Source organism: Oncorhynchus keta, chromosome 13, assembly GCF_023373465.1.
Source record: "Oncorhynchus keta strain PuntledgeMale-10-30-2019 chromosome 13, Oket_V2, whole genome shotgun sequence".
Lineage (NCBI taxonomy): Eukaryota > Metazoa > Chordata > Actinopteri > Salmoniformes > Salmonidae > Oncorhynchus > Oncorhynchus keta.
The window spans coordinates 47,270,548-47,330,169 of NC_068433.1; the positions used below are offsets into that span (position 1 = coordinate 47,270,548).

Below are 59,622 nucleotides of genomic sequence, written 5' to 3' on the forward strand. Positions count from 1 at the left end.
TCTAGATACGTCCTTGTTTATGTGATGCGCTGACACTGTCTGAGCTAACTGGAGCTGTGCTGCTGATGTCCTGCTTTATGATTGGGTCAGCACTGATCTCATGTTTAGTGATTGGATCAGTGCTGGTGAAATCAACCTTCTTTAAGCCCTGGGACAATTAGGCAGTGGTCTTTCAAAACACTACCCTTTATTGGAAAAAAAGAGGATTGTCCTATTCAAGGGCATACATATTTTCCATGGAAAGGGTGCTGTTGTCAACAGATACTGGGACACATGTCAATTCAAGGGGAGAGCAAAGTGCAGATTCACAGATTGGGAAAAAGACCACACTTGGGATGTCAAGTGGCGATACATTGTTCAGTGACAAACACTGAGTGGTCAAAATATTTGCATTGTAAAATATGATTTATTGCCATGGTGTGCACAGATAGACCTGACAAGAGGACATTTAAAACTACATGTATAAAACTACATGAATAATCAGGTGGTTAGATGTAAGATTTTAATCCTGATGACCTGAGGACACGGATGATATTCACATATATGAATATAAACGTATATGAATTGTATGAAAAAAGAGACCAATGTGCAAGCTATCCATTAAAACTGTTGACTGTGTGTGCACTGTACATAAACACTCAAATAGTCTAGTTTATGAAAATCTTTAAATCATGATGATGAATCAGCCCACTAAATCAAAAGTTGGAGATAGATATGTATGTAATAGATGATGAATATGAAGACACATAGCCTACATGTGCCACATAAATTATGCACGAGCGCTTCGTGGACAATAATTCTATTTTCCAACGCCTATAACAACTCATCCATGAGATTTCTACACATAACAAGCTTTGAGAAGAGCGGGTGGTATGAGTCTTGTTCTATCTTGAACTACTAACCAAGCCTTAAAGAGATCAAAATTAAATCCCATTCTAAGAAAAGTATAAACGATGACGTTATTTGAATATGTGCCCAAAATCCTTAATGAATAACTTAGGATGAGGAGAAGGCAAATGCTGCCCCAGCTGTTTCCTGTTGAAAATGTCTGTGTAATGTAGATACATGTGAGGGATTTTCTCTCTAAATCCGTCTCCTGTTCGCTAAATCTCACTTCTCCAATACGAGCCTGCGCAATGGAACAAAGTCGGAATATTGAGATGTGACATTGCCTGCATCTTATCCACTTTCTCACTGTTTTTAATGACTTCAAACAAGTTCATTTTTGCTGGGCTTTGTCGTGCGGAGACCCGTGGGGATGTCTAGCGGTCATTTCTTCCAGTGGCATTTATGTGATGTCTTCAAGGTAACTTTAAATCATTTCCTTTGACACCAGATTGTCACCTTACTTACTCTTTTTTTGTTTTTGTTTTTTTTTGTTGCAAGAACCAAACTGATTTATTTGCAGTATCAAAACACACATGAATAAAGACCCATGTTTGATTATAGCATATGATTTTAGTTCAGGGATTTAATTAATTAATTAAGGTACAAATCGGTTTTATTATAGACAATTTCAAAATGACTATCAGAACATGTCAGCAGGTAGATGTGCATGCATTTTCTGTGAGTGCACGTTTGACTGTTTTCACATAGACATTCTTTGTAGCCTAGCTATAACATTTACTTTAATTGACTTTACGAAAATAAGGTTATGTTGGCCTGTCTGCGTGCATGAGTTAACACACTCGTGTGGATGTTTCAATGCGTTTCCAGCATGAGTTTCGACACGTTTGCGCAGTGCGCGCTGACCGGTGCCGTTTCCATGAATATAAACCACTAATGTTGCTGCATACGTTACTGAACTTTCAAAGTCATTTCTGCTGACTCCGCATTTGGATACCACATTGGATTGTAGGAAAACAAACAATAAGGAAGGGTTTAAGTCGTCTAAGAAGGCACCCTTTGGGCAGGATGACTATGTGGTAGCGGTTGTGATGTATATGAATCCTGTGTAAATTATCTTTATTATGTAAATTTGTCCCGTTATGCTTCATCTGCTGGGTTTGGCGCGTGAACCGTTTTCCATCTCATGTTTGGATAGGCAAGATCCTTGGCTCTGTGGCTCCTGTCCTGAACGATCGTTTTTGGAGCTGAGAATGAGAGAAACCAAGGGCATCATTACATTATCTTAAAACCATGCCTACTTAAGAAGATAAACCACTGTTTGTGAACAAACGATTTTAAAGATATCTTATCGCATTGATTGATTTCTGCATTAGTTTTATGCATATCTTTCTCTCTCAGTGACTAATTCCTATGCAATTGTTCTTTATTATGACACCCCAAAAGTTTGATTATCGGGTTGTGAAACATAACTGTCTGATGGCTGCGGGAATATTATCAGTGAAATAGACTACAGACAAGATAATGATGTGTATGTGCTTCGAACCGGGAAAGCACTCTCTCCTCAGGAAGCGGCTCGTGCAATCACCGCTCCATACATCCTAATATGCTTGTAAGGGTTAATACACTTCAAGGGCCATACGTACGTAAGTCGTGCGTAAATCGTGACCAAAACTCATAGACTGGTATTATTGTAGGCTCTTTGTATTATGATTGTGTGATTGTTTTGGACGTCACGGTTCCATAGACACCTGTTCCTTCACCTATTGTGAACCTATTAGAAAACCTAGCTATATATTTCGCAAATGTATAGTAATCAAAATGACGAGGATGTTGAAATAGGCTGGTGAAGGCATATGAAATCACTGCCATCAAGTTATACTGACACTGGTGAAATAGGATATGGAAGGTGAGACTCACGACATTCTCTGCCTGCCATGCCCTACTAACTGTGCCCTTCTCCCCATTGAACACAGAGTGCGATGTGCTGTGTCTCCTGTACCCACACCCTCTCACTGCTGCTGTGCGTCCTAACCCTGACTTCGGCGGCAACAGGGGCGGGGCCCGAGACCCTTTGTGGGGCGGAGCTGGTGGACACGCTGCAGTTTGTGTGTGGAGAGAGAGGATTTTATTTCAGTAAGTGCACCTTTTATTTATTCATAAAGTATTGCTGCTGCTCCATTCTCCCAAAGCGCTAATGCCGCAACCTCATAAATGAAACAGTATCAGATCTCTCTCATCTGACATTCCCTTTCTAATAACCATTCCCTCTGTCTTTTTCCCCACTCCTATGAAACATTTCAGCTGTAGACTTATCAGATTTGAAAGAGTTGATGAGTATAGAAGCCTATGTATATTTAGTCTCTATCCTTGATTGTGATGGACTACTTACTGACTTAGAGGAATGGAATATATAGAATCACATGATGCAATGCCGTTGAAGCAGGAGTGAGGTTCTGGGGGTTGCTGAGAGGTAAATGAAGTATAGAATGATGTTAAACAGCTATATGTATATTATGCTCATTGAAACGGCTGCTGGGTCTATGGGGATGGGGTTATAAGTGGAATTGAGGCTGACTATCTGTAAGAAGGAGGAGGGAAAGACATAAATGTTGCAGTGAACTTTTTTTCCACCAGAAATGGGGAAAGCTACCCAAAGAAAACCATCCGCTAAGAATCCAGGACTTAAATCTCCTATTTTCCATTGGAGGCACAAAGGCCAGAACAACATGCAATATATGGCAGTGCTGAGCTGTGTCAAGGTGTTGCGTTCTCCCTCTCATCAGTAGCCAGTGTTCCTATGACATGGACCCTGATCCTTCCCTCAGGGGACTACTTCTTCCCATTAGAACCATGGAAAGGTTCTCAGAAAGGTTGTGGTTTGGCTCATTAGTGCCATATACTGAATGTGGTGCCTTGAGGCTCCCTAGCTGGCATTGAATGAAATCACTGCACATTCAAGTGTCAAGTCTCTCTTTACCACCTCTCCAAGGCTAAACAATTATTGTGCACCATCTTTTTGTATCTCTGACACTGACATATCAATACAGCTCAGAGATGTCAATCATCTTGAAAGAGGCTCTATGCTCCAACTTAATCAGACTTGATTGAAAGTTCTCCCGAGGGGTGTTTTTTTTTTGACTAGTTGTGACAGAGTTGAGAATATTTGAGTGATAACAATTCTTCTGGGAACTTGATGAAATATTTAATATGTGTAAATACTTTTGATGAGGTGGGAGACAATCTGGGAGATTTGATGATGTGAGACTGTGAAAGGGGTTTATGTGTTCTCTGAGTGTTTAAGGGATTTCTGAACCATTTTATCAATCAGGCTACTTCACATGGCCTATGGAATATAATCTTGAATTGCCAGAACTTGCTGCATTGCCTTGTATTTGGAATTGAACTCTATCTTCAACAAGATTATTCTATGATGATTAATTGATGAACTGAACAATGGACATAAATAGAAAATCATTCCTATCATGAACTCACAGACCTCAAATAGACCTTATCTGGCTCTGGGAATTCAATCTGTCAAGGTTTGGAACTAGACTGCATACCTCCATGTGACTATATACTGTACTGTGCGATCATTAAGCTGCAAAGTGCCCATCCATCAATGCCTTGTTCTCGTGTTAAAAAAGGTACATTGAGTCGAGGACATTTCAGGCACACTCCATCCTATCTGGAAAGGAACAGTGAGGTATGTACAGCAAGTGGCTCGCTGTGTGGACAGTATGTCTCTCTCTCCTGCTGTCAGATGGAACCACATGTATAACAATGAGTCTTTAAGTGAGATATCTGGGTTATCCATTTTCGTCTCTGTCGTCTCTTGCACTGGGAAGTGTGACAACTCTGTGCGGTCGTCATGTCTGGTCTGCTCCCAACCTGAACTCTTCTCCTCCAGTCTGCTGCACCATGTTGAACTTGGTAGCCACCATAGTGATGATGTGTCCCCAGAGTGTTGCAGCAACACTGGGTTTTCTGCGGGCTGAGAAGCAGGGCCAATCCACCTTACCCACCATGTCACTGCTAAAGTAGCCTCACTTGCATTTCAAGACATCAGATTTCATTACCTTGACAGAAATGTGAAATACTACTCGGTGGAAAAATATTTTATTGAAACAAAATGTGGTCTAAAGAAGAAAAACTAAATCCACAACCGTAGTCAGTTTTTCCAATTATTAGCCTGACCTAGAAATCCTCAGTTGTCTTAGTAATGCTTTAGCAGGCAAACTCCTCCCAGGTTGAGTGGAGTAGAGTGGATATACAGACATACCGTGAATCTGGTCTTCGTGGGGGTCTTTTGGACAGAATCTGGGTAACCCCAGTTTGCAAATAGGAACACTGGACGACAGGGAAATTGGGAGGAAAATCGGTAGGAACATTCTCTGATCAGTGGGGTACTGTAGATTCTCTGGAAGACATAAATCAACTCTTCCTGAGCTTTTATTCTAGATCACACCCACTTCCTGTAATGTACTCTGGATGAAGCTGGTTATTCTATTCTGAAGAATTTCCTCTCACCGTCTAAAAGTGAACCCCTATGAAGCACCTACACTCCAGAGCACTAGGATGTGGAAAATTACAACTGACTAAAATGACACACCACCTTTCTCTTAGTAACTCCGTAAATACAATGTCATGGCATATACCAAATCTCTCATGTGGATGATGCTGGGAGTATTCGTAAATGTATTAGTGATATACATTTGAATCAGAAGGAACCATGTCAGGGTCAGAGATAAACCTATTCAGAAAAAGGCACAGAGATTCAGCGACACAGGGCAATAGACAAACAAGTCTTGTCCTTTTTGTCTCATAATGCCATGTCATAAGCCACTAGCTCAGAGAGTTGTACATGAGATACATTTATAGTCGGGATGAAAACAAATTCAGATTGGCACTGTGCCATCGCCCTCCCAACAGCATGTAGTTTAAACAGAATGAGCAACAGAGGGGAGTAAATTGCTTTTAAGCAGCCATTGATGAGCCATCCTATCCTTTCTCAGCCTTGTTTGTCTCTCTGTGTCTATTCTATTTGAAGCAGCTGGAGTAGGAGAGTGGAGAACGTGTAAACAGCACATCAGCCTCACTACACACACAGCTAGGCCTTGTCCCAGAGCAGCAGGGGATTATGGGGGATTACAGGATGATCAGAATGCCCCCCTCCCCTCCACCTCTCTAGTTTTACACACTGGACCTGAACACACACACACTCAGCAGAAGGCACTCAGCACTAAAGAAAGAAAGGCCTCCTGCTTGCACTTTGTGTGCACTTTGTCACTGTGAAAAGGTGTTGTTTATCCATGGAGTGCTGAAATGAGAATGTTGACCCTCCTCACTAAAGAACTACTCTGCAGAACAAATAGACATCTCAGGAAAAGGACAGAATGGGGATGTTAGATTTGAGTTCTGTCAGTTTGGAGTCAAGACACAAAGGTTTGAGTTGAAATAAACCTGTTCTATTGGAGATGTTGGCCAGGCTTGACCATAAAGAACTTGTACAGATATTGTGCCCACATTATTATAGTCTACAGTTTCATCTGAGGCCTCTACTTAGGTCTAAAACCGAAACTTAAACCCTGGTAAATGGTTCCTAGACTGTAACTAGCCAGAGCTAGCCAAGCTTGCTATGTCACATCATTTTGAACTGCCTGGCCCATCCAGTTTATCCCATCCCATGAGACCCTAACTCACTGAGTTAGGATCCTAAATGCTCTTACATACTGGCTTTTAATTGCCTAACAAAAGCAGACAAAACCTCAGTTGAAAATGTGAGGGAAATTTAGCTAGGCTATAAACTCTTTGTGGTACCAGTGATAAAGAGGTAGTTTCCAGGTCTATAGCAGCTTTCGTAGACCCCGACAATCCATAAACTCCCTGACACTCCACAACCAGTGCGCTGCACCGGTTCCAAGAATTCACTGTTTCTTACTATCCACAGCGAGGCTGTAAAACTCGGATCCTTTCTGTGCCCACTCTGGAGGAGAGCCTTGTCTTTTCAGCCTTACTCGTTTGAGGAATGTGAGCTATGTTCTGCAGTGTCTCCAGCATAGCTTTATCCAAGTAGCAGGATGGAGTAGTGAGTGGCCTGCCTCTTTGACTTTTGTCTCAGAGGTCATTCAAATATACTGAACAAAAATATAAATGCAACATGTAAAGTTTTGGTCCCATGTTTCATGAACTGTAATAAAAGATCACAGACATTTTCCATAAGCACAAAAACCTTATTTCTCTCCAATTTTGTGGACACATTTGTTTACATCCCTTTTAGAGAGCATCACTCTTTGCCAAGATAATCCATCCACCTGACAGGTGTGGCATATCAAGAAGCTGATTAAACAGCATGTTCATTACAAAGGTGCACCTTGTGCTGGGGACAATAAAAGGCCACACTGAAATGTGCAGTTTTGTCACACAAGACAATGCCAGAGATTTGTTGTCCCTCAGTTTTGAGGGAGCGTGCAATTGGCATGCTGACTGTAGGAATGTCCATCAGAGCTGTTGCCAGATCATTTAATGTTAATTTCTCTACCATAAGCCGCCTGACAACGCCAGCCCAGGACCTTCTTCACCTGCGGGATCGTCTGATACCAGCCACCCAGACAGCTGATGAAACTGAGGAGTATTTCTGTCTGTAATATAGCCATTTTGGGGGGGAAAACTTATTCTTATTGGCCCCTCCCAGGCCCACCCATGGCTGCGCCACCTGCCCAGTCATGAAATCCATAGATTAGATCCTAATGAATTTACTTCAATTGACTGATTTCCTTATATGAACTGTAATTCAGTAAAATCATTGAAATTGTTGCATGTTGCGTTTATATTCTTTACTTTGGAAAGTAATCAGACCCCTTGACTTTTTCTACATTTTGTTACATTACAGCCTTATAATAAAATTGATTCAATTGTTTTTTTCCCTCATCAATCTACACACAATACCCCATAATGACAAAGCAAAAAATGTTTGCAAATTTATTATAAATTTAAAAACTGAAATATGCCATTTACATAAGTATTCAGACCCTTTACTTAGTGCTTTGGTGAAGCACCTTTGGCAGCAATTACAGTCTTGAGTCTTCTTGGGTATGACGCCACAAGCTTGGCACATCTGTATTTGGGGAGTTTCTCCCATTCCTCTCCGCAGATCCTCTCAAGCTCTGTCAGTTTGGATGGGGAGCGTTGCTGCACAGCTATTTTCAGGTCTCCAGAGATGTCAGATTGGGTTCAAGTCCGGGCTCTGGCTGGGCCACTCAAGGACTTCGGAGACTTGTTCAGAAGCAATTTCTACGTTGTCTTGGCTGTGTGCTTAGGGTCGTTGTCCTGTTGGAAGGTGAACCTTCGCCCCAGTCTAAGGTTCTGAGCGCTCTGGAGCAGGTTTTCATTAAGGAACTCTATGTACTTTGCACTGTTTATCTTTGCCTCGATCCTGACTGGTCTCCCAGTCCCTGCTGCTGAAAAACATCCCCACGTCATGACGCTGCCACCACCATGCTTCACAGTAGCCATGGTGCCAGGTTTCTTCCAGATGTGACCCTTGGTATTCAGGACAAAGAGTTAAATATTGGTTTCATCAGACCAGAGAATCTTATTTTTTATCGTCTGAGAGTCCTTTAGGTGCCTCCAACTCCAAGTGGGCTGTTATGTGCCTTTTACTGAGGAGTGGCTTGTGTCTGGCCACTCTACCATAAAGGCCTGATTGGTGGAGTGCTGCAGAGATGGTTGACCTTCTGGAAGGTTCTCCCATCTCCACAGCGGAACTCTTGAGGTGGCTACAAACTTCTTCCATTTAAGAATGATGGTGGCCACTGTGTTTTTAGGGACCTTCAATGCTGCAGAAATGTTTTGGTGCCCTTCCCCAGATCTGTGCCTTGACACAATCCAGTCTCAGTACTCTACGAACAATACCTTCGACCTCATGGCTTGGTTTTTGCTCTGACATGCACTGTCAACTGTGAGACCTTATATAGACAGGTGTGTGCCTTTCCAAATCATGTCCAATCAATTGAATTTACCACAGGTGGACTCCAATCAAGCTGTAGAAACATCTCAAGGATGATCAATGGAAACAGGATGTACCTGAGCTTCATTTTGAGTCTCATAGCAAAGGGTCTGAATACTTATGTAAATAAGGTATTTATGTTTTTAAAACATTGTACATTTGCAAAATGTTCTAAAAAATGATTTTCGCTTTGTCATTATGGGGTATTGTGTGTAAATTGATGAGGATTTGTATTAATTCAATCCATTTTAGAATAAGGCTGTAACTAACAAAATGTGGAAAAAGGGAAGGGGTCTGAATACTTCACGAATGCAGTGAACATAACAAATAAAATCTCATAGCAACTTCAGCATGATCATGAGCACAATAATGGTAGTTAAAGGTACGGTTTATATTCCAACACATGCCTCTCTGCTGTTGTGGCACTACCATCATGCTGTGGGCGGCAGGTAGTCTAGTGGTTAGGGCGTTGGGCCAGTAACCGAAAGGTTGCTAGTTCGAATCCCCAAGCGGACAAGAATCTGTCATTCTGCCCCTGAACAAGGCAGTTCCTAGGCCGTCATTGTAAGTAAAAACGTGTTCTTAACTGACTTGCCTAGTTAAATAAAGTTTAAAAAAAAAATTGACTGCCAAAAGGTCAATGCTGCTTGATGAAAAGATCCCTCTAGCTTATGTGCATCTCAGACAGGTTTATCTTAACAGGCTGCCTTGCTCTTCAGCTAAGAAATTGTTGACTGACCTGACAAAGATCCCAGTGGGCTCAAAACCTTGTCTTGTGTGCATCTTAATAAACCACTGGGGAGCATTACAGAGTTGCAGACATTCCTTCTTTCAAGTCATGATGGAGCCTCTCTCTACGCGGCCAAACAGTTGTTATGCAGCACTTAGTCTCAATCTAATCTATTCAAACTCATTCACCCTACCAAAAGGGGGCACATGGGCCCCCTTCCATCCAATAGATGCATGCAACAACACACAACACCAAAACAAAACTGCACCCTAATCTGTAGTAGTGAGTGTCTGTCTACGACACAGTGACACAAACAAAAGACGTGTAGCCTACCACTAATCTGCCGTGCCCTGAATGTCTGTGACCAAACTACAAAACAATAGCCTTTACCAATCACCACGGATCCCCCTTCTCAAACAGCCTGTTTCTCACACCACCGACCGGGCTGGATGTCCACACCATACGGCAGGCAGGAGAAGGTGGTTTGTCTGAGTTTGTTTACAACAACAGCACACAGGACGCCAACTCTTTGTTCATGGGGGATTACAGTCAGTGATCCCTTGAAACGTGGCACTTAAAACCTTCCAAAACCTATTCCACCTGATTACTGATACTTTCTGCTTTTTACAAACCAGCTACAGCTGATTCTTCTACGTGTTAAAATCTGCATCCAGATGATTTCTCTCTCCTCTCCAGCTGTTTGTTTAGAAGGTTACGGGTTATATTGAGAATAAGAGCGGATGTTCATTTGGAGGACCTTATTGGGAGGGATTGGAAAACAGGGCCAGCACAGTCGACTCCTGGCTCACAATACAACCTGTCTGATTGAATAATCAGAAGCTTGGCCTCGCAAGATGGTTTCCCTCGTCATGAAAATTCCTTGTTACACGTCAGCAACAATGGTTAAGTGACAATTTATCATGGTTTATTCTGGCTTAATTACAACATGCCATTCAGTAAACGGGGGTTAAAGATGCACTCCGCGATCTTAAGCACAAAAGATTGCATGAATTGGATTTGTAACATATCAAACAGAATGGAGACATAGTATATACAAAAAAAAAAATGTATTGTCACATACACTGGATAGGTTCAGTGAAATGTGTTGTTTTAGAGGGTCAGCCATAGGAGCATGGCGCCCCTGAAGCAAATTAGGGTTAAGTGCCCTGCTCAAGGGCACATCGACAGATTTTTTACATTGTCAGCTCAGGTATTCAAAACAGCGACCTTTCGGTTACTGATAAAAAATACTCTAACTGCTAGGCTGCCTGCCGCCCTACACAATGGAATGACGTAGTGCACAAAAAACAGGGACCCGTTTTGGCTCGTGAGCGCCCCTATCAACACTACTGGCTGAAATTATACGAAAGTTAGAGAGTACATCTTTAACTGGGCCCAGCTGAGGACACAAAGAAAGATGAAGTTATGAAAGTCATAAAATAGTCTCCAAACAATGAGACCTGCTACCTTTCATTCTCAAGGTGAAAACTGGTGTATTCCACATGCAGTTCTCATTGTAAAGAGGCTATAACATGGCCTGATTACTTATAGCCTACATTTTGGTGGTCAAATCCTCAAAACAATGATTGACCTTGTTGACCTGGACATATTTCAAGCTCATCATACAGGGGATGTCTGTGGTCTATAACTATAGACCTTGGGTGAGAACTAGCTCTTTGTACTCTAAGACTTAGAGCACCTTGCCTGCTGAATCAACTATTCTTGCTGTCCAGTGCAGCAACTTCAACCTTTTAGCCAGTATAGAACCATCTCACCTTCAACCTTTTAGCAAGTATAGAACCCCCCCAACTTCAACCTTTTAGCCAGTATAGAACCATCTCACCTTCAACCTTTTAGCCAGTATAGAACCATCTCACCTTCAACCTTTTAGCTAGTATAGAACCCTCCCACCTTCAACATTTTAGCCAGTATAGAACCATCTCAACTTCAACCTTTTAGCTAGTATAGAACCCTCCCACCTTCAACCTTTTAGCCAGTATAGAACCATCTCACCTTCAACGTTTTAGCCAGTATAGAACCATCTCACCTTCAACCTTTTAGCTAGTATAGAACCATCTTACCTTCAACCTTTTAGCTAGTATAGAACCCTCCTACCTTCAACCTTTTAGCCAGTATAGAACCATCTCACATTCAACCTTTTAGCTAGTATAGAACCCTCACACATTCAACCTTTTAGCCAGTATAGAACCATCTCACATTCAACATTTTAGCCTGTATAAAACCCTCTCACCTTCAACATTTTAGCCAGTATAGAACCCTCTCATCTTCAACATTTTAGTCAGTATAGAACCCTCACACCTTCAACCTTTAAGCCAGTATAGAACCCTCACACTTTCAACCTTTAAGCCAGTATAGAACCCTCACACTTTCAACCTTTAAGCCAGTATAGAACCCTCACACTTTCAACCTTTAAGCCAGTATAGAACCCTCACACTTTCAACCTTTAAGCCAGTATAGAACCCTCACACTTTCAACCTTTAAGCCAGTATAGAACCCTCACACTTTCAACCTTTAAGCCAGTATAGAACCCTCACACTTTCAACCTTTAAGCCAGTATAGAACCCTCACACATTCAACCTTTTAGCCAGTATAGAACCATCTCACATTCAACATTTTAGCCTGTATAAAACCCTCTCACCTTCAACATTTTAGCCAGTATAGAACCCTCTCATTTTCAACATTTTAGTCAGTATAGAACCCTCACACCTTCAACCTTTAAGCCAGTATAGAACCCTCACACTTTCAACCTTTAAGCCAGTATAGAACCCTCTCAACCTTCATACCCTCACACTTTTTAAGCCAGTAGAACCCTATTTCAACCTTTAAGCCAGTATAGAACCCTCACACTTTCAACCTTTAAGCCAGTATAGAACCCTCAACTTTCAACCTTTAAGCCAGTATAGAACCCTCACACTTTCAACCTTTAAGCCAGTATAGAACCCTCACACTTTCAACCTTCCAGTATAGAACCCTCACACTTTCAACCTTTAAGCCAGTATAGAACCCTCACACTTTCAACCTTTAAGCCAGTATAGAACCCTCACACTTTCAACCTTTAAGCCAGTATAGAACCCTCACACCTTCAACTATCCACGGACACACACTGTATCTCATCATCTGACTTGAGATCAGTGTTTTCTCTCACACAGTACAACTCCCTCCATAATCTTTCTTCACACTGTACCCAGGGTCCTGACTGAGAACTGTGGAGAGAGGCATCTGTTTCTGAATTGGAGCTCCTCTATGTCCAAAACAACATTGTCAAGATAAGGAAGGCATAGAGCAGAAGTTAATGCACTTTGTCAGCACTGGCAGGCTCCCAGGCCAAGAGCTATTAACTCTGAAAGGGAAAGGCATTTCCTCCTTGTAAATGCCATATTACATTATTATTATTTCATTTGGTAACAGGGAAAAGCCTATCAAGGCTATATTGCCCGAGGTGAGCAGGGAATTGTAAATGGAGAGTGGGATATTTTTTTAACGGCCACTGAAAGAAAGTGGGTTTGGAGAGAGGGAGTCAAAAGATGTTGGAATTCAGGTGTCAAAGCAACTCCTAACTTCCTCCTCCCTTCCGCTCACATCACTGTACAAGGTGACTTGGGTTCTCAGAGAAGTGCTCAGATTCCGATTCATACTGAAGAGCACCAGACCTCCAAGTGAGCCTCTCTGGCTTTTCACCACTGGAGGCTGGTGAGGGGAGCACGTCTCATAATAATGGCTAGAATGGAGTGAATGGACTGATATCGAACACATGGAAACCATGTGTGTGATGTGTTTGATACCATTTCCTTTATTCTCTTCCTGCCATTACTATGACCCCCCACACACACACACAATTTAGGTGTCAACAACTGTCTTTTGCATGTATGTGAACTATGGGTCTAGTTATGGTTCAGGAAAGCCCTATATATTGTTAGTAAACAACAGCATGGCTGCATTGTAACAGCATCCGCAGTATCCAGAGTCCAACTGGCTCTGAGATTGTCAGCTATAAAGGGCTGCTGGGTTGCCAGGTGAAAATGTGAATGAAACGACCAACCCGTACGCCAGAGGGTGTGACTTAGGCCTGGGCCTACTTTCTCTACAGGCTGATTGGGCCCAGAGGGGTTGAGGTTTGGCCTAATGGGTCTAAAATGTCCGAACGGGATATTCTCAATGTTACGGTGACCGTGACCTTTTTTTTTACTGCCTCACGGCTGCCAAAAAGGGTACGCACAGTGCAATGGGATACCCTGTAAATTTTGCAGTGAAGAAATCAATGTCATTAACACTGTCCATATATCAGAATAATCAAGTCCACAACCATGCCATTAGCACTCAGCTATTACAGGGCCCAGGTCCTGGCGCACAGCCACAAATGATTACAGCTTTTTGGATCCATTCAGCTCACAGATATAAGACCTTCCAGGACATCTGCACTAAATAAGTTGGTCCATATCCAAGACTGTAATGGGTTATGTTGTATATGATTCCATTGGCTCTTTTAAAGCACCTGTGGTTGACTTAACATACCCGTGACACAACACTTAACATGCCTATGGCCTCTACTTTTACCTCAACGTTTAACTTCGACCTATAACATGAAGACAAACATACACGGAGGTCCAAAAATTATAATCCTAAGCAACAAGCTGTCTTCAGTTCTCTTTTTTATTTACTTACAGAACAAACTGGAACGACAGCTATCCTTGCTCTTTGCATGCTCTCTACATGCTCTTTACATGCTCTCTGCATGCTCTCTACATGCTCTGTACATGCTCTCTACATGCTCTCTACATGCTATTTACGTCTTCACATGTAGTAACACAAAATCTTCTTCCTTTCCGTCCCTCAGGTAAACCAACGGGCTATGGCCCCAGTTCACGGCGGTCACATAACCGTGGTATTGTGGACGAGTGCTGCTTCCAGAGTTGCGAGCTGAGGCGGCTCGAAATGTACTGTGCCCCTGTCAAGTCTGGCAAGGCAGCTCGCTCTGTGCGCGCACAGCGCCACACAGACATGCCAAGAACACCTAAGGTTAGTACTGCAGTGCAAAACGTGGACAGAGGCACAGAGCGTAGGACAGCACAGCACCCAGACAAGACAAAAACCAAGAAGGTGAGCACAGCACCAAACAGATATACATTGTAAGAGGATGCACAGTTGACATCATCGAAACAGAATGGACATATGGATATAGAACATTGTAGTGGGTCTTCCAGTATATTTGATTTTTAGATCATACAGTGCATTCAGACCACTTGACTTCTTCTACATTTTGTTTTGTTACAGACTTATTATAAAATTAATTTAATTGTTTTCTCTCATTAATCTACACACAATACCCCATAATGAAATATAAAACTAAAATATCCCATTTACATAAGTATTCAGACCCTTTACTCAGTACTTTGTTGAAGCACATTTGGCAGTGATTACAGCCTTGTGTCTTCTTGGGTATGATGCTACAAGCTTGGCACACCTGTATTTGGGGAGTTTCTCCCATTCCTCTCAGCAGGTCCTCTCAAGCTCTGGTTGGATGGTGAGCATTGCTGCACAGTTATTTTCAGGTCTCTTCAGAGATGTTTGATCGGGTTCAAGTCTGGGCTCTGGCTGTGCCACTCCAGGACATTCAGAGACTTGTCCCAAAGCCACTCCTGCTTTGTCTTGGCTGTGCTTAGGGTCGTTGTCCTGTTGGAAGATGAACCTTCGCCCCAGTCTGAAGTCCTGAGCGCTCTGGAGCAGGTTTCCATCAAGGATCTCTCTGTACTTTGTTCCGTTCATCTTTGCCTCGATCCTGACTAGTCTCCCAGTCCATGTTGCTGAAAAACATCCCCACAGCATGATGCTGCCATCACCATACTTCACCGTATGAAGTATGATACTTCAGCGTATGGCCCTTCTCCCCTATTACTATTTGGCCGGGCAACCAGCTCTAATAAGAGTATTCCTGGTTTCAAATTTCTTCCATTTAAGAATGATGGAGGCTACTGTGTTATTTTCAAATGATCTTATTTAACCTTTGTTTTACTAGGCAAGTCAGTTAAAAACAAATACTTATTTTACAATGATGGCCTACCCTAGCCAAACCCTCCCCTAACCCGGACGATGCTGGGCCAATTGTGCAGACGATGCTGGGCCATGGGACTCTTGATCACGGTCGGTTGTGATATAGCCCGGGACCAAACCAGGGTCTGTAGTGACGCCTCTAGCACTGAGATGCAGTGCCTTAGACCGCTGTGCCACTCGGGAGTATTGAAGGTTCTTGGGGACCTTCAATGCTACAGACATTTTTTGGTACCCTTCCCCAGATCTGTGCCTCAACACAACCCTGTCTCGGAGCTCTACGGACAATTCCTTTGACCTCATGGCTTGGTTTTTGTTCTGACATGCATTGTCAACTGTGTGACCTTATATAGACAGGTGTGTGCCTTTCCAAATCATGTCCAATCAATTGAATTTACCACAGGTGGACTCCAATCTAGTTATACAAACATCTCAAAGGATGATCAATGGAAACAGGATGCACCTGAGCTCAATTTTGAGTCTCATAGCAAAGGGTCTGAATATTTATGTAAATAACGTACTTCTGTTTTTAATTTTGGATACATTTGCAAACATTTCTAAAAGCCTGTTTTTGCTTTGGCATTATGGGGTATTGTGTGTAGATTGTGTGTAGATTTTTTATTTATTTAATCCATTTTAGAATAAGATTGTAACGTAATAAAATGTGGAAAAAGTCAAGGTGTTTGAATGCTTTTCGAAGACACTATGTGTCAGGCTTTTTCCAGAGCATGCACTCCAAATTAAGATGTTAAGGCTATGGCTTGCTGATGAGGACAGAAAACACCAGTAACTGACTTTTACCCCCTAGAGAGTGGCTAACTATTCCATTGTGGACAATAAATTACCACAGTGGAAAGCACATGTCTCATATCTCAACGGTTTTATTATTTTTCCTGACAGAAACCTTTATCTGGGCATAGTCACACATCTTGCAAGGTAGGCTGTTTGTCCTTCACTACTGCAGTGGTACTTTCCTACTTTAACTACACAGAACAAAAATATAAATGCAACATGCAACAATTTCTAAGACTTAACTCAAGAGTAACAATTCATATAAGAAAATAAGTCAATTGAAATAAATAAATTAGGCCCTAATCTATGGATATCATATGACTGGGAATACAGATATCCTAAAGAAAAGGTAGGGGTGTGGATCAGAAAACCAGTCAGTATCTGGTGTGACCAAGATTTGCCTCATGCAGCGCGACACATCTCCTTCACATAGAGTTGATCAGGCTGTTGATTGTGGCCTGTGGAATGTTGTCCCACTCCTCTTCAATGGCTGTGCGAAGTTGCTGGATATTGGCGTGAACTGGAACATGCTGTGGTACACGTCAATCCAGAGCATCCCAAACATGCTCAATGGGTGACATGTCTTATGAGTATGCAGGCCATGGAAAAACTGGGACATTTCAGCTTCCAGGAATTGTGTACAGATCCTTGCATCATGGGGCCATAGATTATCATGCTGAAACATGAGGTCATGGCGGTAGATGAATGGCACATAACAACGTTGACATCAGCGCAAACAGCTCACCCACACTTCTGCCCAGTACAGTTGAAACCGGGATTCATCCGTGAAGAGCACACTTTTCCAGCCAATGGCCATCACTGGTGACAATTTTACCACTGAGGTCGTTTACGATGCCAAACTGCAGTCAGGTCAAGACCCTGGTGAGGACGAAGAGCAAGCAGATGAGCTTCCCTGAAACAGTTTCTGATAGTTGTGCAGAAATTCTTTGGTTGTGCAAACCCACAGTTTCATCAGCTGTCCGGGTGGCCGCAGGTGAAGGAGCAAGATATGGATGTCCTGGGCTTGCATGGTTACACGTGGTCTGCGGTTGTGAGGCCGGTTGGACATACTGCCAAATTTTCTAAAGAGGAATAATTTGAGAAATGAACATTCAACTCTCTGTCAACAGCTATGGTGAACATTCCTGCAGTCAGCATGCCCATTGCATGCTCCCTCAAAACTTGCAACATCTGTAGCATTGTGTTGTGTGACAAAACTGCACATCTTAGAGTTGCCTTTTATTGTCCCCAGCACAAGGTGTACCTGTGTAATGATCATGCTGTTTAATCAGCTTATTGATATGCCATACCTGTCAGTTGGATGGATTATCTTGGCAAAGGAGAAATGATCACTGACATGGGTGTAAACAAATTTGTGGACCAAATTTGAGAGAAATAATTTTTGTGCATATGGAAAATGTCTGGGATCTTTCATTTCAGCTCATGACCAACACATACATGTTGTGTTTATATTTTTGTTCAGTGTAGAATATAGCATGCTATGATTGGTACCATGACTACCATCATATGTGATGCATACTTGTCTTTGTTATAAGTAGCTGTTTATACCTTCGTTTAGTAGATACACAGTAAATGACTCCTTGGCCAGGTTACAACAGAATACAGTCAGCATATATTGACTTCTTTGTGAGAGGGAAGGAAATACAAGCACATAATTTAATTAGTAATCAATCCCAGTCCAAACGAAGTAGTCAACCCAACCAGAATAAACTTTTCTTTCCTCTCCCTTAGTTTCCCAATTCCACCTGTGTGTTCATGTCGTCCTTTTAAGCTTGGACTTGGTGCATTTTACAACTCTCCTCAAAAAAAGAAAGCCATTAGAGAAGAGGCGGAGGACTAAGTGGTTTTTGTGGTAGACCCATGGGCACTCTCTCTCCCAGACAGATTCTACTTTCATAATGTACATTTTGTGCTGTAACCCTGGTCCTCAGATTGCAACAGATTTGTGGCATGCTAGTTACAGAGGGTAACGGCATGCATATAATCACATTGATTTATTCATGTGCAGAGGGACAGTGTGCTGAATGTCAGTGCCGCTCTGGTGGCTTGTGGTTTGAATATGACCTATCAGCTCTGGTAGGGAGGATACTCGATACTGTACTGTTTGTGGCTCTTTCACTATAGCAAAAGGTTATGAAATCATCACCCATTAATTGTACAGCTGTGTTGTTCTAGGCACAGGCACTGGGTTTTGACCCAAAGCTGTTTTTCTCCCACTCTCCTAATCCACTTATCTAATGTTTCTCCTCCTAAAAATCTGTTCCCCCTCCACCCTTTTCAGGAGGTACATCAGAAGAACTCAAGTCGAGGAAACACAGGGGGAAGAAACTACCGAATGTAGAAGACAGAATCTAACGGACAGGCGGACACGGATGAGAGATGGGTGGGCCCATACCTGGTGCCCCTGTGGAATGGTTCACTGTAAAACAACAAAAGGTGGATAATGGTACAATGCTAATGGTAATAAGCTTTGTGTGTAATGTCTCTAGCTGAGAGGTGAAGTGCTGGGGTTAAATGAGAGGTATTTTTATTATTTTATACACTGCACCATTTCATATTGGAAGGAATTATATTCCATGTCAAACCAATGTAACAGACTAGTTTAGCTGCTTACACATCAAAGAGCTTCTTCTTCTTATACCTCCATGTGTGAGCTGAGCTATAGTGTCCCTGGTGGCCTCTGATAGGCTCTGTGCTACATACAGCCAATAGGAGGGCAGCCAGCAGTTTTATCTGTCTGTCTATGGGAGCCAACGGTCCATCCTCTTTACCTGAACTCTGAAAGAGTTCAAGCTTTACACTGAGAGGTTGGGCCATGCAAAGTAGTCGGGCTATTGGATAAGTAATCTCCCCATTCTCATCTAACAACCACTGCTTTGATAATATATTAGAACCACAAGAGAATGTTATTTCAGCGTCAGTCAGTTCTGGCCAAAAGATGATTTCACAGTTGTCATTAAGGCTATTTATTTACTATTGTCTACTTCAACAGACAGTAAGCGTATTACATGCAACCATACCATAAGAACCTGGCTTTGAGGCAACGACATGACCAGAGACCTATTCTGATGACACAATCATCTTGTACTGCTAAGCCATTCTAGTGAAACTGACAGTAATATTACATTCTGTACTGTAAACAGAAAGTTTTGAGGAGATTCAATGTATATTTAATTTGTAAAGACTCACCGTAGATTCTCTGGTCTAATATCTGGTCTGATTAAAAATGGATTCTAATGCAGAGGACAGGACAGAGGGGCGCTAAAAATAGCCAGCTACAGGAAGACGATTAATGATTGATTTCACTGCATTCTTTTATTTTGTCGGCTTAGGGAGGGACCTTTGCTTCTTCTGTATGAACATGGACTGCATGGATTTTTCATTAAAAAAGGCGATAAAATGAACTGCAACACATACAGTTCATTCAAGTGAATGATATGCAACTCAAATACTGTTAGAAACACAGCAACACACACCTACAAACAGGACTGCAGTTGAAAAATGCTGTGCACACACACACACACACAGTCCGTTTTGTGGCTAAGCCACTCAGAGCTCTGCTACTGTGAGCAAGGTTCACACACTGGTTCCATCAGACCACGTTCTGAGAATTCCTGTGTTTGCGTCAGGATTACAGAGAGTAATGGCTGTTTGCACAATCTGGATGCCTGACAGTCTTACTGTACCATTTCAGCAACCTGACAACCCATCACATCTCTTCCTCCTCTGTGAGTGTATAATCAACCAATACTCCCATTTATGTTATCCTATGCATTCTTCTACTATTATTGTACATGATGGTATCATATAGCAAAACCGTATTAAGAAAATCCTATCCACTGTATAATGGTGCTATTTTGTAGTTTGTTACTTGCAACGGTGGGCTAAAACAGGAAGAGAAAGAGAGATGGCAAAGCTTATCGTTGGAGGTCGTCCCTTTTGCACAGCCTTGTGGCCACCATTTTATTAATAGTGTTTTTATTTGTATGCGATTTCAATAAGGTAGTAGTATAAGCGAGCAAATGTCTTTGTGTGAAATCTGTGAATGCATGAAAAAAAAAGTATCATATTGTGGTCCCAAGAAGGCAAAACGCTATTTTTTCTACTGTTTTTAAATTATTGTTACTCAATATAGATCCCTATGCCAAATAACTTGACAAAAAGCACTGTGAACTGTGATCCTTCAATAATATTAAGGTGTTAAAAGTCATAGTGCACTTTTGTTTGTCCTGAACTAAATGTATGTAAACGCACCACATTGATGATCAGAAAGCCAAGGCATTGATGCTTACTAATATGTATGATTAAGGTTGAACGATTTGTTTTGTAAAACCATGTGCCCATGTGTTAAAGAGCTTAAGTGACACAGCGAATCAGATCTGGTTCTCAGCTCCCCACAAAGTAAGACATGTTTTATTTATTACAACCTTTTACAATTTTGGGCTGTTGATGCATTCGGACATCAATAAAAATGGGATAGAAATGATCCAAAAAAAGTATTAAAATGAAGGTCTGACCTAAAGTATTAATGTGGTACTTATATCCTTACATCTATCAGCAACCCACAGCTGTAATCATCAACACATACAATACAATGTAGTTGTTGTGTAGTGGTTAAGATTAGGCCTCCATCTTATCCATTCACATATAGCTACGGACGATATTGCCAGGTGAATTGAAAGCCAGGATGACCTCTATGGCCGCATCCCATTTGACCCTCCGTGAGATGCATGTATGTGGTTTTAAAATCTATTATCAGCACGATTGTCCTTCATTGCCATATCACCAGACTGATACCAAAGATCTCAGCTAAATTAAGACACAATCTAATTCAACTTGCATTGTCAGCTTTGTATTTAATGAAAGACAGTTTAGGTAAACTGACAACTGTCAATCATAAGCTATCACATTTGATCGATGTCTCCATCCATCTGATCAGCTATGCTAATGCTGCTTGAGTAATACAAGTGTAGGTTTCATTCATCCCCTGAAGCATACGCTGGTCAGACTGACCCCAGTTCAGTCCTACACTGTTAGGCTTCGGCTGTCCCCACAGGAGAACCCTTTTTGGTTCCAGGTAGTTTTTTTTGTGGAAACAAAAGGGTTCTACCTGGAACCAAAAAGGGTTCTTCATTGGGTTAACCTATGGAGACAGCCGGAGAACTCTTTTAGGTTCTAGATAGCACCTTTTTTTTCTAAGAGTGTAGTTCTCCCTGAAACAAAGCTGAAGATGGAAGTTTACCATGTGGGACTTTGTGGGACTGTCAATATGCCGGCATAAAGGATAATAATGGTGGCCTCTTGAGGGGCAGCAACAGAGGAAAGCTATGAGCATGATAGAATCTAGATATTTAATCCAGTTATCTGACTCCCAAAACACTATTTTGACTGATTCTTTGTCACCATTTATCTCACAATTAGCAGATACAATGTCACAAACAGGAATGAAAACTGTATTTTGAATTACATATAGGAACTTGAATCTATCAAGCGCTCTGGAATAGGAAAACATTTGAATTGAATGCCATGGGATTCCAAAGCTCACCATCATCTAAGAAACTGTTTAATTACAGCGCTGTTATTTCTGGTGCTCGATTGCCTTCTGTAGAAAATGTTTAAATACTGACAGATTGTTCACCATTCCTGCTGAATAAACCACTTGTCAACATTATGACAACGTCTGGGCACTTATTTCATACCATTTGTCATGCTCGTGTCAGAATGTTCTGCAGGCACGTTTGCGAAACCTTTGAATACCCTCCATTAATAAAATAACACGAAGATGTTTGTACCACTGTTACTTGGCAAGCAAACATAAGAAGAAAAACATAAACAGCCAGGTGAACAGTTTTCTTTCTTGTATCAGTATTTGGAGTGTGATTGATCACCAGGTCCCTCTCGCTTGATGGAAGGGAAAACCAACCAATCAACGTCAAGTATGAATATCCAACGGATGTAATGAAACAGAGAGGTCCAGGAGACATTCTATCTACAGCAATGCATCTTATTAACACACAATTCTCCCTACTTTGTAATTATAGCACAGTAAGCTATCCACAGCAAGGTCAGACCTGCAAAATAAACCTTGGTGTCACTGACATAGACATTAGTGTTGCATTCTAACAAAGCTCACTTTTGTCTCTCTGAGCATGTGCAAAAACTATTTAAAAAATCAATTATGTCTGTCGGCTGTATGTCAACACACGATTCAGATTGGAGATCATTTCACCATCAGTCTGAAACTGAATACACACTGGATGACAAAGTGATACTTCCTAAAAGATGGCATGTTCCGCCAAGGCAAACAGGGTCGGTGCGGGTTCACTGAGGGGAGAGCTGTGCCTGTGTTTTCAGCTTTTTAGAGGACGGACGGCTCTGCAGTGACAGGACAAAGCTTTCATTCGCTGTCAGCACTTTTTTATGAATATATAACCAAACATTTAAGTCATTTTCACAGATAAATTGGCCTTCTGGCTTCCATTCAGCAGACATAACAGTTTCAAGTGTGGAGCAGGGAGTTGGCAAGCGTCTGGCCCGGCAATCCTGGACGGTATTTCATCCAAGCCTCTCAAAGACTAATACAGGATCAATTATTAGGCCCGAATAGACAAATTGCAGTTTGCAAGCTTGCACGATTTAGAGTTTAAATAAATCCCCAAGAAACCTCTGATGGATACAAGAGGCTGGGTATTGGGGTAACTGCATGGAGTGGTTTGGACCACAATGACCACACCATAACAAATCAGTTTATCATCATAATTCACTTTTATACTTCATAGTAAACTACTGATTCCTTACAAAATGAAATGTTCCTCAATGCTGTATTATGTAAAAAATTAAAAATGTACAATCTATTTAACATCTGCGGTCTAATTCCTGATTTGTAATTCTGTAATATCATAACTAATCGTGAATTTCTCCATTGCACCTCTGCAACACCAGCAGAAAGATTCTGGAAGGAGCAGTCTCAAGTATCTATTTCCCATATTTATCAGATGGACTCTATGTGCTCTGGGCTTAGTGCACCTAAGGACACCGATTTTGGACCAACCCTGAAGTGGAAGCTCCAAAACCCTACTACAACTACGTACGCTATTGTCTTTTAAATGACCTTGTGGTTTATTTTAATACACTCCAATTTCACTATTTTTCCTCTTGGTTGTTTTAGGGGGAGGGATGATTTGTGTTAGTCTGGCAAAATTCTACGTAGTTTTCATTTAATAATAAACTGGGTATCAATTACTTTTACAGTAAGTAGTATGAAGGACTGGCAATTGCAATTATTGTTCTCACTGTATATTAGTCCTTCAACTCAGCACCTTTCCCCATCACTACTGTTTCCTGTCTTTCTTCTCTCCTTAGGACACCAGCCAATGTGACAGTAACTTTGTATATCACTGGATTATGCATTTCCATTTCAAACTGAAACTCTCAATTTGAACTTCTAGCCATACCTGGGTGTAGAAGGGGAAGGGACCCATGCCCATAGGGGCTTCTCCGTCTTATTTTTCCTCCATTTCCCTCAGCAGTGGAAATTCACTGAGTACTGATTATGGCAGGAGAGTGTTGGCTCAGCTGTGTGCTTTAAGAACCCATGATGTCAGACCCATATTTTCCTTGGAGAGCCTCTCATCAGCTGCATTGTTCCAGGAAACCATGGTCTGTTCTCTGGGCAACAAAGAGGCCTGCCCAATCGTAGCCCCTTACACCCACAACTCTGCCTGCTGCTATACAGTCCTCAAGGCCCCCACCTCCAACCATCCACCCCCACACCAGACAGACTTCAAGGCCCCCACCTTCATCTTCACAACAACAGAAATCTGTACACAGTGAGCATCCTGGAGCTCCCAGCATTACGTACTCCTCTCCCAGCTCTGTACTGTTTTTACTATAGGAGTTGAGCGTTGGCGATGAAAAGCAGCGTGTTAGAACAGGACAAGGAAATGATATGTTGCTCCACAGAGAACCATAACATGATGCTGCTGATGGTGTCATCTGGCGAGGTCTTCAGAGGGTTTCGCTTCTGACTGAAAGATGTATTTGACCGGATTACAACACCGCCCCCTGACAGGTGACGCAAGCAGCAGCGAGAGATGATGGGAAAACTGTCCCCACAGCCAGCCATCTCTCTAAGTTTTGATGGGCAATTAAGCTGTCAAACCCAGAGGGAAACTTTGAACCAAGATAGCAAACATTAAGGCTGTAGCGGCATACTGTGACAAGTCAATCAACAGTTTCATATATCTGATATATTTTGGCATACATGTCATTATTAGAAGTCATTATTCCCGAAAATAAAGATATCACCAGTGGCCTGTTTTTGTTCCACATAACATACACACTTATTTACCTCTCCTGATCCCTATGTTTGAGTTGTTTACTACCCAATTGAAATTTTTCATGATGTATTGGCTGAGCCAATAAAAATCATCAGAACAAGGTGCACAGATTCTCTGATCCAACAACTGAAGATTGGAAACGCTCATGTTCAACTCTCCCTCTGACTTCAAAGGAGATCAAACAAATATGACCCGGAGAACACAAAGGACATCTTGCTCCTTTAAGATTATTTAGCTATTCCCTTTTATGTTAATGTGCTATAGTTGTAGAATTATGATAATGTTTTCCTAGAAATGTAACTCAAGGGAAAACAGCAAAAACCCCAGATAAAGAGCCTGAGCCTCGCCATCTCAAAGGTCATTGAAGAAAGGAGGGGGTTCATCCACATATGCTTTAACTACAGGGTCTTCCAAGATTTACAAGCAGGGCTGATATAAGACAAAATTGATATCAATTGTGTTTTTGGTGCTAAAATGCAAAAAATACCACAGGACTGTTCACATTTTGAGAGAGAGAGAGAGAGAGAGAGAGAGAGAGAGAGAGAGAGAGAGAGAGAGAGAGAGCAGATGAGAGCAGATGAGCTCCTGCATTGTCCAGCATGCTTTTACAAAAAGATAGATTTAGAGTTAGATACGGTACATTCTGTAAAATCTTTAAACAGGTCGACATTCACAAGGCCACAGGGCCAGACGGATTACCATTACGTGTAGTCTGAGCATGCTGGCAAATGTCTTCACTGACATCCTCAACCTGTCCCTGACCGAGTCTGTAATACCAACATGTTTTAAGCAGACCACCATAGTCCCTGTGCCCAAGAACACCAAGGTAACCTGCTTAAATGACTACCAACCCATAGCACTCACATCGATAGCCACAAAGTTCTTTGAAAGGCTGGTCATGGCTCACATCAACATTATTCCAGAAACCTTAGACCCACTCCAATTTACATACCGCCCCAACAGATCCACAGATGATGACATCTATATTGCACTCCACACTGCCCTTTCACACCTGGACAAAAGGAACACCTATATGAGAATTATATTCATTGATTACAGCTCAACATTCAACACCATAGTGCCCTCAAAGCTCATCACTAAGCTAAGGACCCTAAGACTAAATTCCTCCCTCTGCATCTGGATCCTAGACTTCCTGACGGGCCGCCCCCAGGTGGAAAGGGTAGGTAACAATACATCTGCCACACTGATCCTCAACACGGAGGCCCCTCAGGGGTGCGTGCTCAGTCCCCTCCTGTACTCCCGGTTCACCCATGACTGCATGGCCTACACCATCATTAAGTTTGCCGACAACACAGCAGTGATCAACAACAACAACCTTTCCCTCAACGTGATCAAGACAAAGGAGATGATTGTCGACAACAGGAAAAGGAGGACCGAGCACGCACCCCATTCTCATCGACGGGGCTGTAGTGGAGCAGGTTGAGAGCTTCAAGTTCCTTGGTGTCCACATCACCAACAAACTATCATGGTCCAAACACACCAAGACAGTCGTGTAGAGGAAACGACAATGCCTTTTCCTCCTCAGGAGACTGAAAAGATTTGGAATGGGTCCTCAGATCCTCAAAAAGTTCTACAGCTGCTCCACCGAGAGCATGCTGACTGGTTGCATCAACTCCTGGTATGGCAACTGCGTACGGCCCAGTACATCACTGGGGCCAAGCTTCCTGCCATCCAGGACCTCTATACCAGGCGATGTCAGCGGGAAGGCCCAACAAATTGCCAAAGACTCCAGCCACCCTAGTCATTTACTGTTCTCTTTGCTACCGCATGGCAAGCGGTACCGGAGCGCCAAGTTTAGGTCCAAAAGTCTTCTTAATAACAACTTCTACCCCAAGCCATAAGACTCCTGAACAGCTAATCAAAGGGCTACCCGGGCTATTTGCATTGTCCCCACTCCCATTTTTATGCTGCTGCTACTCTGTTTATTATCCATGCATAGTCACTTTACTTCTACCTACATGTACATATTACCTCAATTACCTCGACTATCCGGTGCCCCTGCACATTGACTCTGTACCCGTACCCCTTATTATATATTACTATATAGCCTCGCTACTGTTATTTTTTTTGTTGCTCTTCAATTATTTATTTTTCTTATTTTCATTTTATTCCTTTTTAACTTCAGTTAATTTTTTTCGTACAACTGTATTGTTGGTTAAGGGCTTGTAAGTAAGCATTTCACTGTAAGGTCTACACCTGTTTTATTCGGCGCATGTGACAAATAATAATATATATATATATATCCGGCAATGACATATGTATTATACTACACTCCAAAACATAACCTTCACTCCAAATCAAAACCTGATTTTGGACAAAATTACCTGGAAGGATTCCTACTACCAAAGATTCTTATTTCCAAGCTATACAGCAAATGCTCTGACTAACAAACAACAGAAACCTGAAAACACCATCCAACCTAGAACGGAGTTATTAATGTTTAGTCTGAAGCTACTTTTAAAGTCAAGAAGAAAAACACATTACAATGTTATATTTTACTTTATTAGGACTGAATGCTCAGGCTACCAAACTATGCTAGGACAGAGCTTATCGGACTTCAACTTCAATTAGCACTGAGGTGGGAAGTGAGAGGTGTCTAAGCCAATGAGCCCAACAATGGCAGGAGAGTTTCACAGCCTACCCCACCCAAATGCAGAGGCCTTTAAAGTCCCCTCCTGCTGTTCAGAGGTCATTACAATACAGTACTCTCTGGATGTAAAACAATGAAAGGCACGAAAAGAGTACAAAAAGTAGCTCTTTCTGGAAAATCAAAATACTATTTTTGCTGACTACTATAAAAATGGGAACATAAGCAAATTAATCTTTCACATAGACCATCCCCTGGCATTGCGCAGTGCTACACACTACCCCTCTGTTAAGGGGGGGTGTTAGCGATGGGTAGAAACTCTGGTTATTAGACAAAGAGGACTCTGAGTCAGCCAATGTTAACCTGTACAAGTCTGGAACAGTAATGGTAGGCGGCAACCCCAAACAGTTTCAGCTGGACTCCCCCCCCCCTCTTTGCCCGGACCCTAAAGGACATCGCCCTCAAACGCAGCCCCAACACCTCAAACAAGAGCAACTGATCAATAGACACGCTCTGTCGCACGCTGAGTATGTACATAGTCAATGTAGGCTTCGAGGGGACTCCTACAGTAGTGCTGTAGAATACTTTAACATTGACCTCAACCCAGAGTCTCTCAGAGCGTTCACAGTCAGCCCACTGACACCCGTATCAGATCACAGCAAAATGAGTCTTCTTGAACAGAGCAATACTCAATAATGAGGCATCAAAGCCAAAGGAACTGAATAAAATTAAGAAATGCAATAGATGGAAGGAAAGTACTGTGGAAACCTACTAAACAGTATATTTGACCTACAAGCTTCCCTATCAAATAAAATGTCAAACAGAAAACCGAAGAACAATAACAACAATGAAAAAAGGTTTGATGAAGAATGCAAAATCCAAAGAAAAAATTTGAGAAACCTATCCAACCAAAAACATAGAGACGCATAAAACCTGAGCCTACACCTTCACTATGGTGAATCACTAAAACAATACAGAAATACACTGCGGAAAAAGAAGGAACAGCAAGTCAGAAATCAGCTCAATGTAATTGAAGAATCGATAGACTCTAACCAGTTCTGGGAAATTTGGAAAACAAACAACAACATGAAGAGCTATCTATCCAAAATGGAGATGTTTGTGTAAACCACTTCTCCAATCTTTTTGGCCCTAGAACAAAGAACAAACAGCAAAAAATAATACATGATCAAATACAAATCTTAGAATTAATGATTAAAGACTACCAGAACCCACTGGATTCTCCAATTACATTGAATGAACTACAGGACAAAATACAAACCCTCCAACCCAAAAGGGCCTGTGGTGTTGATGGTAACCTCAATGAAATTATCAAATATACAGACCACAAATTCCCATTTTAAACTCTTTAACATTATCATTAGCACTGGCATCTTCCCCAATATTTGGTAACAAGGACTGATCACCCCAATCCACAAAAGTGGAGACAAATTTGACCCCAATAACTACCGTGGGATATGCGTCAAGCGCAACCGTGGGAAAATCCTCTGCATTATCGTACATTTCCTCAGTGAAAACAATGTACTGAGCAAATGTCAAATTGGCTTTTTACCAAATTACAGTACGACAGACCACAAGTTCACCCTGCACACCATAATAAAAAAAATTAAAAAGGAAAGTCTGCTCATGCTTTGTTGATTTCAAAAAAGCTTTTGACTCAATTTGGCATGAGGGTCTGCTATACACATTGATGGAAAGTGGTGTTGGGGGGGGCATACAATATTATAAAACCCATGCACACAAACAACAAGTGAATGGTTAAAATTGTCAAAAAATACACACATTTCTTTCCACATGGCCGTGGGGTGAGACAGGGATACAGCTTAAGCCCCACCCTCTTCAACATATATATCAACGAATTGGTGAGGACACTAGAACAGTCTGCAGCACACGGCCTCAACCGATTAGAATCTGAAGTCAAATGTCTACTTTTTGCTGATGATCTGGTGCTTCTGTCACTAACCAAGGAGGGCCTACAGCAGAACCTATATCTTCTGCACAGATTCTGTCAGACCTGGGCCCTGACAGTAATCTCAGTAAGACAAAAATAATGGTGTTCCAAAAAATATCCAGTTTCCAGGACCATAAACAAAAATTCCATCTAGACACTGTTGCCCTAGAGCACACACAAAACTATACATACCTCGGCCTAAACATCAGCGCCACAGGTAACTTCCACAAAGATGTGAACGATCTGAGAGACAAGGCAAGAAGGCCCTTCTATGCCATTAAAAGCAACATAAAATTCAACATACCAATTAGGATCTGGCTAAAAATACTTGAATCAGTTATAGAACCCATTGCCCTTTATGGTTGTGAAGTCTGGGGTCCGCTCACCAACGAAGAATCCACAAAATGGGACAAAAAACGAATTGAGACACTGCATGCAGAATTCTGATAAAAATATCCTCCTTGGGGCCTCCCAGGTGGCGCAGTGGTCTAGGGCACTGCATCGCAGAGCCCAGAGACTCTGGCTGCGCACCCAGGCTCTGTCGCAGCCGGCCGCGACCGGGAGGTCCATGGGGCAATGCACAATTCGCCTAGCGTCGTCCGGGTTAGGGAGGTTTTGGCCGGTAGGGATATCCTTGTCTCATCGCGCACTAGCGACTCCTGTGGCGGGCCGGGTGCACGGTGTTTCCTCCAACACAGTGGTGCAGCTGCGCGCTGTGTTAAGAAGCAGTGTGGTTTGGTTGTGTTTCGGAGGACGCATGGCATTCGACCTTCGTCTTTCCCAAGCCCGTACGGGAGTTGTAGCGATGAGACAAGACAGTAACTACTAACAATTGGAAACCATGAAATTGGGGAGAAAAGGGGGTAAAAAATCTATTTATATATAAATATATATATATGCTCCTTCTTCAATGTAAAACACCAAATAATGCATGAAGAGCAGAATTAGGCCGAAACCCGCTAATTATCTAAATCCAGAAAAAAGCTGTTAAATTCTACAACCACCTAAAAGAAAAGTATTCACAAACCTTCCATAACAAAGCCATCACCTATAGAGAAATTAACCTGGCCACAAAATTAGGTGGAAACTGAGCTGCACGTCCTACCAAATGTTTGACTATACTGTATAAGAGACACATATTTTCCTTAGATTACACAGACCCACAAAGAATTAAAAATCCAATCAAATTTTGGTAAACTTCCATATCTATTGGGTGAAATACCACAGTGAGCAATCGCAGCAGCAAGGTTTATGACCTGTTGCCACAAGAAAACGGCAACCAGTGAAGAACACCATTGTAAATACAACCTGTTTTATTTTCAATTTTGTACTTTCACTATTTGCACATTATTAGAACACTGTAAATAGACATAATATGACATCTTTATTATTTTGTAACTTTTGTGAGTGTAATGTTTACTATTTATTTTGTATTGTTTATTTCACTTTGGTTTATTAACGATTTTACTTGATATGGCAATGTAAACGTGTTTCCCATGCCAATAAAACCCCTTCAATTGGAAATTGAATTGAGAGGGGGAGATAGAGAGTGAGCGAGATAGATAGATTGAGAGCGAGAGTGGGATAGAGATAGATAGATTGAGAGCGGGATAGAGATAGAGAGAGTGAGATAGATAGATTGAGAGCGAGAGTGGAATATAGATGGAGAGATAGAGAGAGCGAGATAGATTGAGAGCGAGAGTGGGATAGAGATAGAGAGAGTGAGATAGATAGATTGAGAGCGAGAGTGGAATATAGATGGAGAGATAGAGAGAGCGAGATAGATTGAGAGCGAGAGTGGGATAGAGATAGAGAGAGCGAGATAGATAGATTGAGAGCGAGAGTGGGATAGAGAGATAGAGAGAATGAGGTTAAAACAATAGATCTTGAAGCTCCCAGGTTGAGTTGTGCTGCTCCTGGAAGAGTTGGGCCCCTGTGGACCAGTTCAGTCCTTCACTAGAGTCCGTCAGCCTCCAACAAAAATACTCACAAAATAAAGGCTGTGAACTCCAAGAACAATCACTTCAGCTGAGTTCAATAACTATTATTCATGTCCCATTTCTCCATCCCTCAGCTGTAGCTACTGTGATGTTAATAAGGTAAGCCCTTGTCTGTTTTCCTAACTGAACTGAAGAGGAGCTTGGGAGAGCTATGTCAACAAGGCCTTTAGTTTTGGTTTGTAAAACTATTCCACGCTCATTTCCCTAAACTCACAGCCATTACCCTTGTGAACATGATGTGATCAGCCATGTAAGTCACAGATGGCGGTCAATGGGCTTCTCATTATGGGTAGGGCCTAGCCCTGGGGCAATTAAGCTAACACCCAAGGTTCTAATGACTAGAACCCAGAGTTTTTCCTGACCTGTGACCATGGGATCAGAACAGAATAAACTATTGTTACATAGCCTATAACTAGCACCTGGAGTATCCTTTAGGTTATGTTGTTAGGAAAGTCAGGGACTTCCTCCCACCTACTGTAATACCCAACCGGTAAGGGTGTATACCCAATCACCAATAGGTCAGTTCGGTTGATGCTACCTGGGTCTGTTTTCATTCTCTGTGGGTCTTGTTGAAGTCTGATGACATGACCTTAGTGACCCAGCCTCTATTCATACCAGGACTGTTCACCCTGGAATATATTCTCTCCCCACAGAGCATTGATAACTGTAGCCATTGACGTAGTTTGGTGATGATAACTCATTGTAGGCAATCTGTTGGTTTCTTTCAGATTGCACAGTAGGCATATGTTCCACCGTTTACTTTCCACCTTTGAAAGTGGACAGCATTGAGAAGTGAGACCTTTGTGAGGCCAATTTGAGACCTATGATCTTTGAGGGGCCTGAGGAGACCCCTCTACAGGAGGGGAAAGGATGACTGTGGAAAAGATGTTGCCCCCCTCTTCCAAATCCAGCATGTCCTTACATCTGACAGTAATCCAGCTATTATTCACCTACCCTGCCTTCTGATTAGACTACATAAAGGAGCTATACATATTGGCTATGACCTTTGACATGTCACCCTTTTCTATGATGATATGGGCCAAGCTAAGCAGGAGACTTCAAATCTCCTCTACGCACATATTTGACGGCTTTGTTACGATGGTTAAAAACCCCCCACTGTTTTGGCTTTTCGTGATATAAAAAGAGCTGATGGACCACTGATCAACAGTCATCACAGGTGAGCGCAACTGAAGTCCACTCTCAATTACCTTCGCAAGGCCGTTAGGACTAAGATAATATAGTAGGAATCATGATCTCCATATACTCTGTTATATTCACATTGGTGCTGTTCTCTGAGTTTAATACCCGCTCGGCCGTCTTTGCTGTACAGACAGGCAAGCTGGACGAGGGTAGGACAGAGCAGGAGAGCCTGCGATCGATACTAGGTGAAGACATGATGAGCGACAATGCTCTGGCTGCCCCGAGGTTCAGACGGGACCTCATCCTGGACAACGGACTGGACGACGGCAACACAAAGATCATCATTCTTTCAGTAAGTATCCTCCGTCATCCATGCCCATCATCACACTAACCTTCCTCATTTTACATTTGCTCAAACTTGAGCCATCATCAAACAAAGATGAAAAGGATAGGCGTTTTATCTTGATTAGATTCCCACAGTGGCAAAATCTACGATAATGTCTCCGCTCCATCAAAGGTTTGGCAGGCATGTGGAGTGATTCAGTTTCTGGCAATCTGTATGTCATGCAAGTCATGGACATGGTTATCTCTGCTGTACTAGAACAGGAGAGTGATGAGAGGTTATAAAGCCACTTGGGCAGATTAGATGTCTGGATAACTGGGGCCACTTTTATACAGGTTTCATATGGCCTGGCTCAGGACTCCAGAAGGCCGGGGTTTGAGACCCAGAAGATCTGTGCCGCTTCTTAAATGTCCATCTGGCAAATGGCATGCATCAATCCCAAATGAATGGAAAGGAAAAACACCATCCCAAAGTCCAATTAATTTTGACATTGGTTTCTATAGCCCTTTCATGTGTATTGTTATATGTTTGTTGTATCATGCAAGCTAGATAACCTTCGGGTTTGGTTCACCAAATCTGATTTTGCAATAGAATCATCAGTGGATAGAGAATACTAATGTAGAGGCTGGCTGATCCACTAAAGGAAGCCTGCCAGACAGTGACCTAGCCTTCTGTCCCACAGGACATTGGACTGAAAGGGCACACCAGACGTGGCATGAACACAGCTTTCTCCCGAGCCCTTCCTGTCCTGCCCGACCAAGCCACAGATCACTCTCCTGCTGAATATAGCCTGAAAGTAGAGCGCAGGGAGGCCGACCTTGAGAGTAAGTATCGACCAGCGACTTCCTTTTATTTTTTCCTTCTATGGTTCCTGTATACGTTCAATCGTAGGCATTAGAAAGATCACCGTCATTCAGCATTTCAAATGGGTGACTTGATGACACGATACCGGCATTAAAACCATCAATGAGGGTGTTGACACTTTTCACCATGATATTCCATTCATTACTTGGAACAAGAGTTTTATCAGCTGGACTTCTGACATTTCAGACATATAAAAGCATCAAACTGAAGACTGTTGAAGGTTATGACATTAATATTAAAAACAGTTTAATGCTTAAATTATTATTATTTTTTTAATCACTGCAATTCTGCCAATTTTATTCCCTCCAGTGCTGCGATGCATGATAGGACGAGTGTATCGACCCTGTTCGCAAGCATAAGAGTGTGGTGGATCCTACACTGCTGCCCTGCCTTCTGTCAATCTCCTGCAAAAACAAATACGCTTTCCTTATGTGTTCCTTACATCTGTGGCATGGTTCTAAAACACAAACCATGTATAAAACGACTATTAAAAATGTTTTGAGAAACCTGAAAACAATTGTGCGTGTCAATTCTGGGTCACATAATATAGCTACATTTGGAAAGTCACCATTGTTCAGGTGAAGAAAATAAGAAATTCTATACTGTTTAGGATAGTAGTAGTGAAGATGCATGTGAGAGAGGAGAAGTGTCTAGCGGTGGGCCTTTTGTCTTAGAGGGAGATAAACTGCAGGCCAAGCCTCCGCAGATCGGCTATCAAACAGATCTGCTTGGGTTTTAACCACTCTCAGACTTTCCACATTGCCTCAACAGCTCTTCTGCATCATTGCATTACACTCTCCCACAGACGCACGACAGCTGGTGATCTTTCTTTCAAAATGATGATGTCTGTCAATTGTTGGAAAGCACAACAGAGGCAAAAAATAAATAGAAAGTACAATAAAGCCTCTGAAATCAGGCCAAACTCCACTGGGGGAAAAACAAGTGCAATTGATTACAGGAACATTCAGCTTCAAAGAAGACAGACCATTGATTAAATAAAACATTACTAGTACTGCATTCTACTTCAACACGACAATGAAGTTTACAATCTGAAGAAGCTGGTGAGCTTGCCCTGTCTGGCAATCAGTTTCTTCTTACTTGGGTCTTTCTTTCCTGACAATTTGATTGATGTTACAGTGGTGGGGTTTCTTCAGAGGGAGCTGGTTCTCTGACCCACAATGTTCGCTACAATCCACCAGCTTCCGTTTACAGGCCTTGCAGCTTCCTTCTGTCTGGATGTTGGTCTTCAGACCGCCCCCGCCTGCTCCACTCCTGGGCCCCAGCGCTGTGGCAACCCCCCGGGTCGTGCCTCCTCGCTGGGCCTCTTTCCTCTCAGCCTCTGGGTAAACCTCCACTGGAGAGAGGAAACAGTAATAGAGCTTAACAATTGGGGTCGAAAAAAATTGACATAAGAGAGGAAGGAAAAAGGGGAAAGAAAAAAAAAACGGATAAAATTGCTGACGTTAGCCTGTAGTTTAACAGCCAGAGTGTTTATTCTAGCGGGCTGAAAGTGAACATTTGTCATGTAAACCGATGGCGCAGAGCCTGGATTCCCACAGAAAGAAGGGGGGGGTTAGGTTTTTACTACAGATGTGGGGGCGGCCAGGTTTTATAAAATGGGGAATCATTTAAAGGTTGATCGTAAGTACCAGTCCCAGGGCTGGGACTGGGCAGGGTTCGAGGCCAGGGCTGGGAAGGTGGGTCTGGGCATCGATCCGAATCTGTGGCGTCAGAGGGAATAGAAGCCAATCCCTGAAGGGGGTGTATGTAACTGCGCTGCACTATATGTGAGGAAATCTGGAGCAGTTCACCAGCATGCATGCAGATTAGTACATGCAGTTACAGGTCTCTGAGAAAGGGAGAAGGATGCCACAACTAGACATTTTTACCTCTGCTGTCGAGGAGCTGGGCAGAGGTGGAGTCCACAGTAGTGAGGGTCCACTTGGGAGCCTGTTGCACACAAGTGGGGCCCTGGATGATGCTGGGGAAGTCCAGCACGCGGTTGAGGGGTGGCTCCGAGTCGTCCTGGTACGTGCAGGCAAACTGAGATCAGATGGTTCGCTCTCTGGCCTAATTTTTTTTTTTTTTTTTTTTTAAATCAAAGAGAAACTATCACAGCTCTTCAACCCTGTTCCTGGAGAGGTACCCTCCTGTAGGTTTTCGATCCAACCCCAGTTGTAACCATCCTGATTCAGCTTATCAACCAGCTAATTATTAGGGTCAGGTGCACTAGATTAGGGTTGGAGTGAATATACAAGATGGTAGATCTCCAGGAACAGGCTTGTTAATCTAAACTAATTTGTTGCAAGTTCTGGAGGAAAAACTTCATTACCTCACAATTTTTCAGCCAAGCCGCCATTAGACAACGAACCTAGAAGCCCATTAAAAAAGAATAATCATTCAAAAAAAAAAGTAGCGAGTCTGATCTCCAGAGCCCACGATCGCAGCAGCCCCAGGAGTATACTATGATTGAAGCTAGAGCTACTCAGGTTTTTCTAAATCTAGCCAGCTTCAGTTAACTTCTCATTCTCAGGCTTCCTCCATACTACAAAAGTGTATATTGATTGTCCGCCATAACTGCACATGCATGTCGCACATGGCAAGTCAAACACCAAACTCTTCATTGAGACAATGCCGAAACCTTAATACATGGGCGAGTCAGTGCCACACTAATTTCTGCCGAAAATGAATGAAAAGTCATTGCAAATTCCGCAGGCGATGGTGTGAAATAGGCTTGAAGTGAATATTTGGAGAGGTCATGGTGTACAGTGCGAATACTGTAAGAATTGCCCATGTTCTGAATTCTGTCGCTGCACATTTCAAAAGTGTTGAAATAGACTAGTCTTAACTCGCTCATTAAAAGTCTTACTCAAAATTGAAGATTGCCTCATCCGCACATCATTCCCGTATGCCATAGTTTGAACATCTCAATTGTCAGTAGAAACCACATTTGTTTTAGCAAGTCAGCCATATCAGATATGTTTTTTTTTTTTTTTAAAGGCAGTAAATGAGGCTGAATTTCACAGCCAGACAAGGCTCCACTGATATCCAGGTGAAGTGGTGGTAAAGGTTAACTCCATGGTGCTGAAAAGAAAACTCTGCTGTTGGGAAAGCTTTATGTGGGCCCTAACAGTTTGTGGGCACCGTTTGTCACAGTTATAGTGCAATTCATGTATTGTGTAGTGTAGTGGCTTTGCTGGCATGCACTTTTTTTTAAACAAATGCTAAAATTGCCAATGGAACTGGCTCTCTCTCTCGTTGAACAATGTTACCCCGTTAATGTCTCAAACCACGTACGTAGTATAGGGCTCATGGACCGGTTTCCTTCGTAGGAGTAGCGTTAAATCTGTCTCGTTAACGTTGCACTTGAAAACGCTCGTAATCTAACGCCTGCCTCACACTCATAGAACAGCTAAATGCGTCAGGTTCTTTCTTGCCCTCCCGCATCACTTTCTATACAGATCCCCGCAAAACAAAGAATCACATGGTTTATCCGTCTGACCACGGATAACAGAAAAACCAAGTTGTCTTTGCAATTGACAAACAAGCGAAGTATAAAAATATGCTACAAATGAAAATCGAGATAACATTGAAATATACATGTATAACTCAATTGATTGAACATAACATGTTTCTACTTGTAGGCTACTCTGTATAATTTCAATACATTGCATGGTGTGTAGCCTACTGTATCATGTGAGCAATATGCCAAATCTGTGATTTAACTGAATTTTTATTGGGTAGGCATTACAATAAACCGCAATGGGTGGTAATATCGCTCGGAGCTGATCTGTTGTCAGTATTTTGAAATAACTTTTTATAATTAAGGAAATATTCGAATGGAGAAAGCGGATCCGAGAGTAGCGCTCCCATCATCCTGGACACATGCTCCAAGATGCACTTCACGACCCTTCTGTCTGCGTTGTGTTTTGGGAGACGCATGTTACATATTTAGCCGTTTTAGGCAAGAGTCATCGTTAAAAACACCCGTAAGCCTAAATTCCATCACTATCGGGAAACCGGGCCCTGGCTGATCCACTCCTCCATCCCCTGTTTGATCTTGGCCTGCTGGGGATTATCACAACTCAAAGATTTCTCCCTCCAGGCCAGCAGCAGAACCGCAGTAGGGAAGAAGGAATCCATTGGAGAAAAAAGAACGGTGTGCAAAGCTGGGTTGGACTGTAAAGCAAAGGGGGGAAATTAAAGTCCAGAGAGAAGGCTGTTCAAAGAACTCAAAATAACGTCTCAAACGAGCACCTAAAACAACATTTAACCCTCGGATCACCAAGCATGAAATGTACACGTAGCCTCGTTACATGCTGATAAAAACGCCTCGCTAAAGCCAGAAATAATGACGGACAGGGGAGAACATAACGCAGGCAAAGAGGTAAAAGACTGACAAGACGTCCTCCTGACATACAGCTCACACTTAATCCAATTACAGCAGCTGGAAAGAGCAGAATCTAGTTATATTACAGGGAGAGGATGGGGGGCACTGCTTCTGAGGCTGTCCTAAGACAACCTCTATAGACTGGTTGGCCAGGCTAAGGTAAGCCCATCCCGATGAGACCTCAAGGAACAGCAGGTGCAAGCAATTGCTCTGTTCTCGGGTCTGGTGTTTGTTTTTGAATGCACGCACACAAACCCAATAGCCCACCTGCAAGATCAGGATATTAGGTGAGGAGTTGGCAGACACATTGTGTTCTTATGGCAGCTCCTCTTATGATGAGCCAGCTTTCATTTCATGGGGAAGAGGAATAAGTCAAAGCATTGAAAGGCATCTTGTTACAGAGATCAAATTATCACAGAGACGTCAATCAATAATGTATCATACTATTCATCCAAATTATGCAATTCAATACATCATTAAGCTCACTTAACTTGCTGTGTTTAATCTGTCTGAAACAGACACAAAAGCATGGGAAAAATAACCGCAATGCAAAAACTCAAATGTGACCATCAGCACGTGTGCCAGGTGACTGCCGGCAGAGTATGATGAAACTATTGGACAGGGGCCCGGGTTGATAAAGACATTCAGCAGACAACAACCATTCAAGTTTCCCTTACTAGTCGAGTTAAGTGACTGATATGGCATCTTTAAAGTGAAGTGGATGCAGCTTCCGCCCGCCGAGTTCAGGAAGCGGTGAGCCGCCCAGGGACCATTACAGCGCACTCACAGGAAGACGGCCAGAATGTGGGGAGCTAAAGTGACATCTGCTAGCGCAATCAAATAAAGGAGCCCATTTCCACAAAATGTGTTTAGCACACATGTTTGAAAGGGGTTCAAGCAGTCTTTCATGTAGAGACAGAACAACCCAGCCCCTTTAAATCTCAAACTGTCATTGTTTTTAGAGGAGTAAGCAGTTCCTACATCCAGGTTGTATTTGCGGGAACGGTATACTTGTTACTGACGAGCACAGCATGTTAGCACCAGGTCTCGATTCTACTAGCGCATCGTGGAAACAGCAAACATGTACACGGAGGCAAGTCGATAAGCCCACAGCCTTCCAGGCTGCAAACACCACACTGCTAACTGAGACTCTCCACATCCGCTGGTTATATCAATCCGTTTATATCAAGATAATTTGGGCAAGGAAAAAAAAAAAAAAACATGAAGCGGGTTCCCCTTTAGGAAAAGAACCCAAATGTTGGAAACAAACATGTTGTTTGTCACTTTTTTTCTTTCTCCAAGCTACAGCAGACAATCTGTATCCTTTAAAAAATATATTTTTAAAAGGACCAAAGAATTCTGCTTTGTGTTTTCATTTTTGCTATGGAAAAATATTGCAATACTGGTATTGTCCCAGGCCTACTGATAATGAATGAAAAGAGAACACATCTAGGGATGCTATACCATGACCACAGTAAACAGGCAAAACCTCAGAGGGATAGACAAAAACAGAAGAGTAGAGCATTTTCTGACCAGCTACTTATCAAACCAAGAGGGTGGAGCCCTGTTGAGAAGCAGGACGTGTCACTGGGAGGTTGCCGGTTTGAATCCCCGATTGTAGAGGAGTAGTTCTATACCTCAGACTCAACTCAGAGCAACACACTGGATTAACGGTAGCAATAACACAGCTGTACAAATGTGAACGTGTTGAAGCCAGTTATAAGACGAGGGGCGTCAACTGAGCAAATAAATAATACAATACCGGGGAGAAATGACAAAACGTAAAGACATTATTTTTCAATGTTTGGACATCTGATTCAATGTTTCGTATTCGGGTCTCCTGGTCCTACTTGGAGGGTGGGCGGGCTGTGTGTACCTTGGGTTTGAGTTGATCTTGTCACTCTTGGACGTGGGGCTGCAGGGGTTTTGGAGAGGAGCCTGTGGGAACCTCAGGGGATCTGAGGACACAGAAGCAAATCAGACTGAAAGCAGCTGTTTATCAAATCAGACTGAAAGCAGCTGTTTATGAGTTAGGGGTTAGAGAGGCTGTGAAAACCTATGAATTATTAGCATATTAAGCATTGATTAGTGTGTGTGCGTGCGAGATGAGGCTTACCGGAACAGTAAGAGCATGCAGGTCCCCTCCTCCCCACTGAGAACAGCCTGATCCACAGAGAGTAAGACGGCCTTGTTCCTGAATGGCGGTGCCAAAGCATCTTCATCCAGCAATGCTATCAGGACCTTCAGTCTCCCGACCTCCATAAGCAGTGGTGTGGTTAATAGCATGGTATCTAGGCTGAAAAGGATATACACAAAACCATATAGTGTTAAGATGATGGCGTTGATGTGGATCAAACAAAAAGGGCCATGACATATACATGTAGGCTGAGAGAGGTTGGATCCGTTGGCCCAGAAAGGCATCATACCCTGGCTGGGCTGATCCCTGTCCCACTAGCCGACTGCAGTCTGTGGGACAGGTGGATCTGAGCGATCTGCTCTTTGAGGTCCTTGGCGGTCTCATTGTGTATGCTGCAGCTGACATCTCCACTGGCCCACCCCTTCAGAGCTGTCCTGATACTGGTCACCAGACGAACGCCAGCAATATTGAGAAAAACAGGCGTACATAAAATATAATAAAACATTTGTAATTATCTAATCCATTACGAAGACAAGTCAAGCAGCCTTCTACTTATAGGCCTCGGGTAGAAAGATTATAAAGACGCTCCCTTCTTCTAAGGGTTCACTCATCACTTTTTTTATTTCACCTTTATTTATTCAGTCACCACTGACCATGAAGTGACTGCAACATTATTGGGGTGTGTGAAAAGAGCAGCAAGTGTCAACACTGTAGCAAGGTGGGGTGGAGAAGGAGCAGGCTAGATTCCCTGACCCAGCTATGATGAGAGGGGAGTGAGTCTGGAAGAGAATCATCTGGGATACCAGATGTTAGCTGAACAAGAGGCCCTGAACCCTTCAGAGAAGGTGTTTGTGTGTGGAAATACAGTACTCTACTGAGGGTGTGAAGGGGGAGGTAGGGGTGCAGGCTGTTGAAAGAGCCATTCTGGCATCAGATCAGTCCAGTGTCCCATCAGAGAGGCACCACAGCAGAGCAGGGAGAAAATCCTCAGTCATAAACACCCAGAAGGCCCCTGCTATGAGGGAACTGGGACAATACATCCAATATCATGGACTCTACAGCTATATATCTGAGTGCCAAGGTGTCAATCATCTAGCGCTGTAGTTGCTACTGCAATTCAGGGGAAATGAGGCCTTGTTGTGACACAGCATGGCTTCTCCCATTGCATTAGATCAAAGTTCAGTCCACACGTTTTCATCCAATGACCAAACAATCTCTTAACCACATTTGTGGCACTGCCAAACGCTTGATGGAGAAAATCTGAATCAATCTGTAATTATACACAGGCCATGAAAGTGATCAATGAAATCTTAAAGTTTGATGACAATTTAACTAAGTAATCAAACCAAGGAAGGAACATATTATCTTTTTACTTTTAGTCAATTTTACTTTGATGTAGCCGAGATTAACATGTTTTAGTAATTCACATGTTATCATGAGAACCTGGGGCAGAAGTCATTAGGGGAAAATCAGATCTGTACACAGCAATAGGCAGGTGGGATTTGATGACAAGGGTAAGCAGAGATGGAGTCTGCCAGGCCAGGGTGGTATTCATTAGGCACCAAACAGAAGAAAACAGACAAACCAGGAGGGACTACAATACAAAAACATATCCATTAATAAAGGTTGGGTTATTACCTTCCATTCCAAAATGTTTTGCTACAAAGTGCACTAATGAATACAACCAAGCTGGTTGAGTACCTTGGGTTAGGGTCGTCTCCCAATATCTCCTCCAGATTGTCTGTGAAATGGACAAAGTCTGACAGGCCTTTAACATGTTTCCTCAGGTCAGACTCAGCGGGGGCATAGCCCTTCCCTCCCAGCTGGACCGCTCTGGCAAATGATGTCGCAGCCTGCAATATATAGATGATTAACATTACGAGATCATAGGATTGTCATGTCGTCAACATTCATTGGCTAAACCCATACGTCAGGGTAATGATAGGAAACAGACACGGAAAGTGTAGAGGCCATTTTGTAATTCTTACCAAGAAGAGTGACATGTTCTTGCTCCGTGCTTCAGGTCAGTAAAAGCTACACGTCCGAGCGATCTGCCAGGGGTGTCAAGGGTGTGCGCTAGGGCCAGGTCGTTCTTGGAGTTGACCAGCTGATCCAGATAGGAGCAGAAGACCCTCCTCGCCACCTTTCCTACCCATTGGGGATTTAGCAGCCTTTAAAAACAACAGCCGATGCCACAAACTACACACACGGCCCCATTTAAAGTCAGAACACCATCTTCAAACCAAACCAACATTTCAAAAACCTTGTCATCCCCAGGCAGTATTACAGTAGCAACCCGTATTCTACCCACTCATAAATCAGACAGTTGACAGGGCAGCAGCCTGGAGAGAGCAGTGCATGTCCTAGCCCACAATGTCTGTTGCGTTTTAAAACATCTGCCTGGTAATTTAATTCACATTTCGCTCTTAAATCTGAGTGATATGATTTAAAGTTCCTGTTAATAAGAGCGAGACAGATTCCAGTGCCTGAGAAAGACTGGAAAAGCTAAGAGCGAATGAAAGGCTTGCCAGGCTGACTGGGAAAACGAGAGGGAAGAGTGAAAGAAAGAAAGTACCTTGGTTGCACAACGATATGAGCCAATGTAACATTTAATATTCTGGCCATACCACCTTCTCTCATGTGAGGAGAAAATGGAGAGTCAGTTTGCTTACACTATGCTGACATGTTCATACATGCTTATGACATATCTGCTTACCTGTGTGCTGCATGGCTTTGACTTGCTTGATGAGTCGAGGGGACCTGGGACAGGGAATCCCTCACCTCATAGGTTTCCATGTTACTGGACTGAAACAGCTGGACCATGGCAACAACATGAACACAGATTTGGCAGTTAGCGTAACTGGCCTTCGAGACTATATCAAACAGTTGACTAAAACTTCCAATCATGGTCATTCATCCTAGTTTCAATCAGGCCTAATACTCACTGAGCTCAGAGGCTCCTCAGGGTCCGGATCAACCCTCAGCTGTTTGTACATAGAGCGGATATCAATCAGGTCCATAGTGTTGGTGCGCTTCAGAAAGGAGTCGTATTCTTTCCTGATGATGTCATAGTTTTCTGGTCAGGAAGAGTCATTGTAAAGGGGCAGGTGAAGTTTGTCTAATAGTAAGTGTTTCCAGGCCATCAGGACATCGCTCAGGGCAACAGTGAACTCTCCACTCTCCTGTCAGAAGAGAGCAAAAGCAGATGGCTTAAAGCCATGACTGCTGCCTGTGAAGGGAATCAGAATGCATAGTTCATGGTGAATTATCCTCCCATACAGTCTGATGGGACCAAGGGTGGGACAAATTATGTTATTATTATAGGGTCAGGAGTCTTTCCTGACCATGTGATCAGGGGAAACCAGGCCCAAATGGCTATAATAGGGGTGCAGATAAAGTCATTGCCTTAATGGCGTAACTCCAAAACGTGTTGTCACTAACTGTTATGACTTTGATCCCCGTGTCTGTTAGGACCACAGTCGTACCACAGCAGGCTTAGGGGGCCTACGTGGTACGCAAGAGTAGTACACCAGAATGGACATGAAGCTTCTTCTGATGGGATAAAGACCAGCCATTTGGGTCAACCATGGTTTACCAGTGCTGTGATAAAGGTGGTGTAAAATAATGAATGGGAAAAATGTCCGCACTGTATGTTGTTTGTTAGATAGCCAGCTTTAGATGAATGATTCCTTAAAAAATAATATTTAAAAAAATTAACTGCCACTATTATACAGTCAAACAATGCAGTCAATCCACAGCTATAAACTAGTTGAAATCAGTAGATGCTAGAATTTAGACACGTTGTAAATGCAACAAGTACTGATATTGTAGCATATACATGGTCCCCAATAGAATATGAATACATTATAAGCCATATCAAATATGCTAAGAATAACAGGAAATTAGCTGTAAAACTGCAACAAAAAAATCTCAGCCTCATGGCAAAATGTGCAGAATAGCAGGAAATTCGCTTAAAAAAGACAAATTCTCAGCCTCATTGCAGAATGGTATAAGTAGCTATAAAAACCACAATTTTCCTTTGCCCAGTGGCATAAAGTGTAGAATTCTAGTAAGTTTACATATTTCCCCCCCTTCTCGCCTTAAGGTTCTCACTATTGTCTTCAGACTGTCCTCTATATTCGCGATTGTCCATGTGAAGATAAACAAGACGGTTTAGTTTTATGTACTGAAACCCTAAAACGACAATGTAACCAATACAAACGAAGTACTGTATGACGGCTTATAACAATGTATTAGTTAGAATGTTTAACGTTAATTAAAGTGGATATAAGATCTACAAGAATACTGTTGTAGGTTGCTGGTAGCTAGTGAAAATATAAAACACCATTAAACACATACTTACCTAAACAAATGTTACAGCCTCAAACAGGGGCGTATGTAGTGAGCGTATCGCCAAAATACATTCTTCACCCACGTAGCCAACGCACAAGCAGCTGATGCGTTGACATTTTTTAAATTCTGCGAAATAACCACTTTGACCAATCAGATTCTGTGTCATCATTTAACCACGCCCACGTTGTTTCAACCGCTATCTGTGGTTCATTATCACAGAACCCAATATTGTTTTTAGCATGTCTGACTATGTTTCGTGTGAGAACGCTTATTAATTATTATTTTATACCGTGTTTTTAATATAACAATAGTGTGTAACGTGTCAAAGCGCCGAACCATTGCGTTTTTAATCTCAGTGTGGTCCCCCTAGAATTGAAGAATAAAATGGCATGGTACGTTCCAACACGGACATCAACTGGGGAACAAATGCATTTTTTTGGGGGGGGGGGGGCAGAAGTTGTAGCTAACATGCTGAAAGGCGCGCGTAGGTATGGTTATGAATGAGCTACATGCTAGTTAAAATGTTGCGTTAATTGTTGAAATATTTTGTATTATATTGTCATCACTTTTAATCGCTAGTAGTGTGTTGTAGGCTGCTAGCGTTTGAGTAGTTTCCCTGGCTGACATTAGTTGTCTATCAGCTAACTAGCGTCGTGTTTGGACGTTAATAGCTAGTTAGCAAGCGCTGCTATATTGCAAGCTAGCTTTTGCAACAGTGGGGGGGCTGCTAGTTACATAGCATTTCACAATGTTACATTATCAGAGCATGTCCTGAAGCCAAGGCTACCACCTTTCTGGTGGTTACAAGGAAGATAGTTCGCGGCCGATAACTAGGTAGACTAAGTATTCTAGCTAGCTACAGTACTGACCGTTTGTGCACTGTTGAGCTAGCAATAGCCAGGGCATGCCTCATTGACCCTAACCTACTAACTATATTATAGTCTGTCTTCTATGTGTAGCATATATATTTGGATTGTTCATGCCTATCCAGACATATTTTAACTCCTGAGATACGGGGTTATCTGAAACATTTTAGAACGAAACAAGTCCCCCCGGAAGGTTGCAAGTTCAAACCCCAAAGCTGACAAGGTACAAGTCTGTCGTTCTGCCCCTGAACAGGCAGTTAACCCACTGTTCCTAGGCAGTCATTGAAAATAAGAATTTGTTCTTAACTCACTTGCCTAGTTAAATAAAGGTAAAACATTTTTTTTAGCTTGCCTGCTTAAAAGGGCAATTTGAAGTTACTACAGTAATTTGTAGACCTTTTTAAATATGTATGTATTTGTTACATACCCATTGACTATTGAATAATATAACTCGTCGGTGGCTCGTGAGCTTTGTTCAACTGTCCCCAATCAGAACCCACAATGTAAGCGTGTTTTTTATTCCTTTTGTTTGCAAATACTGTATAGCTTAAAAATCTGATTAATCCTATACTTTTACATTTAAGTCATTTAGCAGACGCTCTTATCCAGAGCGACTTACAAATTGGTGCATTCACCTTATGACATCCAGTGGAACAGCCACTTTACAATAGTGCATCTAAATCTTTTAAGGGGGGGGTGAGAAGGATTACTTTATCCTATCCTAGGTATTCCTTAAAGAGGTGGGGTTTCAGGTGTCTCCGGAAGGTGGTGATTGACTCCGCTGTCCTGGCGTCGTGAGGGAGTTTGTTCCACCATTGGGGGGCCAGAGCAGCGAACAGTTTTGACTGGGCTGAGCGGGAACTGTACTTCCTCAGTGGTAGGGAGGCGAGCAGGCCAGAGGTGGATGAACGCAGTGCCCTTGTTTGGGTGTAGGGTCTGATCAGAGCCTGGAGGTACTGAGGTGCCGTTCCCCTCACAGCTCTGTAGGCAAGCACCATGGTCTTGTAGCGGATGCGAGCTTCAACTGGAAGCCAGTGGAGAGAGCGGAGGAGCGGGGTGACGTGAGAGAACTTGGGAAGGTTGAACACCAGACGGGCTGCGGCGTTCTGGATGAGTTGTAGGGGTTTAATGGCACAGGCAGGGAGCCCAGCCAACAGCGAGTTGCAGTAATCCAGACGGGAGATGACAAGTGCCTGGATTAGGACCTGCGCCGCTTCCTGTGTGAGGCAGGGTCGTACTCTGCGGATGTTGTAGAGCATGAACCTACAGGAACGGGCCACCGCCTTGATGTTAGTTGAGAACGACAGGGTGTTGTCCAGGATCACGCCAAGGTTCTTAGCGCTCTGGGAGGAGGACACAATGGAGTTGTCAACCGTGATGGCGAGATCATGGAACGGGCAGTCCTTCCCCGGGAGGAAGAGCAGCTCCGTCTTGCCGAGGTTCAGCTTGAGGTGGTGATCCGTCATCCACACTGATATGTCTGCCAGACTTTTGATATAGATCAGGGGTAGTTAACCCTGTTATTGGATGGAGTGCCACAGATACTACAGGATTTTGTCCCAACTAGGCACCACACTGAGTTAGTTACTTAGTTAATTGATCAGTTCCCTGATTGCCTAAATTCAACACACCTGGTCTTCCAGGTCAGTTAAATCAAAAATATGAAGTGCCTGTGATATTCTAGGACCAAGGTTGCCTACCCCTGTCATAGATGGTCAGCACTTCCATCCATAGCTCATTTCTCAAGCCCCATCCCGCAGCTGTTTACCAAATCAGTGACAGTGTGGTCCACTCTGTAATTGTTTGAACTGCACATAGCCCCTTTAAGACTGCAATCAATGACACTTGAGACTGAATGATCCAGTGTAGTGAAATGGTCTTCTGTTGCCTTCACTTGGTGGATCCCCCTAGCTGTTAACCTTGAGTCCAATAGCCCAGTGGTTTTCAAACTGGGGGGTAGTGCATTGTCAGTTTTCTTCTTGTCATGTCAGTCATTGCATACCTATTTATAACTTATCAGAAATGTCCAGATCAACTAGCCCATGTCAGCTGATGTTTTTTTCCCCATAGATTTTGTTTGAGTCACTCAATTCACATGAATGCACATTAGTGCTTTAAAACAGCAACATTTTCTCTCTGCCAACAAGAGGGGTGAACAGTTTGTGTCATGAACAGTGCTTGTGCCTATAGAAATGGACGTGGTGCCTGCAGGGGGATGTTCCCCAATGCTGGAAGTGGGGTCTGAGTGAAAAGTTTTGGGAATGTACAGTTTGGGAACCTGCAGCCTACATGATGTCAGTACAACAGCAAGAATGATGTCCCATTATGTGATCACTGACAGCTGTCACCTATGACCTTTCACACAAAAAAAACTTCCATATAAACAACCTTCCCGACCCACATGTGCCGGAAGAAGGGTGTTTCACCGCACCCTTCCTAGAAAAGCCGGGCAGGTCTGTGTTTCTGGTATATCTCTCCTAGTCAAATTGTAGCAAGGGATCTATATGACTGGTTTTGCATTTAGGGAAGTTCTGATCTCATGGTTATCTTATTGTCACTCCCTACAGTGACTGCCACAGAAATTAAACAGGCACATTAACGTTTCGGCTATATGAATCCCCCTCAACGAGTTAGCCCAATACTGGAGAATGTAAGCTTTGGCTCACTTGAGTATGCATACGGAAGTATTATTTTTGGCTTTCAATACAGATGTACTGTTTCTGTATCAGGAAGTTAATATTAACCCCTCTTCAATCCTGATGCAGGTGGTAAAGTCAAACCAAAGAGTAAATACACTGGACATAAACATCACCAAAAATACATTCAGCATGGAGGACTCTGGTCGAGGAGCCAGCTACACAGTGCCCTGTGACGACTACGTCCATGTGGTGGAGTTCAGCCCCTTTGACAGTGGCTCCGCTGCCCTTCTGGCCTATGGAGGAAACCAGTATGTGGTGGTTGGCACCTGCCGCTTCCAGGTGAGTGGTAGCCTGCCAGATTCCTCTTCCTCATATCCTCTCCTAGCCTCCCTTCTCAAAATGAATCTGAAGAGAAGATCCTCCCAAGGTTCCTCTCTGAGGAGGCATGGATAGGGGACACAAGGAAATGAGAAACAGTCTGTGTTTTGGTGCCATGTGTGATGTAAACCACTGCTGTATGTGTGACGTTAACCACTGTTTGTGCAGGAGGAGGACATGGAGGTAGAGGGGATTGAATTCACCACACTGCGTGTTTTCCATCATGCGTTACGCGTGGATTGCCTCGCATGGAGCCCTGAGTCTCGGCTGGACAAGCTGCCCCAACTCATCAGGTAGCCTACCTTAAACCTTTTAGTTCTTACAGCTGTCTTCTGTCTTTACATCAGGGTGTATGGTCCCGGAGTGCTGCTGGTTGTTTCAGGCTTTCTTTCCAGCCCTGCAGTAAGTAACAGCTGATTCAGCTCATGTTGCAGACTGAAGACTTGGTCATTTGGACCAGCCACCGCTGTGGGTTGAAGCTGCACTACTGTTTTTTTTTTCATCTTTCCTACGTAAAATGTATTTATAAAGCCCCTTTTTATATCAGCAGATGTCACATAGTTCTTATACACAAACCCAGCCTAAAAGCCCAAAGAGCGAGCAAGCAAGCAAGAGAGGGCGAGAGGGACACTTAAGATCACACAGGACTCCAATCAGACAGGAGGAAAACGACAGATACGACAGACCCACCCTTGCCCCCCGGTAGGTAGACTATTGCAGCATATATATTAGGGACTGAGACTGAGGGGTCGGGGGACACTGTGGCCCTCTCCCATGATACCCCTGGACAGGGCCACACACTTTGCAAAAGCACAGCCTCCACACCACCAGAGGGATATCAACAGACCACGAGTATAGCCCGTGGAGATCTCCCCCATCACATGAGCCCGAGGGGGCGCAAGACCAGACAGGAAGATAACTTGAGTGGGTTGAGTCACTGATGTTGAGTATAGCGAAAAGAGCCTGGCAAGACGTGATGCACCCGTCCTACTGACGGCATCAGAGAGCACAAGCAAGTCACTTTCTCAGCCCCCGTAATAGGGTCAGTAGAGAGAATCCCGGTGGAGAGAGGGGAGCCAGCCAGGCAGAGACAGCAAGGGTGGTTCATCACTCCAATGCGTTGCTATTCACCTTTGCACCCCTGGTTCCAGACTACACTCAATCATAGGACCTACTGAAGAGATGAGAAATCAGTAAAGAATTAAAGGTTGAGACCATTTCTGCATCTCTCATATGGATCGGCAGACCATTCCATAAAAATGGAGCTCTGCCCTGCCTCCAGCTGTTTGCTTAGAAATTCTAGGAACAATGAGGCCTGCCTCTTGTGAACGTTGGGTACGTGTAGGTATGTACAGCTTGACCATCTACTTATCCCAGAGCCGTATATATTTATCTAACTATGTCTCTGGGTCATCCATCTACACCACCTCTGTGTCAGTCAGTGGTATGAAACCCTCAGTAGTCTTGGCCCAGCTGTATTCCTCATTCACCTACCGTATGAAGCTCAGTCATCATTCTAGTCTGTGGCCCATTGTAGCGGTGGAATACCAACCCAGTTTTTTCAGGTGTGATTTGATTAAAGTTTAACGTTATTACATAGAAAGCAAGGCTTTCCTCTTAATTGGAATGGTGGATGGGAATGCTGTAATCCCGCGGGTGATGTTTCCAAGTTTCTTTAATTGAAAGGGAAAGATAGCGATACTTCCTGGCCTTCCGTGGTTAAGTCTGCAGGGCCCTGGGGCCGGCGTGTGACGTGCGCACGTGTTATTACACTGATGGCTCCCCCGCTCAAGTTCCGTCCCTCCCCTAGTTTTGCATGTAGTTATGCCTTCCAGGAAAAGCACAGTGTTCTCACTGGCGTGCCTGGGGAAGGGGCCGGCGAGGGTGCTAGGAGGAGGAGGGGGTAGCGGGCTTACGCTGGGAGGATCCCAGATTCTACCAGGCCAGCCATGTGAGGTCCAGTCAGCAACCTCCCGGTAGATTCTGGGGAACTGTCAGGAACACTTCCCCAGCATCAATCAGCTCAGGGCCAAAACAGACCCAGTCATTAGTCAACCCTGTGACATTGACAACTCTTTGAAGATTGTCTCATGAAGAAATGTTCTCCCACTTGGCACTTGTTCTTTCATTGACAATATTCCTGCAGCGTAGGCTAAATCTCGATAGCCTAGTTCGTATTGCAAGACTGAAGTATGTATTGAATTAGAGGTTTGAGTTGAAAGAAGGGTGAAAAGCCCTCCACAATTCGCTAACTACTAGGCTATGTATCAGTTGTTGGTATACTCACCTGTACCAGTTGCTTGGGGGAATATTCTGGCTGTGTATCGTGACATGCCAAATCCGTCTGTTCCTGTGACTGCAAATGTGTGTGATGTGTTTTTCTTGTAAGTGAGTGTAATTGTAAGTAATTGCAGGCGCTGGTATATACTACAACTGATTAGAGGCAAAGTCGTCTCCCAGGCGTTAGCAATGCTCAAATGGCATGAGGAATCTTTGTTTTTCTCCATGTTTATCTTCGCACTTAGAATCTCCCTGGCAGTGTTTCCATTGATCCATGTCCAAGTCTTTACCACACACACACATCCAAAGGTGTCAGCCCACGCTGCAGTGCAGTCAGACACACGCATAGCCATGGACGTGTGCCTGGGTGCGTGTGCGTTCGCGTGTGCGTTCGCGTGTCTTATAGTAGGATGGGCTCTGTTTTGATGTTCTCTTTCTTTGTTTGTTTTTCTCTCCATCTTTCCCTCCAGATTTTGCACTGCTGCAGCAGACAGAAAAGTGAGGCTGTTGACTTCTGATCTTCAGAATCAACATGAAGTCAAGGTAGAGTACTGGAGCCCCTGCCCTCACGACTAGATCCCACTGGAACTATTGCACCTGTCAGTTCAGTTGGCTTCTGGTTTCTTTAAATCAAGCAGTTTGTATATAGCACACTGACAGTAGGCACTTAGTGAATGGCTTTTTATTTTAGTCTAATCAAGAACCCAGCACATAAGGAGCCAGGGAACTGTCTTACAGGCTCGCACCAAATGCAGTGTTTTGTTAATTGTATCTTCTGTGGTGATGTCTGTGTGGTTGTCTAGGTGATGGAGGGTCACACCAGCTACATCAACCACTTAGTGTTTGAACCCACGGAGGGGAAACAAATCGCTTCGGTCAGTGATGACCATACATGCAGGTCAGTCCGAACCTCCTCCCGGTCTCATTCAGCAAGAATAATATGAGTGTGTCTTCCCCCAGCTCTTGGATCTGTGTTCTGTTCTCTGTTAATGGTGCAGAAAGTCCTGACTGTTTCCAAAATGAAACCCAATGCTTATCACAACACACGCCGGTGTTGCCGTGCGGAATCACACCGCTGCTTCTCCAGCTTTTCAAAGTAATTGGTTAAATATGTAAATCCAATTAGCTGCAGTACTGGTGGAGGTTGTTCCCCTCCTTAGGGTTGACTCTTAACAAGGTCCCCCAATGTGGCCTATCAATCAGTAGCCAGGTAGTGGAGCAAGGAAGGAAAGAGTGTACGTCGTTAGCCAAAGGTGTAACCATGGGGTAACCTGGCACAGGAGGTTGGTGGTACCTTAATTGGGGAGAACGAACTTGTGGTAATGACTGGAACGGAATCAGTGGAATGGTATCAAATACATGGTTACCCGGTGTTTGCTATTCCATTAGCTCTGTTCCGGCCATTATTATGAGCTGTTCTCCCCTCAGCAGCCTCCACTGAACCTGAGGGTCCTCCTGTTACCTTAGTAACTAGGGTTGTAGCTAGGGTCCAGACAGGGCGAAAGCCTGGCCCAAATCCTACTTCCTCTTTGCCCCTGCCCACACAATGTGAGCTCTTATCGTTTGACCAGTGATTGATGGGGGAGAACGTTTAATCAAGTTTGCAGCTTAGAAATGAATGACTGGCCCCTATTTTTCTCTCCGCTAGAGCCTGAAAGAGCACGTCTCTCATATCCATCTTTAAACCCAAAGCTCCCTGGATGAGAAACACACCTGAAACATCTGCTTTCTATTCATAAACTCATAATTTCAGGAGCCTGGAGCTCACGGTTACACTTCCAGTCATCAAATACAGGCCATGGTTGAATTATCTCCTCAATCTCCTTCCGCCTTGCTTAAATGCTCTAAAGTGTTGGTTAGGATGAGGGCTGTGGGGAGAGAGCGGCCTCAGCTCGGGCTGGTGATGAAGCTCTGCTACTGCGAGAAACATCAGCGAACAGTTCTCCCTCAGCCTCCCTCTATAATGGTCTGGCCAGAGAAAACGGGTACGCTTGCTCGGCTCCATCTGCAGAAAGATTTAAATTCTGTCACGTTGAAAAAATCTAGGACGCAGGAGGAAGAGTAAGGTGGAACTAGGGAAAGATCAAGTTAACAGGAGAGGGGCCTTCCAGGCAGCCCACAGAAACCGAGACCCCTGATAGGGTGAGAGAAAAGAACAGTGGACCGTCTTCTCTACTTGGCAGGTTGCACTACCATAACTCTGCTGTGCTCTTTGTCAGCACTGTCCTTTCCTTCGTGGGAACTTTACTCCAGCCGGAGTAGCCACCTGTAGCAGCTAGAAGGTCGAAGCCTCCCACGGAGGTCAGAGTGTCTGCCAGAGGTCCCAACCTCTCTGGGCTCGGCTCCCATTGTCTGTTAGCTTCCATTTGGATTTGCAGTAGGTATGTTTCTGTTGTGTGAGATGGATTCCTCAGTTCAGCCAGCTCTAGTTTCATGTTGACATGGATCAGCAGAATACAGCTTACTCAAGGGGCTTGAACAGAGACACCTGCTGCAACTATTTGTGCGGGATCTCAACTATTTGTTTTGTGTATGATCTACTCTGTGTCATCCTTTTGGGAAGTATTTCTGAGGCGTTATTGCAATAGTTTGAGACTTTCTCCCCCCCCTCTAGCCCATCAGTCAAGTTATCTGTCAGTTAGTATGTCCATGTCCACTCTACAACATTCCGGTCTTTCATCTCCTCTTTTCTTCTCATGTTCTCACACTTTCTTTTTGCTCTGTTCTAGGGGATCCCATCATCAACTCTAGCGAGAGGAGCAAACTGATCCAATAAAAATGACAAATGGCCGAGATAATTATTTCAACAGTCCAAATGTCTGTTAAAGAACGTGTTATTGTTCAAGACACTTGAGCAGGTCTGATCAAGATGGATGTTGGTGTGGTTTCGGGGAGGGGAGGACGGCGTGCTGTGCACCTCTGCCTGGACTCCCCTGTGAGGCTCTGAGGCGGGATTACTGTTTTGTCTTTCTCAACCCTCGTTCTAGCCGAGTGTCGCCAAAGTTATTTACCCTGCACACTCATAATTTAGTTCACACGGTGCACACTACGTTTCCCATTTCCTCCGCTCATTTGGAAAACGTTGACCGAAATGAAAAAGCGTGGCTGCTGTTTCTCACTCACATCTACACAGACTTCAAACGCAGTCTCGCCTTTCAACTCTATTGTACATGAAGCCCAGTGATATTGCTTGATGTCACGTCAGCTGTAGTGTAATGCAATTACACATCTCTTTGTCAGTGGTGGTCTCAGTCTTGTTTCTTGCCCCCTTTCACCTTGTTCAGCAAGGATTACATTTAAACAAATGTATATATCATTTTTAAATCATAATCTTTCCCCATTTGAAGGGCAAAGTGGTGGACCACAACTTGGCCGGATGCGGCGTAGCGTGCGATTGAACTGTGCTTGGCGTGTGGTCTGAGAAGAGAGGGTTTATGCTTGTTTGTCTGCGGTGGTCTGAGGTTTCCAACCTTGCTCATGCTCTATGGAGGAGGGTCTGCACCTCACTCTACACAGGGCCATTCTGACTTCCTTGTCGAGTCAAGAAGCAAAAGCTCTCATGGAGAAACGTGAGGGTGTTTTATCCCCTGCAGGGAAGACACAGGAAAAGTTTGTTTACTGAGGTTATCATCTGGGGTGGGGCATAATCATATCCTCTCCTCTACTGCAGACATCTCTCCAACATGTTTGACATTTAGATGGGCTTTGGGCCTTTTATTAGATGTCTTCTGCATGACCTCATCAGTCAGCGCATTCACATCGCTCCCAACCATAGTCCTTTAAAATGTTTAAACCGCTTGCATGTTTATTCCTCCCTGGTTCAGGGGAATGTTTTGTTAGATTCGAGGCCTTGTGTTCGCTGAGGAGGGCTCTCCGATGTGGTTGAAGAGTAGATCCTGGTCTTGGGAGCAGCCTGTCCTCTCCAAGTGATTTATTACATCCGTGCGCACGTTTGCCTTGTGTCCTCGGCTTTCTCGCTCGTCAGCGCATGGCCCCGCCCTCCTGTCTTCACAGCTCAAGAGGGAGATTACAACCAAGATCCCTTTTTCCCTGAAAGAAGGGTGGTACTAGTGAGGCTCTGTGTCCGCATCTCTTGGACAACTGACAGAAGTTAGATAAATTACACACAGGCATTACGTGCTTTCAGAAAAACACTGGCATCACTACAGGCCTGGTGTGCGCTACTTACTCGTTAGAGTACATTCCGAAGAGCGTCTCAGACGCCTGGGGAAAGGTGGGTTTGGATGGAGGCTTGTAACTTTGCTTTTTTGACATGGATCCTGTGAGACAAAAACATCCAGCCAGCCATGATGTCTTTGTTATTTTTGATATTTTTAGCTGCCATTAGCGTGTGTAATCCTTTGTTTTGTGTACTGTCGGCACCAAGGCATCTGCCTGCGCTGTGCTGCACGTCATCGCCTCTGCCCTCCCCACACGGGGTGGCTGGACTCCGGAAGCTATTTTTTAGCACTGCCGCGCATCCAACTCCAGTACAGCTAATTGAGTGCCTATTAATCTTGTTTTTTGGATTTGATCATTTGTCATTTTTGACAGGACCTGTTTTCAGACCCAGTTGTTTTTGAATCGCAGACTTCCTGTCTCAGGTTGTTTTCTAAACGGGTAGTTGAGGACAGGAGAATCATTTTCTTACGGTCCTTAAACAGTTCATTTCCCCTGAGCACAACCCCTCTCTGACCATCCTGTAGTGTCCAGCTAGTGCCCTTTCATGTTGATGGCCTCTTGTCCCCACAGGGTGTGGGACCTGGAGGGGAATGAAACCACTACATTTAGACTACGCTCTCCTGGTGTCAGTGTGTGCTGGCATCCTGAAGATGCCTTCAAGGTACGTTCAGTAAGAGTGCTCTCCAGTTTCATAATGACGGTTTAAATACTTAGTGCGAGTGAAAAGAGCTTGTGATACTAAACCTTTGTCCTCTGTATAGCTGATGGTGGCCGAGAAAAAAGGGACGATACGGTTCTATGACCTGGTTACCCAGCAGGCCATTCTTTCTCTGGATTGCGGCCAGTCGCCACTCATGTCGGCCGACTGGTGCCTCACCAACACCATCAAGGTGGGCGCGGTGACTGGCAGCGACTGGGTCATCTGGGATATTACCCGCTCCAGGTGAGTGTCTGGACAGATGCTTGTGACCGACTGGGTTTGAACCCAGACAAGGTTACCCATCACCTCCGTTACATGCTGTGTAAAACTACTGTATGAAGACATGGGATTTGTTAATGGTTATTTGTCTGTTCATAGTTACCCACAAGAGAAGAGGCCTGCCCATGTAGAACGAGCAGGAAACTTCAGGTAACTGCTTTGTCCATGCTTCCAAAGTCCTTGCTATCTGGTATCCTTGGGATGTCCCTCCCCCATTGAAATTATATTATATGGTTAAGGTAACGGTTATGGTTAGGGTAGGGATGTCCCAAGGATCCTGAATGCTTCCAATTCCTCTGACCTTCAGAGTATTGTGATGCATGTTGTGGTAGTCCGGCTGATACCGCTGCTGCCGACGACGTCCATGATAATGGTGATGGCAATTACTGTAACCACGGGTGTCATGTCTTCCAGGTGGTCTCGGGTCAATGAGAATCTCTTCTCCACAACAGGATGTCCAGGCAAGATCAGCAGTCAGTTACTAGTGCATCACCTTGGTCACCCGCAGGTCAGTGAGCTGTGTGTTTGCCTGTTTGCATAGACACAGTGTGTCGATTTCTGAGTAATAAAAGTGTGGGAATAATGTTCAGTAAGAGTGTTGGAAATGAGGATAACGTAACATGCGCCCTGAACTTGGTTTCTTATGTTTATATGGTGGGGTTGCAGCCCGTGATGATTGGATCAGCCACGGTGGGGGCGGGTCTAAGCTGGCACAGGTCCCTCCCACTCTGTGTCATTGGCGGTGACCGAAAGCTCTCTTTTTGGATGACAGAAATGTAATGCAGTCACTCCCTATGGACATACGGGAGGCAATGCAAATGTACATTGAAACTGTTTGACATGAGGTGTGGTTGGATATTTCTATTTTCATAATTTTTCAATAAAGTATTTCATTTTCCATGTTTTTGTTTGTTTTGACTTCTGAACTTAGTTTACACATCCTGGACTTTTGATGTTTATTTTAGAGTCCGACAACTGACCGCCCAGACAAACAGACACACTGTCATACCCAGACAAACAGAAGGGTGGAACTTGGCTTCTGTGAAAAGCGGGGCTGGTTCTGTCTTTCTCAGAAGCTTTGTATCAGTGCTCGTTTGTTATGATGTTCTGCCAAGCACCTCAGGGTGAGCTGCAGGTCACAGGAATGTGTGCGCTCAATACTGCCAGCACTCTACTCTACCGGTCAACATCACAATCCCTCTACAGGTGTTCATTCTCTGTGTATGGGTGAGTGTGTGTCTGTTTTACAATCTGTCTCACGCACACACACAGCTGTCACCACCCATGTAGGTCCTAAAACACCTGTAGAGTGAGGCCTGGGAAGGCGAAAGACTAATGCATGCAGGCTGCTCCTGCTATTGGGTTATCCTTGAGATTATGACAAGGGCAGGAAACTAAAAAGAGAAAAGGTTTTGGAAGAGAAGCTCAGGGAACTGGGAGTTGAGGTCTTTTCAGGTCAGATACTACTGGCTGGCAGAGGGGATGAGTGATTTGTCTCTCCAGAGAAGAGGGAGATGAAGAGAAAACACAAGAGCCACACATCTCATCGTTCTAGTGGGTAGGGACGATCAGTGATGCTGAGATGGAGCATGGGAGACATTGGACCATAAGCCAAAAGACGCAGAATACTCCATTAGAAACAAGGGCTCATTGTATCCTATTGGACGGCCCATGTGCGAGAATACCACTTACTAACTGCATTAGAACTACAAGAGGGCAAGCATTAAATTTGATCATGAATCATATTTAGTGACAGCAAATCACTTGTTTCCACGGATGGATCTTTTTTAGTCCGAGGGCACAGTCCTTTGGATGGAGTTGTGTCTACAAGGATTAACACAGAACAGTTTATTTTACTCCATTAATGTATGTTTAAGGTGTGAAACAGTAGGTTTTATTGTGCACCGGTGTTGCTGCACGACAGCGTGAGGCAGGTATAGGGGAGGTGAGACCTCCACTCTTTCAATCCCGCTAGACAGGCCTGTATGTTTCTTGGAGCGTACGCACTAACCACCATCCACAATCATAACATGCTACCGATCTCCTGGTCGACTCTTTGTTTGAACAAGTCCAATGTGGTCGGTGCCGTACGTTTGCAGTGTTGGACACAAGTGGTGCTCGAATGGCTATGTGAAATACAGAGAAATCAATGTTGGAGATCAAGATGCCGCAACCTCTTTTTGCACACACCACTGAACATTTTCCAAAGATTATAATATCCTCTTAGGGTGAATTAGAATTGCAAAGTGCAAGGTTTTTGTGAGAAATGTGAGTCATGAATCTCTCAATCAATCGTGTCTCCCAGAATCAAAGTGACCCAAGATCACCACCTGGTGGTCTCCCACCCCTGTTTCTAGTCTCTCTAGGTAAGGGATGGGCAACTCCAGTACTATGGTGCTGGAGAGGTGTCACACTTTTCCCCCATCCCTAGAAAACACAGGTGATTGAACTAATTGTGTTATAAACAAAAAATCACAATTAGTTGATTATTGGAGTCAGGTGTGCTGGCTGGGGCAAAAGTGACACCAATCAGGTCCCCGATGACTGGAGTTACCCATCCCTGTTCTGGACAGATGGCTTGCCTCCCACAATGTACCAATGATCCATCTTAACACGTCTGGAAAGGAAAGGGAAAGTGGGATACCTAGTCAGTTGTACGACTGAATGCATTCAACTGAAATGTGTCTTCCGCATTTAACCCAACCCCTCTAAATCAGAGAGGTACGGTATGTATACAACGTCAGTTTGGCATAGAGGAAAGGGTGGCGTTGGTACATCCAGCTTTTTTAAGTCACTGCATTATACACTTCTTGCCCTATCTTAACATCCCCTGGACACATAGTAGCTGGTAAGATGGAGATCACAGGGGTTATTTTTAATGAGGGCATTTTTGCTAGTGGCTAGTTTGTATCAACTACCTTCACTAAAACTACAGCAAACGTTGGTTTCGGTGTGTCTGCCTCGTGATTTTTTGGGGAGAGTTGTCTGTCTGAAGAGGACCCTCCCGGAACAACCAAGAGAATCTGTCATTAATCCCAGAGCTAGTACTGTTGTTGCCCTAGGTCTTGAATTTCAGAGACTGCTTTGTTACCTTCTTTGACATACCATGTCATTTTTGGCAAGTTAAACCAAGTGTAAACTGAGCTTGAAGCTTGCAGTATTAAAGTATCCATATTAGGTCATTCTCATGACCCTTAACCTCTTTATTTTTTTGTTTGAACAAGGAGATCCTTGGTTTGAAGTTGGAACAGTAGGATAACCTTGATAGAGCTATTTCTCATAGGCCAGGAAGGCTATCCTGGTTAGTAGGCCAACTTGGCTTCCAGCTTAATCTCCAGTTATAATGTAATAACGAACGCAGAGAGGAATCAAAGAGAGATCAGACAGGTGTGAACTCTCCACCTCTCTCTGTAATCCCCTCCACCACTTCAGACAAGATGAGACCTTCAGCTAATTCCGCCCCAACCCACATATGCGAAGCCAGGGGCTCAAGAAAAAGAGAACAAATGCTAATAATGAGCAGTATTAAAGGAGAGAAAACAAAGGAAGAGATTAGAGGTTTTCTTTTGAGGTAAAAAAAATACTTTTCTTTAATCTCCTGGAGATTTTCTTAGGCCTACACGATGTAAAACCAGCCTGAAGTGGAAATGTGTTGATCTGGATGAGGGCAGTTGAGAGAAAAGGCTGCAAAG

At 43.5% G+C, this 59,622-nt stretch overlaps 3 protein-coding genes and 1 pseudogene across 11 annotated transcripts; 3 read left to right on the forward strand and 1 right to left on the reverse strand.

The window, feature by feature from the left end:
• Positions 1-864: 864 nt before the first annotated feature.
• On the forward strand, positions 865-22,134 carry LOC118392473 (insulin-like growth factor I). Of its 4 annotated transcripts, none has more exons than XM_035784482.2 (5): positions 865-1,306; positions 2,823-2,982; positions 14,440-14,702; positions 16,551-16,586; positions 18,745-22,134. In XM_035784482.2, exons 1-5 carry the CDS (start codon positions 1,259-1,261, stop codon positions 18,802-18,804), a joined length of 567 nt encoding a protein of 188 aa, XP_035640375.1. In that variant the 5' UTR covers positions 865-1,258; the 3' UTR covers positions 18,805-22,134. The 4 variants fall into 4 exon arrangements, with proteins under 4 accessions (XP_035640375.1, XP_035640377.1, XP_035640376.1 ...); XM_035784484.2 differs by having other exon boundaries at positions 866-1,306; positions 14,440-14,621; XM_035784483.2 differs by lacking the exon at positions 16,551-16,586 and having other exon boundaries at positions 869-1,306.
• A 9,875-nt stretch (positions 22,135-32,009) lies between these two features.
• On the forward strand, positions 32,010-34,260 carry LOC118392476 (pro-MCH 2-like). Of its 2 annotated transcripts, XM_035784492.2 has the most exons (3): positions 32,010-32,871; positions 33,545-33,686; positions 34,036-34,256. In XM_035784492.2, the coding sequence occupies exons 1-3, from the start codon at positions 32,629-32,631 to the stop codon at positions 34,083-34,085; spliced, it is 435 nt and encodes a 144-aa protein (XP_035640385.1). In that variant the 5' UTR covers positions 32,010-32,628; the 3' UTR covers positions 34,086-34,256. The 2 variants fall into 2 exon arrangements, with proteins under 2 accessions (XP_035640385.1, XP_052316326.1); XM_052460366.1 differs by having other exon boundaries at positions 33,545-34,260.
• Positions 33,941-44,764, reverse strand: LOC118392475 (PCNA-interacting partner-like; annotated as a pseudogene).
• An 80-nt stretch (positions 44,765-44,844) lies between these two features.
• LOC118392474 (nucleoporin Nup37-like) lies at positions 44,845-56,830 on the forward strand. 5 transcript variants are annotated; one of them, XM_035784488.2, is made up of 10 exons: positions 44,845-44,998; positions 48,238-48,450; positions 48,658-48,782; positions 51,240-51,312; positions 51,573-51,667; positions 55,522-55,612; positions 55,713-55,894; positions 56,030-56,080; positions 56,345-56,438; positions 56,597-56,830. In XM_035784488.2, exons 1-10 carry the CDS (start codon positions 44,996-44,998, stop codon positions 56,708-56,710), a joined length of 1,041 nt encoding a protein of 346 aa, XP_035640381.1. In that variant the 5' UTR covers positions 44,845-44,995; the 3' UTR covers positions 56,711-56,830. The 5 variants fall into 5 exon arrangements, with proteins under 5 accessions (XP_035640381.1, XP_035640382.1, XP_035640383.1 ...); XM_035784489.2 differs by lacking the exon at positions 44,845-44,998 and adding an exon at positions 45,022-45,094; XM_035784490.2 differs by lacking the exon at positions 44,845-44,998 and adding an exon at positions 45,643-45,695.
• The last annotated feature ends 2,792 nt before the right edge of the window (positions 56,831-59,622 follow it).

What these genes read in the sequence shown, in the direction of transcription:
- LOC118392473 (XM_035784482.2), top strand. Translation starts at nt 1,259, where the DNA reads ATGTCTAGCGGTCATTTCTTCCAGTGGCATTTATGTGATGTCTTCAAG. An exon ending in ATTTATGTGATGTCTTCAAG is followed by an intron (nt 1,307 to 2,822) that starts GTAACTTTAAAT and finishes CATTGAACACAG; the next exon opens with AGTGCGATGTGCTGTGTCTC. An exon ending in ATAGTCACACATCTTGCAAG is followed by an intron (nt 16,587 to 18,744) that starts GTAGGCTGTTTG and finishes CACCCTTTTCAG; the next exon opens with GAGGTACATCAGAAGAACTC.
- LOC118392476 (XM_052460366.1), top strand. Translation starts at nt 32,629, where the DNA reads ATGATCTCCATATACTCTGTTATATTCACATTGGTGCTGTTCTCTGAG. An exon ending in CAAAGATCATCATTCTTTCA is followed by an intron (nt 32,872 to 33,544) that starts GTAAGTATCCTC and finishes TCTGTCCCACAG; the next exon opens with GACATTGGACTGAAAGGGCA.
- LOC118392474 (XM_035784487.2), top strand. Translation starts at nt 48,084, where the DNA reads ATGAATCCCCCTCAACGAGTTAGCCCAATACTGGAGAAT. An exon ending in TTAGCCCAATACTGGAGAAT is followed by an intron (nt 48,123 to 48,237) that starts GTAAGCTTTGGC and finishes ATCCTGATGCAG; the next exon opens with GTGGTAAAGTCAAACCAAAG. An exon ending in TTGGCACCTGCCGCTTCCAG is followed by an intron (nt 48,451 to 48,657) that starts GTGAGTGGTAGC and finishes CTGTTTGTGCAG; the next exon opens with GAGGAGGACATGGAGGTAGA.